We start from the raw sequence: 72,089 nt of genomic DNA, 5'->3' as shown, positions 1-72,089 counted from the left end.
ATGAAATCTTTGATGTTTGATAAAGAGTCTTCCAACTATTATTAGTCCCTCAAATCAAAGATTTCCATAATTTATGTGTGGATAAAAGTTCCATCTCTCTTGCGGATGCTTAAGAGAACCCCTTCTGGGGACATACAAGAATGACTTCTCTTTTTCCTGTGCTAAGTGCTCTAATGTCGGCTATATGCTAACCAATGATCAGTGATGAACATCCCAAATGTAATTTTAAACCAGTTTGGAATAGTTTCTGGTGACCCAAAAAAGGTTAAAGTTCCAGACATCAAACTTCAGTAAGTTTTCCAAAAAATCCAAAAAAGATATTCCAAAAAAATCCAATAGATATTTTTCACCCCAAAGTAGAAACTGTACATTTATCTGCCTTATGAATCAGATACATATCTCTCTATATGTGAATACTTGGTCTTGTTCCTCCAATGCACTCTCTCTCCTATCCTATGATAAGACCTGCAAAATATGAAATGAAAAGTATCTGTTATAATAAAAAATGTGTAGACTATGCCCACTAAATTTAGAAGAACTATAAGGTATTTTTTTTATTTGTAAATGATTGTCGCAATCTTGAAGTGATAGGAATTGTATAGCCCAAAAAACAAAAGGGAATGATAAAAGATATAATCACTTAACCAGAGAATAACTTTGGAATATTAAAAGAAATTGCCTTAAAATGTGGGGTGATTTCAGTTAATAGTCTGGGCTAATACTGAAATCCGGAAATATAAAACCTCCAATGAGAAAAGGATTGAAGACATTTGTTATATATGGTTGCCATCGACTGGATACCAATGGAAGCAGATAAGAAATGCAGGGCTTGTCTACATTATCCGCAGGATTGACAGGCAGCGATTGTTCCAGCAGACTGTTCTAGACATGATAAATTGACTGCCGAGCGCTCTCCCATCGACTCCGGAACTCCACCACAGTGAGAGGCACAGGCAGAGTCGACGGGGGAGCTGCAGCAGTCGACTCAGTGCAGTGAAGACACCGTGGTGAGTAGATCTAAGTATGTCGACTTCGGCTATGTTATTCATGTAGCTGAAGCTGCATAACTTAGATTGATCCCCCCTCCTCCCCAGTGTAGACCAGGCCTAAGAGAACTGAAACCTAAGTACCCAGGATTTACAGTTTGGTTAAATGGCTCTCCACATCCCCACTGTACAAATTGTTCCAGCACCCCTGAATCCCAAAGTTACTCTATCTGAGGCCTCAGCAGTGCCACATAGAGAAGAACAATTACATCTAATGTCTTACATGTAACTGTCCAGTTACTTTCCAGAATTACATTTGATTTTTTTTTGAAACAGCATCATAGTATTGACTCATATTCAACTTGAAATCCACAATATCACCCAGATCTGTTTTGTGGTACTGTTACCTAGCCAATTATTCCCCATTTTGTAGTTGTTCCTTTGAGTTTTCCTTCCTATGTCGTAGTATTTTGCATTTGTATTTATTGAAATTCATCTTACTAATATCAGACCGATTTTCCAATTCATCAAGATAATTTTTAATTCTAATCTTGCCCTCCAAAGTGCTTGTAACCCTCCCATTTTGACATAATCTGAAAATTTTTAATATACTCATCACTCCATTATCCAAGTTTTTAATGAAAATAATGAAAAGTACCAGACCCAGGACAAACCCCTGTGGGACTCCACTAGTTACATCTGCCCAATTTGACAGTGAACCATTGATAACTGCTCTTTGAGAATGGTCTTCCAACCAGTTTTGCACTCACTTTATAGTAATTTAATCTAGTTTCTATTTCCCTAGTGTGCTTAAGAAAATATCTCACGGGATTGTGTCAAAAGCCTTACTAAAGTCCAGTAAAATTAGTCTTCCATTAAGCTGTTATGATGATTGTTATGTAAATTCAGATTTATCTTGTCAGACCATCAGTCCATATAGTCCAAAAACAACAATTTCCGACTGAGTTTCTATTTGTTGTAAATTATGAAACAGCTGCTTGTTGTTCACAAGATTAGATATTTGCTTTAACTCCTATAATGATAGAAAGCACCAATCTCTTTACTGAATGACACCTCTATCTAGCTAAAACACTGCTTTATTAAGGGGCACAGAGGTCATCTTCGTAACGTTTTGGTACTGATTTACCACTCCTATTCCAATTTTATGCTGCTGTAATGCCACTGATTTCCACCTTTCCCTGTTTATACCTAACTTTAGCTTTATGCAGTGCCTTTTATCCTAAAGCATTTGGCTTGCAACACGAATGTGATACAGGCACCTGACACACTGCTCAGCAATGGGAGGAGAGGCAATTACGGGCAAGGATACTATGGCAATGCCCTGCTCTTATTAAAAGAACAATGGGATCTGTAATGTCCACAGGCAGTATCTCTGATTTTAAGGTCTCATCTGAAAGACTCACATGCAGTACATGGTAGGGAACTCAATTTATCTGCCAGGGCAGCATTAAGTGCTGAGCAGACCCTGTGCTGCAGGAAGTGAAAGTATATCAAAACCGGGGCATATAGGCCATTCATTCATCTTTTCTGTTCTAGAAGTTAGCTTCTTTATTAAATAAGCCTGCCGAGAAGCTCTTGCTGTTATTTGTGTGGCCTCTTGTCTGTTATTGATGTTCTGGATGCACTAATACACTACATTTAATTTAGTAGGAGATTTATATATTCAGTATTAATAAACAAAGATTTCAATGTGATTGGTCTAACAGTAGTTAATTTGTTGTTATTTGGACACTTGTTTCTAGCATAAGATAAATTATCCTGTTTATTAGTGAATTTATTTAGGTGAACAACTAGAATGTTTTTTTTTTCCCTAAGGATATATTGGTCTTTAAAAACAGTATAGTCTATAGTCTATAAAAACAGCATCACATTATTTTAGCAGATGTAAAATTACCAAGGTTCCACTTTATTTTCTTTTATTTAATGTTAAACACAGAAAATGTAATTTTCTTAAAGCTTGAAAATTCTAGAGTAATCCATAAAGTTATAGAACTGGAAGGGACCTCGACAGGTCATCTAGTCCAGACCCCTGCACTCAAGGCAGGACTAAGTATTATCTAGACCATCCCTGACTGGTGTTTGTCCAATCTGCTCTTAAAAATCCCCAATGATGGAGATTCCACAACCTCCCTACGCAATTTATTTCAGTGCTTAACCACTCTGACATTTAGGAAGTTTTTCCTAATGTCCATCCTAAACCGCCCTTGCTGCAATTTAAGCCCACTGCTTCTTGTCCTATCCTCAGAAGTTAAGAAGAACAATTTTTCTCCTTCCTCCTTGTAACAACCTTTTATGTACTTGAAAACTGTGATCACTTTCCCTCTCAGTCTTCTCTTTTCCAGACTAAACAAACCCATTTTTTTCAATCTTCCCTCATAGGTCATGTTTTCTAGACCTTTAATCATTTTTGTTGCTCTTCTCTGGACTTTCTCCAATTTGTCCACATCTTTCCTGAAATGTGGCACCCAGAACTGGACACAATACTCCAGTTGAGGCCTAATCAGTGTGGAGTAGAGCAGAAGAATTACTTCTTGTGTCTTGCTTACAATACTGCTAATACATCCCAGAATGATGTTTGCTTTTTTTTGCAACAGTGTTACACTGTTGACTCATATTTAGCTTGTGATCCACTATGACCCCCAGATCCCTTTCTGCAGTGCTCCTTCCTAGGCAGTCATTTCCCATTTTGTGTATGTGCAACTGATTGTTCCTTCCTAAGTGGAGTACTTTGCATTTGTCCTTATTGAATTTCATCCTATTTACTTCAGACCATTTCTCCAGTTTGTCCAGATCATTTTGAATTTTAATCCTATCCTTCAAATCACCCTCCCAGCTTGGTACCATCCACAAACTTTATAAGTGTATTCTCTATGCCATTATCTAAATCATTGATAAAGATATTGGGCAGAAACAGACCCAGAATCGATCCCTGCGGGACCCTGCTCAATATGCCCTCACAAAGCATGACTTTGAACCACTGATAATTACTCTCTGCAAACAGCTTATAGTAGCTCCATCTAGGTTGTATTTCCCTAGTTTGTTTATAATTGTGCCTTTTCTGATATGAATAGGCTTCCAGGAATTTATTTCTGTGATCAAACTTTTCTGACTCATGTCTATGAATGCTATTTTTATTTTTTCCATTGATTTGGTGTCAAGGCAGTTGTATTAGTGGCACAGATTTTTTCGTATGTGCCAGGCACCATAGGTGTCAAACCCACCAGACCCATAGGGCTGGCAAGCAAGAACCTTACCCTCCACACCACTGGGACAGATTAGTAAACTGAAAACAGTGGTCTTGGCATGGCTTCTGGCTCTGGTTCTAACTGTTGGCGTGGCTTCTGGACCTGCTCTGCCCCTTGGTGTGGCTTCCGGCTCTGGCTCTGACTCCTGTTCTGAGCCTTGGTTTAGCTTCTGGTTCCCATCTCTGACTCTTGGCATGGATCCCTACTCTGGCTCTGAACCTTGGTGTGGGTCCTAGCTCCTGGCCTTGGCCATGGGTGTGATTCCTGACCCTTGGTGCACCTTATGGCTCCCAGCTCTGGCTCTCACCCTTGGCACGGCTTCCAGCTCCAGGCTTCCAGTTCCGACCCTTGGAATGGCTTCGGGGCTCTGGCTCTAACTCCGACCCTTGGAGTGGCTTCCAGCCCCACTCTGACCCTTGGTGTGGCTACCAGTTCCCAGCTCTGACCCTTAGTGCGGCTCCTGGCTCCCAGCTTTCGCTCCAACCCTTTGCAGGGCTTCCGGTTCCAGGCTTCCACCTGCAACCTTTGGCATGGCTTTTGACCCTTGGTGTGACTTCTGGCTCCCAGCTCTGACTTTGACCCTTGGCACAGCTTCCAGCTTCAGCTCCAGCTCCTGCTAGTCTCAAATCAGGGGCAAGCCTCTGGGATATCATGAGCCCAGCAAATCTACCTGTTGGTCTGATGTCAAAGGAAAGGCCTCTGTGACATTATTGGCTCAGTTCTTCATCAGCTGGGCCTCATGTGAAGGCAGAGGCTCCCCTGAGGCTGAGAGGTCAAAGGAGCATCATATCTACCTTCCTGAGCTTATGTGAAAGTCCAAACCTTTCATGAGATCTCTGGCTCAGCAGCTGTAGGTACGTGGGACAATGCTAAGACACAGGACCTTGTGAACTCACTGACTCAAGGTGGATTTGCTGTGCTAATCACAGGTTTCAGAGTAACCGCCATGTTAGTCTGTATTCGCAAAACGAAAAGGAGTACTTGTGGCACCTTAGAGACTAACCAATTTATTTGAGCATAAGCTTTCATGAGCTACAGCTCACTTCATCGGATGCATACTGTGGAAAGTGTAGAAGATCTTTTTATATACACACAAAGCATGAAAAAATGCCTTCTCCTACCCCCTCTCCTGCTGCTAATAGCTTATCTAAAGTGATCATTCTCCTTACAATGTGTATGATAATCAAGTTGGGCCATTTCCAGCACAAATCCAGGTTCTCACCCCCCCCCACACACACAAACCCATTCTCCTGCTGGTAATAGCTTATCTAAACTGACCACTCTCCTTACAATGTGTATGATAATCAAGGTGGGCCATTTCCAGCACAAATCCAGGGTTTAACAAGAACGTCTGAGGAGTGGGGGGGGGTAGGAAAAAACAAGGGGAAATAGGTTACCTTGCATAATGACTTAGTGGCTTCTATATCCATCCTGGTCACTATGGATGTAGAAGCCCTCTACACCAACATTCCACACAAAGATGGACTTCAAGCCATCAAGAACACTATCCCCGATAATGTCACAGCAAACCTGGTGGCTGAACTTTGTGACTTTGTCCTCACCCATAATTATTTCACATTTAGGGACAATGTATACCTTCAAATCAGTGGCACTGCTATGGGTACCCGCATGGCCCCACAGTATGCCAACATTTTTATGGCTGACTTAGAACAACGCTTCCTCAGCTCTCGTCCCCTAACGCCCCTACTCTACTTGCGCTACATTGATGACATCTTCATCATCTGGACCCATGGAAAAGAAGCCCTTGAGGAATTCCACCATGATTTCAACAATTTCCATCCCACCATCAACCTCAGACTGGTCCAGTCCACACAAGAGATCCACTTCCCGGACACTACGGTGCTAATAAGCAATGGTCACATAAACACCACCCTATACCGGAAACCTACTGACCGCTATCCCTATCTACATGCCTCCAGCTTTTACCCAAACCACACCACACAATCTGATCCATCGTCTACAGCGAAGCTCTATGATACAAACGCATTTGCTCCAACCCCTCAGACAGAGACAAACACCTACAAGATCTCTATCAAGTGGTTCTTACAACTACAATACCCACCTGCTGAAGTGAAGAAATAGACTGACAGAGCCAGAAGAGTACCCATAAATCACCTACTACAGGACAGGCCAGGCCCAACAAAGAAAAGAACAGAAAAGAACAGAAAATAACAGAATGCCACTAGCCATCACCTTCAGCCCCAACTAAAACCTCTCCAATGCATCATCAAGGATCTATAACTTATCCTGAAGGACGACCCATCACTCTCACAGATCTTGGGAGACAGGCCAGTCCTTGCTTACAGACAGCCCCCCAACCTGAAGCAAATACTCACCAGCAACCACATACCACACAACAAAACCACTAACCCAGGAACCTATCCATGCAACATAGCCCGTTGCCAACTGTGTCCACATATCTATTCAGGGGACACCATCATAGGGCCTAATCACATCAGCCACACTATTAGAGGCTCGTTCACTGCACATCTACCAATGTGATATATGCCATCATGTGCCAGCAATGCCCCTCTGCCATGTACACTGGTCAAACTGGACAGTCTCTAGGTAAAAGACTAAATGGACACAAATCAGATGTCAAGAATTATAACATTCATAAACCAGTCGGAGAACACTTCAATCTCTCTGGTCACTCGATTACAGACCTAAAGGTCGCAATATTACAACATAAAGACTTCAGAAACAGACTCCAACGAGAGACTGCTGAATTGGAATTAATTTGCAAACTGGATACAGTTAACTTAGGCTTGAATAGAGACTGGGAGTAGATGTGTCATTACACAAAGTAAAACTATTTCCCCATGTTTATTCCCCCCACACACACACTGCTCCTCAGATGTTCCTGTTAACTCCTGGCAATGGCCCACCTTGATTATCACTACAAAAGGTTTTCTCCCTCCACCCCCCCTGTTCTCCTGCTGGTAATAGCTCATCTTAAGTGATCACTCTCCTTAGCCCTAGTCTACACTAGGACTTTAGGTCGAATTTAGCAGCGTTAAATCGATGTAAACCTGCACCCGTCCACACGATGAAGCCCTTTATTTCGACTTAAAGGGCTCTTAAAATCGATTTCCTTACTCCACCCCTGACAAGTGGATTAGCGCTTAAATCGGCCTTGCCGGCTCGGATTTGGGGTACTGTGGACACAATTCGATGGTATTGGTGTCCACAATACCACAGTGCTCCATTGTGTCCACAGTGCTCCATTGTGACCGCTCTGGACAGCACTCTCAACTCAGATGCACTGGCCAGGTAGACAGGAAAAGAACCGCGAACTTTTGAATCTCATTTCCTGTTTCGCCAGCGTGGAAAGCTTCAGGTGACCACGCAGAGCTCATCAGCAGAGGTGACCATGATGGAGTCCCAGAATCGCAAAAGAGCTCCAGCATGGACCGAACGGGAGGTAGGGGATCTGATCGCTGTTTGGGGAGAGGAATCCGTGCTATCAGAACTCCGTTCCAGTTTTCGAAATGCCAAAACCTTTGTCAAAATCTCCCAGGGCATGAAGGACAGAGGCCATAACAGGGATCCGAAACAGTGCCGCGTGAAACGTAAGGAGCTGAGGCAAGCCTACCAGAAAACCAGAGGGGCGAACGGCCGCTCCGGGTCAGAGCCCCAAACATGCCGCTTCTATGATGAGCTGCATGCCATTTTAGGGGGTTCAGCCACCACTACCCCAGCCGTGTTGTTTGACTCCTTCAATGGAGATGGAGGCAACACGGAAGCAGGTTTTGGGGACGAAGAAGATGATGATGATGATGAGGTTGTAGATAGCTCACAGCAAGCAAGCGGAGAAACCGGTTTTCCCGACAGCCAGGAACTGTTTCTCACACTGGACCTGGAGCCAGTACCCCCTGAACCCACCCAAAGCTGCCTCCTGGACCCGGCAGGCGGAGAAGGGACCTCCGGTGAGCGTACCTTTTAAAATACTATACATGGTTTAAAAGCAAGCATGTGAAAGGATTACTTTGCCCTGGCATTCGCGGCTCTCCTGGATGTACTCCCAAAGCCTTTGCAAAAGGTTTCTGGGGAGGGCAGCCTTATTGCGTCCTTCATGGTAGGACACTTACCACTCCAGGCCAGCAACATGTACTCGGGAATCATTGTATAACAAAGCATTGCAGTGTATGTTTGCTGGCGTTCAAACAACATCCGTTCTTTATCTCTCTGTGTTATCCTCAGGAGAGTGAGATATAATTCATGGTCACCTGGTTGAAATAGAGTGCTTTTCTTCAGGGGACACTCAGAGGAGCCCATTCCTGCTGGGCTGTTTGCCTGTGGCTAAACAGAAATGTTCCCCGCTGTTAGCCACGGGGAGGTGGGAGGGTTGAGGGGGTAGCCACGCGGTGGGGGGAGGCAAAATGCGACCTTGTAACGAAAGCGCATGTGCTATGTATGTAATGTTAACAGCAAGGTTTACCCTGAAAGAGTGTAGCCACTGTTTTATAAAATGTGTCTTTTTAAATACCGCTGTCCCTTTTTTTTTCTCCACCAGCTGCATGTGTTTCAATGATCACAGGATCTTCTCCTTCCCAGAGGCTAGTGAAGATTAGAAAGAAAAAAAAACGCAGTCGCGATGAAATGTTCTCTGAGCTCATGCTGTCCTCCCACACTGACAGAGCACAGACGAATGCGTGGAGGCAAATAATGTCAGAGTGCAGGAAAGCACAAAATGACCGGGAGGAGAGGTGGCAGGCTGAAGAGAGTAAGTGGCGGGCTGAAGAGAGTAAGTGGCGGGCTGAAGACAGGGCTGAAGCTCAAATGTGGCGGCAGCATGATGAGAGGAGGCAGGATTCAATGCTGAGGCTGCTGGAGGACCAAACCAGTATGCTCCAGTGTATGGTTGATCTGCAGCAAAGGAAGCTGGAGCACAGACTGCCACGGCAGTCCCTCTGTAACCAACCGCCCTCCTCCCCAAGTTCCATAGCCTCCACATCCAGACGCCCAAGAACACGGTGGGGGGGCTACCGGCCAACCAGCCACTCCATCACAGAGGATTGCCCAAAAAAAAGAAGGCTAGCATTCAATAAATTTTAAAGTTGTAAACTTTTAAAGTGGTGTGTGGCATTTTCCTTCCCTCCTCCACCACCCCTTCTGGGCTACCTTGGTAGTCATCCCCCTATTTGTGGGATGAATGAATAAAGAATGCATGAATGTGAAGCAACAATGACTTTATTGCCTCTGCAAGTGGTGATCGAAGGGAGGAGTGGAGGGTGGTTAGCTTACAGGGAAGTAGAGTGAACCAAGGGGCGGGGGGTTTCATCAAGGAGAAACAAAGAGAACTTTCACACCGTAGCCTGTCCAGTCATGAAACTGGTTTTCAAAGCTTCTCTGATGTGTACCGCACTCTCCTGTGCTCTTCTAACCGCCCTGGTGTCTGGCTGAGCGTAACCAGCAGCCAGGCGATTTGCCTCAACCTCCCACCTCGCCATAAACGTCTCCCCCTTACTCTCACAGATATTGTGGAGCACACAGTAAGCAGTAATAACAGTGGGAATATTGGTTTCGCTGAGGTCTAAGCGAGTCAGTAAACTGCGCCAACAGGCCTTTAAACATCCAAAGGCACATTCTACCACCATTCTGTGCTTGCTCAACCTGTAGTTGAACAGCTCCTGACTACTGTCCAGGCTGCCTGCGTATGGCTTCATGAGCCATGGCGTTAAGGGGTAGGCTGGGTCCCCAAAGATACATATAGGCATTTCAACATCCCCAACAGTTATTTTCTGGTCTGGGAATAAAGTCCCTTCCTGCAGCTTTTGAAACAGACCAGGGTTCCTGAAGATGCGAGTGTCATGTACCTTTCCCGGCCATCCCACGTTGATGTTGGTGAAATGTCCCTTGTGATCCACCAGAGCTTGCAGCACTATTGAAAAGTACCCCTTGCGGTTTATGTACTCGGCAGCTTGGTACTCCGGTGCCAAGATAGGGATATGGGTTCCGTCTATTGCCCCACCACAGTTAGGGAATCCCATTGCAGCAAAGCCATCCACTATGACCTGCACATTTCCCAGGGTCACTACCCTTGATATCAGCAGATCTTTGATTGTGTGGGCTACTTGCATCACAGCAGCCCCAACAGTAGATTTGCCCACTCCAAATTGATTTCCAACTGACCGGTAGCTGTCTGGCGTTGCAAGCTTCCACAGGGCTATCGCCACTCGCTTCTCAACTGTGAGGGCTGCTCTCATCTTGGTATTCATGCGCTTCAGGGCAGGGGAAAGCAAGTCACAAAGTTCCATGAAAGTGCCCTTACGCATGCAAAAGTTTCACAGCCACTGGGAATCGTCCCAGACCTGCAATACTATGGGGTCCCACCAGTCTGTGCTTGTTTCCCAGGTCCAGAATCGGCATTCCACAGCATGACCCTGCCCCATTAGCACTGTCCTGTGCTAATCTGTGTCCATGTCCTGATCACTCACGTGACCGCGCTGACGTCGCCTCCTCGCCCGGTATCGCTTTGCCAGGTTCTGGTGCTGCATATGCTGCTGGATAATGCGTGTGGTGTTTAATGTGCTCCTAATTGCCAAAGTGAGCTGAGCGGCCTCCATGCTTGCCTTGGTATGGCGTCTGCACAGAAAAAAGGCGCGGAACGATTATCTGCCGTTACTCTGATGGAGGGAGGGGCGACTGATGACACGGCTTATAGGGTTGGCTTCAGGGAGCTAAAATCAACAAAGTGGGTGGCTTTGCATCAAGGAGTATTTCAGGCAGGACTTCATGGAGGGTTCCAATAAGAAATGGTGCACCTAAGTAATTGTTCTTATTGGAACAAGGAGGTTAGTCTGGCCTCTGATTGATACATGGCTAGATTTACCTCGCTGCACCTTCTCTGTGAGTGACTACAGTGTGACCTAGAGGAATGAGTCCCCTAGACATGGGAGGGGGGGAAGAAAATGAGTACAAAACAAATCTGGTCTATTTCTTGTTTTGATCCACTCCATCTATCTTTTACATCTTTGGCTGGCAGCAGACGGTGCAGAAGGACTGCATGCCATCCTCATCTCTTGCCTGCCCGCAGAAGATGGTACAGTACGACTGCTAGCAATCCGTATCGCCTGCCCGCTCACCATAAGATGGTTCCATAGGACTGACTGCAGGACTAAAGAGAATGACCTGGTCAAGTCACTCCAAATTTAGTCCCTGCGCCCATGTCTGCCCAGGCATTCCCAGCCGACGTGGCCAGGAGCACCTCAGACACAACGATGATGGCTACCAGTCGTATTGTACCGTCTGCTGCCAGAAGGCAATGGGTTGCTGCTACTGTGTAGCAATGCCATACTGCGTCTGCCAGCACCCAGGAGACATACGGTGACGGTTACCTGAGCGGGCTCCAGGCTTGCCGTGGTATGGCGTCTGCACAGGTAACTCAGGAAAAAAGGCATGAAACGATTGTCTGCCCTTGCTTTCACGGAGGGAGGGAGGGAAGGGGGGTCTGACGATATGTACCCAGAACCACCCACGACAATGTTTTAGCCCCATCAGGCATTTGGATCTCAACACAGAATTCCAATGGGCAGCGGAGACTGCGGGAACTGTGGGATAGCCACCCTATCTAACCATCTTGTTCCAATAAGAACAATTACTTAGGTGCACCATTTCTTATTGGAACCCTCCGTGAAGTACTGCCTGAAATACTCCTTGATGCAAAGCCACCCACTTTGTTGATTTTAGCTCCCTGAAGCCAACCCTATAAGCCGTGTCATCAGTCGCCCCTCCCTCCATCAGAGTAACGGCAGACAATCGTTCCGCGCCTTTTTTCTGTGCAGACGCCATACCAAGGCAAGCATGGAGGCCGCTCAGCTCACTTTGGCAATATATGCAACGCTCCGGAAGTCGACTCTAGCCTCGGTACTGTGGAAGCGCTCCGCCGAGTTAATGCACTTAATGCACTTAGAGCATTTTCTGTGGGGACACACACACTCGAATATATAAAACCGATTTCTAAAAAAACGACTTCTATAAATTCGACCTTATTCCGTAGTGTAGACATACCCTTACAGTGTGTATGATAACACCCATTTTTTCATGTTCTGTGTGTATATAAATCTCCTCTCTGTATTTTCCACTGAATGCATCCGATGAAGTGAGCTGTAGCTCACGAAAGCTTATGCTCAAATAAATTTGTTAGTCTCTAAGGTGCCAATAGTACTCCTTTTCTTCATGTAAGAAAAAAGCAGCAGGGAGTGACTAGTGATACCCCTCACAGTTATGTACTCTAGCAAATAGTTGCTACTCACCTATAAAGCAAGCTGTGTCTAAAAGCCACAGGCTCAGCCTTGCTCAAGAACCATCTTTGTGAAGATGGATTTCAAGTGACAACTCACTGTTTCACTCAGAATATCTTGTTGAAGACTCATCTTAAACTTGCGTGAATGCTAGTCAATTATCACTAAACAGTCTTGGCCTTAAGAGTAAAATAAGTCAGTCAATACTTAGGCATGATCTTGCTGAGGATGTACTAGTTCTTTAGGTTGTTGTGATCAATATATTTGACACACTGAACATTTCAAAAATGAATCAGCAGTCTGTGTGTAGTTCTAGGCCAATAAAGGAGTTCTCTGGCTATCCTTTTGTGTAATTCCACATTTCAGTCATCCTTCACAAATGCAATATAGCCGTTCTTTCCTCCTTTTGCTTGAAAACACTTATTTTCTTTCTTTTAAGAATTGCATCAGCTGTTAATGCATCACAAACAGAGTGGTAATTATGCGGAATTGATAAGATTTTTCTCTTTGCCTCCGGCCATCCCTCAAATATTATCCTTTTGAGGCTTGTATTTCTGTATCCTTCCAAGTTTCTTGTATTGGCTATTGTGTTTTATTAGTAACATTGTAGGTTTCTCGGAGAGCTATCAAATACTTCACAGTATTTTCCATGAACATTTGCGCAAATACACAGTTTAATTAGCACCCTTGAGTTTGTGCCCCTTTTCTGTTTCCTTTCTAAAAATACTCTAGCAAATGAGTTCACTGGAAGGAATAATCATAGAAATAGCAAATTTGAAGTGAAATTTAAATACAATTAGAGTAATAGTCATAGAGTTTAAGAGCAGAAGGGACCACCCAGTCATCTCGTCTGACCTCCTATATATCACAGGCCACCAACCCCACCCAACACACACACTAAACCCCAAAACTGAAATTAGACTAAAATATTACAGCCCTCAGGAGACTAGACTATTATGGGCCACAGGCAGAGACTGGGAGGGACCGAGGTTCACCAGTGCCGGATGCCCCCACAATAGCAGAGAAATTATTAAGTTGGATATATCCAGATAACCCTGGCAAGTGACATTCACCCATGTGCTGCACAGGAAGGCAAAAAAATCATCAAGGTCACTGCCAATCTAACCTGGGGGGAAATTCCTTCCAACCCCACAAATGGCAATCAGTTAGATGTTGAGCTTGTGAGCAAGAACCAGCCAGCCAAGCATCTGAGAGAGAGAATGGTCAGTGCCACCTCAGAGCCCTGGCCGGCCCAGTCCAGTGTACCGCCTTAGCCATGGCCATCCCTGATGCTTCCAAGGAAGGAAATAAAAAAAACCCTCCACAAATACAGTGTTTGTGTGGGAAACATCCCTTCCTGACCCCTGCAGGTGGCCAGATGAAACCCTGAAGCATGAGGTTTCAGGAACATAAGACATAAACAGGAAGTGATCCCCAGGGCTGCTGAACCCTGTCCTCTACCATCACAATCAACCCCATCATACAATTGAACTCATAAATTTGTCCAGCTCTCTAAACAAATTCAATTGTTTGCCCCCGCAACTCCTTTTGTGAGGCTGTTCCAGAACTTCACCCCTCTGATGGTTAGAAATCATCTTTTAAATTCCAGCCTGAGTTTGATCATGGCCAGTTTATATCCATTTGTCCTTGTGTCAACATTGTCCTCTGACTGAAATAGCTCTTCACCATTGCTGGTATTTACCTCCCCACTCCCAATGTACTTATAGAGCACACTCATATCCCCTTTCTGTCTTCTTTTTGCCAGACTAAACAAGCTAATGTCTTCCAGTCTTCTCTTATAAGATAGGCCCTTCATTCCCTTGATCATCCTAGGAGCTCTTCTCTGCACTTGTTCCAGTTTAAATTCATCTTTCTTCAATGTGGTTGATCAGTATTCCAAATGAGGTCTTATCAGTGCCTTGTACAATGGCATTGACACTTCTCTGTCTCTACTAAAACCACATCCTAAAAACACATTTGCCTTTTTTACAGCCATTCTGTGATTGACCCAGATACCCAGGTCTTGCTCTCTTCCTCTGTTGCTTCCAACTGATGAGTCTCCAGCTTGTAGCAGAAGTTCTTATTATTAGAACCTAAGACCATGGCCTTTCATTTTGTTGTATTGAATTTCATCCCATTTCTGTCAGGCCAGTTTTCAAGGTCATTCAGATCTTTCAAGGTTATCCAGATTTTAATTAATGTAAATCAGTTACTGAACACCTAAACTACAGTATTCCCACAGAAAACCTTATTCTAAGAGTTACACTCATCCACTCAGGGAATAGAACCAATACCATGTGATCTATATGTCCAATAACAACTAGTCAACACAGTTTGAATATTTAAAACTTGCAATGAATTGTTTCTGAATGTTCTACAGACTCAAACATTGATCACACACAATATTTTGCAAACGTCAAGTGTCAAATATGAGAAAACAAAACTAATTTCAGTCTTTCCTGAAAAAAGCGGTTAAATTGATTGTCCAAATCACAGATTTTCAATCAGGGGGTCATGATTCCCTAGGGAGGGGAAGTTCTAGCAAGGAATATCTTGATACTGAAAATATTGAAAACCGCTGGTTGTAGTAGCCTTTATGGAACTTGGAGAGAGAGACTCAAAGTTTGCAGGAGGGAAGAATTTGAAGAGGGCACCAGGAAGCAACTCTGTGTGGACATGGCTGGAATGCTAGCTGCCGTTGCAGCATTTCTGTAAATAGTTCTTTTAATACAGAACAAATTTCGTTTTAGAAACATGGAATCCTTGTGTTATTACTCAGCACGCTGTACATGAAACAAGGGGGCAGTGGTCAGCCAGTGAGATCTATAGCACAGAAAAGACAGTGTGAGTGAAAGGCAAACCTAGAAACAACGAAAACCTGCACCATGGATGCCTGGGAATGCTGGATTTCTGGACAAAAACCTTGCATAACCATGGAAGCAAGAACTGAGTCTGTATACAGAGTTTACCATGGGGGACAAAGATGAGAAATTGAAGCTAACGCTTTTCTACTGTCCCATTCATGGAAAACAGAAGAGAAGTAAGTGAGACACTGTTGCCACGAAAAATGCCTGAAAAATTGGAACAGCTGATAAAAATATTTGATGAGTTCTGTGACCCCCAAACAGAATGAAACTGTATAGGGATACTGTTTTTTTTTTAAAACCCGAAACCAAGAAGCAGAAGAAAGAATAGATGAGAACTCTGGTATCCACATGGGACTTTGGAGGCATTAAAGATTCCCTGATTAGAGCCAGCATTATTTGTGGGAGACATGGTTCCAGTTTACCAGAGAAATTGTTGAGAGAAACAGATCTAACCCTAGAAAAATGCATCCTAACAGCAAGGGCAACTGTACCGGAAAAGGATTAAAACAATGGCAGCCACCGGTTCAGAACAAAATGCACCGGCTCAAGCTAATGGAACCCAGGAAGCAGGACAAAGACAGGCTGACCAAGAATGTTGGCATCATGGTCAGTGTATATACTGTGGAAAGAAACATAAAAAATAAGAGAGAAACATACTCAGTGCAAGGGGTGTGGGAAACAGAACCACTATATGTCCCAATTCCACAGCTACCCCAGGAATAAAAAAGCAGCTGTGCATGCTGAGGACATAGAGACTTCCAGTGAAGTGGAAGGTGTCTGCAGTATGACTTTAGCAAATCCAAAGACTCTCAGTGTGCACATGCTGCAGAAGAATGCTGCCAGCCATTCAACTGCCATTTTTGCAATTATGCTGTTTTATCAATGACTGATTTGATTCCAGCTGGATTGTGGAGTGCTGCAATGTAATCCCAGCAACACTGGTAAGCAGCAGTATTAGACTGGCGACATGTAACCTAGTGCTGGATACATACAGTACAACCATTCTGAGGCCAGTGGGCAAATGCAGGCTGTTGAGAGATACCAATGAAAAAGAGACATTATCTCTTGGAGTTTAGAGTGGTTGACACACAACCGTACCACCCACTGCTGAGCAGCATGGCAGTGCAAATCAGCGATTTGGTTGCAGTACAACACTGCAATATCCTCAACATGAGAAAGGAGGGAGAACAGCCACTGCAGGCCCCGTCCAGCATTGCAACAGAAAAGAAGGATGTATTTCAAGGAGATGGTCACCGGGAGGACATGCTGAAGTGTTTTACTATCAGGTCAATTTTACAGTGTTTTCTATCAGGTCAATTAATCCTTCTCAGAGTTTAAGGCTACAGTTTACTCTGTCAGTAAAGCTGTTGGCCGCTGCACTGCTGCTGAAAAATGAATAAAGAAATTTCCTACTGTGGACAATGCCACATTCTACAGCAAATCTCTTTTTCTGTTAAGTTTTAATTTTTTTCTCACTTTGAGTCATTACACTAGCAGCAAAAGCAATCAGCACTGTCATGTAATTAAACTGCTCCCAGTCCACTTTGTCAGGCGTAAACAGCTAATTTAACTGGTTTGTTTTCACTAAATAAAGCCAACAGGCAATCTCATGAGCATACGCAGTGTGAACTGTTTCCAGAAGCTTGAGCAGACTCATTGAAAGCTGACTACTTGTACAGTGAGTGCTGTGTCTTCTCTTCTGACAAACAAACTTTGAGTATTTTCTAAATGTTACAGGGGATTTTGAGTCATGCATGTCTGTTCAAGTGTGAACAATAGGGATCAGAAGAGAGTAGAATTAAAAACACAGTGAGGAGAGGAGCTGAAATACAGAATTATTTTATCAAGTGCGCATGCTTCTGGATACTGGCATTACAGTTCAATTGCTTGTGAAATATATCATTCAAGGACCTACACAAAACTTACCAGCTGTCTACAAGGGAATTAGAAACCCAAACACAGCACTAATTCCTCTATGCTCAGGACATTCTGAGCATAGGAGAAGAATGGATATACATACTTTTCCATACACACATTGGGAATTATTGTATTATGGTTCTTCCCTTCTGGAAATTACTCCTTTCGGGGTGGGGGGAGGCTTCTGGGATGGCACTTTTAGGTGGGGTGCTTTGTGGCTTTTAATAAGGAGTGAGAGTGGATTCCGCTTTTCTTTGAAAACACGGGAAAGTATCTGGACTCTCCACAAGTTTAGTAAGGGCTTATGTCTTGTCTTGTGCCTCAGGTGCTGTGGTTCTTCTATCTAAACTGTTTAATACTGTCCCTGACTTTGGAGTGTCTGCGTGTGTAGATCCCTGACTCTCCTGCTGGTGCCATAACACACACAATGATGCCCTGTGTCATGTGACTGGGTATTAAACCAGGAAACATACAGGTTATAATTTCATCAAGGGAACCAATCAGGGGCAGGGGCTGTAGAATCACAACACGGAATGTTTAGCTTTAAGTTTTAAAGCAAACAGTCTGGCAAATTCTGTTTAAACCTCAGGGAAGGCAGGAATAGCACAGAGCTCCTTTGCAGCAGACAGCAAAGGCTTGTGGGGATTTTAATTGTTCAGTTGCTGGTTCTTTCACTGAGTCACCAGACGAAGAGCCCTGTACAGCTAAGGAAGTTGGTTTATCTCTTTAATTTCCACCCTTTAATCCGTAAGCTTCCTAACCTTTTAGTTTATAATTTACTGACATGTTATATTATTAGGTCAGATCCTCAACTGATGTAAATTAAAACTATGCCAATTTACATCACCTAAGAATCTGGGCCTGTGTTTTATTTTTAGTAAGTGTCTTGCTGCACATATGCCTGTAAACAAAGAAGCAGCGATAAATCTCTGTATATTTAGTTGAAACTTTAGTGGGATTGTTATGGTTTCTATAATCTAATATATCAGCTCCTTAACATTCTGTAATCCCTGGTAAATTTGAAGTTACTTCTAAGGGTAGAAGAGATACTGCATTATAACTGTTGGAAGCAAAATAACTTGATTTTAGCATCTTGGGGAAAGAGAAGCAAGAACTTCACAGAAGACAGCAAAACATACGTCCCATTAGAATATTTAATTTCTCATAGTCTCTGTGATTATTTTCCACATGTGTTTGGAGTAAACATCTCTCTCCTCAATCCCCAGAAAAGAAAATCAGGGGACTTTCTTTTTCAAAGAGCATTTGACAAAACTATGATGGATTGTGATATTGCACTTTTTCCTTCCCACAAGCAGGCTGTTTAATTCTCCAAATTGAAGAGATATCATCAATGGAGGAAGGGGAGGAACTGTCTGTCCTGTATTTACAAGACCCAGTGGAAAGGGAATTGCTGAGGGGTGACCACACAGGTAAGGAATACATTAAAACAAATCAGAAACCTTTCGTGACTGAAGTAAATAGCTAGAATTCCAAGAAAGTTGTAATCACGTATAGTTTTGCCTTCTCTCATCTACATGGCTCTACTGGACAATGGCAGAGAGAGAACCTTTTCTTGGCTTTCATTTGAAGTAATTTATACATTGTGATACTGAGCATTATGTTCATTTTCTTCCACCTATATAAAAAAAACCCCACCTGATATAAAACAAAACAACATGGCAATTGTAAATATATCCTTTGAGAATTGGAAATGGAGAAAAATCTCTTATTATTATGCACACAGACTACCGATTATTCATAAACACATTATAATTCAGAAGTGGTTCAGCATCCCACTTTGAGAAACAGAGAAGAAGAAAAACCCACAGGAACTCTGCCAGATGAGGAAGAGCGTATCTCTCAAATGAATGGAAGAAATTAAGTGTTGTTAGGGGGTGGTTCTGTTTGGGATTTTGAGGGAAGGGAAACACCATGTCAGTACATTTCATGTTCTCTCAGAACATACACACACATACTGATGTATTGAAGGGACCTCTTAATGATTGCTTCAACCGCTTGTTAAGTTTCTGCTGCCCAGCTGAAGAAAAGCTTGGGATGACTTCCCTACCTCTATTGGAATTCACCATTCTATTGATACTACCTAACATGCATGCCAGACATCATTTACAAAAATGTCTTCAGTACAATTTTCCCTCCTTAAGTATGCACCAGTTTGTACCAGATGAAGAGTATTCTCAAAAACAGTTTCTTAGGTCAGGATACATTGTTCTCCTTGCAAGGCCTTCATCTCAACTCTCCTCCTCTGAGTCTAGGAAGACTGTACTATCAATATACTCAGTGTATTTAAAAATACAGAAACATTTCTATCAAACTGCCCCCTCCCTTGGTTATGGTTCTGAGAAAGCATTTTTTGTTTAAATGGAAAAAACAAATAAATAGACTCCCGCCGCTCTCTCTCCTACTCTCTCACTCTCGCACACACGCATGCTCCCACATACACACCCTTCTGTGAACACCACACCTGTGGCATGTAGGGTATGTTTCAAGTGGTGTGGAAATTTCTGGTTAGTGACTCTTGATAAAGTCCAACAAATCACTGTCCCCAAGCAAAATTTGACTCCACCACCAATAAACCTGTCAAAGCCTTCAAAAGATAGAAGGAAAATAGTGAAATGTCCACACCAGCATCCCTAAATCCCCATCTTCTCACCAGTCATGTACCCTGGGTAAGTTTTCTCCTATAACCAATTTGTGGTTTCAAGGTTACAGACAGTGGCTGATTTATGACACAGTATTCACAACTCTATTTTTTTCCTCAAAAGTGCAGGGTATTAATTATGGCTGGATTCTCTCTTTGTTCCAGCTGATGATAGGATTCCGAGAGAAAAAAAGGAGAAGGATCCTCATCAGGAGTATCCTGAGGAATTGGAACCACATGGGAAGCTGCCAGGGATCGCCAAAGACAATATTTTCCACTATTCTGATCAAGCGAAAGCCTGTGAGAATCAGCATAGACCAGAGAGCAAGCAGGAAGGATTTCTAGCGAAGAAATGGTATAAATCAACTCAATCTGAAAGAGATTTCAGCAAACCCCAAAATGTTATCATCCACCACAAAATCAACACCGGAGGGAAACCAAACATATGTGCTGAATGTGGCAAAAGCTTCAGTCGGAGCTCTACACTCTTCCAGCATCAGAGAATCCACACGGGTGAAAAACCCTATAAGTGTCGGGACTGTGCAAAAAGCTTCTGTCAGAGCTCAACGCTCATTCAGCACCAGAGAATGCACAGAGGAGAGAAACCTTATCAGTGTCCTGACTGTGGTAAAGGTTTCCTTTGTAAATCAGGACTTACAATCCATCAGAGGATCCATACAGGCGAGAAGCCTTATGGATGCAGTGACTGTGGCAAAAGCTTCAGGACGAAGTCCCAACTAGTATCACATCAGAGAGTCCACACCAAATAGGGCGCAGTGACAGTGCTTCCTTTGGGGTACTGCCTACTCATGCAGTTCTCTTTAGAAACATTGTTTGGGGCAGGTGGGGGTAATAGGCAGTGTTGGAGGAAGTGAGTTATTGTAGGATTGATTATTTGGGGATCATAAACTGGAGATGGGTGATGGGAAGAAGAGTAGAGAAAAAGCCCCTGTATTACCATACTTGTAGAATTTAGTTTTTAAAGAAGTTTGAGCATAATTTGGCCAGAAAAAACCCACAGAGGCTGTAAAGGCAATTGAAAATAAGTTGAATTTGCTGGAGAAATAATGTATTTCTTTAAATATGGGCTGGCTTTCCAAATATCTGGATAAATGTGATTTACATGTGTGTTTTAAAGCAGCATTTTTTTATTCAGAGAAGTGGTAGAAATTACAAATTCAGGTTTGGCTCCCAGTTATATATGAGCCTATACAACTTTTAAGCCAGCATCTCAGAAATTCCCTTTGTTTAGGTTTAGTATCCCTTTATTCACCTCTATTTGTCAGAAATCATTAACTTCTTCTATCTAACTTATTTGTTAATATGTGAACATATGTCTAGACAGGGAATCTGGACACTTCCAGATCTTTGCTGTCATGTATGTTACTGGATCTGGATGGCAAACTAAATTTCTTCTCTTTCCCCTCTCTTCGGGCTTTAATCTGTCCCAGCCCACAAAGGGAATTAATAGAATGTAAGAGTTATCTGATAACTGGAGTTGGTGCTGTCAGAAAGGCAACAGACAGTCTCAGATGAGGTGGGGCCTCTTTCCTTTCATTGGCATTTGTCTTCCTTCTCTGAAAAACATTTATTTTATTTTTTATTTTAGTGCTAGCTAAAACGGTCTTTTCTCATGTAAAAGCATAGGGTTATATAGGCTTTTGGACATTCAGGTCAGATTCCATCCTAGGCCTTCAAGCTCCACAAGATGATCAGATTCTTCTCACAATTTACTGGTACTTTTTTGGTCATACCTTATTTTATGCTTTGTTAAAAATGTTTATCCATATGAAATATTTTTTCTCAATACCTGTTGTTATCGCATATTCTATCCTCAAATTCCAATTTTGGTCTAGTGTTCTGCAATGGCTCTAGTGTTCTGCAATAACAATTAAAGGAATAGAAAGATAATAGTGTTGATTTGGAATAGGAAATTTCTCCAGAATCTTTTGACAAGAGGTGAGCTTCCATTACTGAATATGTCCTGGAAGTAGCAAATTGCTTTCATATGCCTTTAGCTCAATCAGGGATGTGCCTACTGTAAGCGTGGGGGGCAGTGCCACTATAAATAACAGAAAATAAATAAATAATACACACACACAAAATTGACAAGTTCCACAGAAAAACATAAAAATAATTAAGACTGGGCATGTGTGTGGTTTAGCTGTGGAAACTGAAGTCCATCAGCAAATGAATCCTTGTAGGGGCTTCGCAGCTTACAGCAAAAAGAGTCTGATCCAAAGCCTATTAGAGTTAGTGGTAAAATTCTCTTGATTTTAATGGGAATATCTCAGAGTGCAGAATGTACAACTTCTTGCATTTTTGGCTAAGAGGTGCATGTGTGCATTCAGGGCAAGTAGCTTCTAGCCCTGAAAGGTACAGAAACTTGAACCAAGGACATTGTTCCCTAGTTTTGAACACCATTAGAAGCAGATTTTAGAGACTGCCAAATTTCAGTGCGTCACAGGTAGGTTATGGATGGAATTTTCAAAAAAGCCTGTGTGACTTAGGAACATAAGCCCAGCCCCATTGAGGGTCAAAATGACTTTTGTTCTTAACTCACCTAAGCACTTTTGAATATCTCACCCTGGATCATGACCGGCATTCATTTTGGGGACAATGGTGGCTCTTCTTAACCTATGGAGAAGACATCACCCAAGCTAGTTTTAATATTTTATGGCAAATGGGAGGATAAGGATCATAATATAGGGACTTTGGTCCAGATTTTTAAGGATGCTTATGCATTGCTCTGCTCATTTTGCCAAGTTGTGGTTTCAAATGTACTTAGGCACTTAAGATTTAAGGTAAACACAAAGGATGGGATTCACAAAGGTACTTAGGTGCCTAACTCCCTTGAAATTAATGGGAGTTAGGTGCCCAAGTACTTTTGTGAATCCCACTCTAAGGAGTCTAAGTTTTTTCTATGTGGAAATGAGACATAGGCTCCTAAATTAGTTAGATGTTGCAACACTCAGGGAGCAATGCCTAAATACCCTTAAAAATCTGGGCCTTTGGCACCCAGAAACAGTCACAATTCAGAATAATTTCTATATAATTTTTAATGTCTTTGCAGATTGTGAGAAAATGGCATCTTTTGATAACATTAGGAAAACATACCAAGCTGGAGAACACTTGTACATTTTGCCATTAACGCTTGAAATAATGAACCCAGCTGCTGCCACTGACACTGACAAGTGCTCTTCCATTACATTTTATTACTAATATTTGAACGAGACCAGTCCCGCTGGAGAGTTTAATCAACTCGTAAAATATATTCTGTATCTTGCAACTTTTTCAAGTTTTGTTGACTTGTGATTGAAATTGCATTCCTCTGATCTAATAAAAGTCCATTAAATCTTTTTTTTACCCAAGCTGGGAGGGAAAAAAATCCTCCTACAAGCTTATGATCAGCATTATGATGCTAGTTGCAACCCTAAACATGGTGAATATTGCAGCACAGGTTTCTGCAATCTTATCATTCATTTACTAAATCAAGGATACTGGTTTCCAGTGTTATCATTTTCAATACCTTTTTGCATCACGGAAATGTGAATGGATACACAATGAATTGCAGAACTGACTGGCAGCTATTTCAGTGTAATTTTTATGGAGGTCTTTTTAAGGCAGAAAGATGGAGTATTTTTCCATGTGTTTCTATATGTCTGAAATGCATAGTGGCAAGAAGGGCTACTGAAATATTTTTGCTCCTGGTATTGCCACTTTGACTCACTTGGAAATTAATCTACAATACAAACACACCAGGAAATGTTTAAGCAACAAGACGTTGGGGGCAAATTTTCAAATCTTATAAAAGATGAGCAAGGTTTTCTCCATTTCTTTCTCAAAAACATTTGCATGGTCAGATTTATTTCAGTGGGTGTCAGTGAACTGTTTGTGATGCGCTGACTGCAAAATTCTCTCCGCAAGCACCCAGATGCTAAAGTGATGAGTGACCTTCTAATAACCTAAATAAACAGATGGATGGGTACATCCCCAATTTCAGAGTAAGAATGGTCAATCCTTTGCACACACATAAAACCAAACCAAAATAAAGTCATATGTGAAGCTTGGGAAAGTTTATCTGATGACTCTAGATGGAGGGAGATGAAGGTGCTAACACTGCCCCTGTGACAGCACACACACCTTTACCTGTCAATCTCATTGTGCTGAAGATAACCTGGTAGTTTCTCCCATTTGTTGCCAGATCTCTTGTATGTTTGGCTAATTCAGAGTCTTGCTTGTGGGGCGGCCCGGGAGCTCACTCCCTAATATCTGGGTTTTCCCTTTCAAGATAATTCAGGTAAACCTTGCGCAAATATTGAAACTTTTGGATGTCATCCTGGACATAAACTCTGAATCTTTGTCTCTGTACGCTTAATCAGAAATATCCAGAGCTCCAAAAAGCAGGCTCTAGGTCTATGGTTCAGTTTCCTGGATGGCTGGGACTGGGAGTGTGGAAGAAGTATAAAGGAATCACCCTTAATCCTTGGGGTTAGTCATATCACTCAATAACTATCTCACTAAGGCCCAGTTCCACAAAGGAGTTAGGCACTGCAACAGTCAGTTTTGCAACACCTAAGTTCTAGACACCTCTAAAATCACAGCAACAACGTTATCCACAAAGCCTTAGTTAGGAACCTTGGTTCCCTAGACAATGAATTGGGAGAGAGAGGCCCCTTAGAATGTAATCCAGAAAAGCCAGCACGCTAGGCAGGGAGCCGCCTAAGATAGTCAGTGGGAGATGCTGACAAGAAGGGGACATTCTAATCCCTACCCCTCTCATGGACTTTGGTACTTACCTCCAGGCTGCGCTTATCTCTGCATGTGAGCCACACCCAAGGGAAGATAGACATTTGTCCACCTATCTTGCCTGTGGAACCTAATCCAGTAGGCATGTTCAGAGGCCACCTAACTCCACACAAAACAGCCAGGCTTGGGGGAAGAGGAGCTCCCTTATAAAACTGAACAGATAGGGTCTTTATCTGGGAGACCTCTTGCTCAAGTTTCCCCTTAGTCTAATGAGGAGAAGGGATTTGAACAGGAATTCACCATGTCTCAGGCAAGTGTCCTAACCACTGAGGTAGAAAGTGATTCTCATTTTTCTCTGGCCCATTTAATTATTCAATAATATAATTAAAGTTGAACAAATTTAATAGGATAGATTTAGGGCACATCCCATTTAAATATCCCATAATCCAGGGGTTCAAACACTCAAATCCCTTCTTCTTAGCAGGCAGAGTGGAGACTGGAACTGGTGGTTTCCCATGTCCAGAGCAGATATTCTAACCAGTGGGCTAAAGATTATAAAGGAGGGTCTCCTCCTCAGCCTTTTTTTGTGTGGAGTTAGGAAGTCTCAAAGCATGCCTACCGGATTGGGCTGTGTAGACATAAGAACAGCCATACTGGGCCAGACCCTAGCTAGGTCCCTCTAGCCCACTATCCTGTCAGTGGCCAGTACCAGATACTTCAGAGGGAATGAACAGAAATGGGCAATTCATCGAGTGATCCAATCCCTGTCATGCAGTCCTAGCTGCTGGCAATCAGAGATTTAGGGACACCCAGACCATGGGGTTGCATCCGTGACCCTCTTGGCTAATAGACACTCATGGATCTATTCCCCATAAACATATCTAATTCTTTGTTGAACTCAGTTATGCTTTTGGCCTTCACAACATCCCCGGCAATGAGTTCCACAGATTGACTGTGTGTTGTGTAAAGATGTACTTCCTTGTGTTTGTTTAAAACCTGCTGCCTATTAATTTTACTGTTTTACTCCTGTTTGTGTTATATGAAGGGATAAATAACACTTCCTTATTCACTTTCTACACACCATTCACGATTTTATAGACACCCATTAGATCCTACCTTAGTCATCTCTTTTCTAAGATGAACAATCACAGTTGTTTTAATTTCTCCTTATATGGAAGTTGTTCCATAATAATTTTTGTTGCATTCTCTGTACAATTTCCAATTGTAATACATCCTTTTTGAGATGGGGTGATCAGAAATGAACTCAGTGTTCAAGTTGTGGGTATTCCATGGATTGATAGAGTGTCATTATGATATTTTCTGTTTTATCTATCCCTTTCTTAATGCTTTCTAACATTTTGTTAGCTGTTTTGACTACTGCTGCATGTTGAGCAGACTTTTTCAGGGAACTATCCATAATAACTCCGGGATCAGTTTCTTGAGTGCTAACAGCTAATTTGGACCCCATGATTTTGTATGCATGGCTAGGATTATTTTTTTTCAATGTACGTTACTTTGAACATTGAATTACATCTACCATTTTGACAACCAGTCACCAAGTTTAGTGAGATCCCTTTGCAACTCTTCGTAGTCAGCTTTGGACTTAACTATCTTGAATAATTTTGTATAGTCTGCAAATTTTTCCACCTCACTCCTCACTCCCTTTTCCAGATCATTTATGAATATGCTGAACATCACAGGTCCTAGTACAGATCTCTGGGGTATCCTGACACTTATTTCTCTTTGGTGAAAACTGATAATTTATTCCTCCTACACATTTTTGTCTTTAACCAGTTACTGATCCATGAGAAGACCTATCTTTTCTCATGAATGCTTAGTTTGCTTAAGAGCTTTTGGTGAGGGACCTTTTCAAAGGCTTTCTGAAAGTCCACGTACACCAACTCAACTGGGTCACCCTTGTCCCCATGGTTGTTGACTTGCTCAAAGAATTCTAATAGCTTGGTGAGGCACGATTTCCTTTTCAAAAGCCACGTTGAGTCTTTCCACCATATTGTGTTCATCTATATATCTGATAATTCTGTTCTTTACTATAGTTTCATCCAATCTGTTGGTATTGAAATTAGGTTTACTGGCCTGTAATTGCTAGGATTGCTGCTGGAGCCTTTTTTAAAAAAAGGCATTATATTAGCTATCCTCCAGTCATCTGGTACAGAGGCTGATTTAAGTGATAGGTTACATACACACAGTAGTTCTGTAATTTGAGTTCCTTCAAGACTTTTGGATGAATACCATCTGGTCTTAGTGACTTATTACTGTTTAATTTACCATTTGTTCGCAAAGCTCATCTACTGAGACCTCCATCTCTGACAGTTGCTCAGACTGATTACCTAAAAGGAATGTCTCAAGTGTGGGGCTCTCCCCCACATCCTCTACAGTGAAGACTGATGCAAAGAATTCAGTTAGCTTTTCCACAAATGCCTTGTCTTCCTTGAGTGGTCCCTTAGCTTGTCGATCATCCAGTGGCTCTACAGACTATTTGACAGGCTTTCTGCTTCTGATGTGCTTCCAATTTTTTGCTGTTATTTTTTGTTTCCTTAGCGAGTTGCTTCAAATTCTTTCTTAGCTTGCCTTATTATATTTCCGTACCTTACTTGTCAGAGATTATTCTCCTTTCTATTTTCCTCAGTAGAGTTTGACTTCCAATTTTAAAGGATGACTCTAACCGCCTTCACTCTGCTTCTTAACAATGGTGGATTTTTTTTTTGGTCTTATTGTTTTGTTTTGTTTTAATTTGGGGTATACATTTAGTTTGTGCCTCCATTATAGCATTTTTAAATAGTCTTCATGCAGATTTCAAATATTTCACCCTTATGACTGTTTCTTTTAATGTCCTTTTAACTAGCCTTCTCATTTTTGTGTAGTTCCCTTTTTGAAGTTAAATGCTATTGTGTGGGATTCTTTGGCATCTTCCCCTACAAGGATGTGAAATGTAATTCGCTGTTGTCACTATTACTGAGTGGTTCATCTGTATTAACCTGTTAGACCAGATCCTGTGCTCCATGTAGGACTAAATCAAAAATTGCCTGTCCCCTTGGGGGTTCCAGGACTAGCTGCTCCAAGAAGCAGCCATTAATGGTGACATTTTGTCTCTGTGTCTGTTCCTGAGGTGACATATACCCAGTCAATCTGAGGATAGTTGAAATCCCACATTATTATTGCATTTTCTTCCATTTGTAGTCTTTCTAATCTCCCAGAGTATTTTACAAATACTGTCACCAGCCTGGTCAGGTGGTCAGTAGTATATTTCTACTGCTATAATTTATTGTTCAAACACAGAATTTCTACCCAGGGAGATTTTATGATACAGTTTGATTTATTTCAGATTTTGACTTTGACTCTATGCTTTCTTTCACATATAGTGCCACTCCCACACCAACATGACTTACTCTATCATTCCTATGTATTTTTTATCCTGGTATTAGCCATGTACCACTGATATTCCTCATTTCACCAAGTTCTTGTGATACCTATTATATCAATATTCTCATTTAATACCAGGCCCTTTAGTTCACCCATCTTAGTATTTAGCCTTCAGCTGTTTGTATATAAGCACTTGTACATTTTGCCAATATTCAGTTGCTTGCTTTTATGTATTAGATTTAAATGGAAATCTTATGTTTTATGTTTAAGGCTTCTCCTTCCCAGAAGGCTGTCCAGTCCCTATGAAACCTAAAACCCTCCTCCCTATTCTATCATCTCTTCCATTCATTGAGCCCTGCAGTTCTGCCCATCTTTCTGGCTCAGCACATGGAACTATGTCACTGGTCCCTAAACGTACTATGACCACTAGCTCCTCCCCACATAAGTCCGTCTAGATGTCTCATGAGAGCTGCAACCTTCACACCCTGCAGACAGAAAAGGAGGACTTGTGGCACCTTAGAGACTAACCAATTTATTTGAGCATGAGCTTTCGTGAGCTACAGCTCACTTCATCAGATGCATGCCGTGGAAACTGCAGCAGACTTTATATACACAGAGAATATGAAAAATTACCTCCTCCCACCCCATTGTCCAGCTGGTATGCAGTTCTCCCAGTCATCACAAACCCAGTTATATATATTTCTAATAATTGAATCCCCCATTACTATTATCTTGATCTTCCTAGAAACTGGGATTCCCTCCCCATGAGAAATATCCTCAGTGTGAGAGGCCTCCGTGACATCATCTGGAAGGAGGTTCCCAACTATGGGATGGTTTCCCTCTGCTGCAGCTTGATATTTTCCTGCCCCAAGACTTTCACCCTCCTTAACAGCACAGAGGCTGTTAGACTGGGGGTGGGACCTGCTCTACTGTGTCCCTGAAGGTCTCATCTGTGTACCTCTCTTTATCCTCCAGTTCAGCCATTCTGGCCTTAAGAGCCTGTACTGTGTCTGAGGGCCATGAGCTGTGCTGTTTGCAATATATGCACACATACACTACCTGTCCACGGGCCAGGCAATTGAATATGTTGCATGCAGTGCAATAAATTGAATAGATCCCACTCTGCTGCTGGACTTCTGCCTGCATTATTTTTACTCTTGCAGGATTTTGGAGGGGAGACAAAGGTTATTGCTTAATTTTAGAATAAGTTTGTTTGATGTATCTGCCCTCATAGTCCCTCACAAAACTTCCCTGTTCACTAGCTCCTCTGGTCGTATAGGAGCTGGCTTTTTAAACCCCTGTTCTCCCTGAGTCAGCCCTACCCTCTTAGAATCATAGAATAGAAGCATAGAATATCAGGGTTGGAAGAGACCTCAGGATGTCATCTAGTCCAATCCCCTGCTCAAAGCAGGACCAACAACAACTAAATCATCCCAGCCAAGTCTTTGTCAAGCTGGGCCTTAAAAACCTCTAAGGATGGAGATTCCACCACCTCCTTAGGTAACCCATTCCAGTGCTTCACCACCTTCCTAGTGAAATAGTGTTTCCTAATATCCAACCTAGACCTCCCCCACTGCAACTTGAGACCATTGCTTCTTTTTCTGTCAAGGGATCTCAAGGATCAAAGGACAGCACCTTCTTCTAGGCAACTGGGCAACCATCCTGTGCATGCCCAGAAGCAGAAACTTAGGTACCTAGGGAACTTTTTCTACAAAAATGTAGGCACTGAGTGAGTTTAGGCATCTACAAGATTAGGCAGCTGCCAAGTTGGGGGTTTGTGGATTGCAATGGTGCCTAAAAATGGGCCTAAGGTTCCTAAAACTGAGGGTTAGGTGCCGAAGGACCTTTATGGATCCAGGTCTAACAGAGTAAAGAACAGCACTGAAAGTCTTCTCCAGTCCTCCCTTGCCAAAAGAATGGTAGTCTGCCTCCAGGAGGTAGAGAGAAGACAAATGGGGTGTAGAGAGGTCCAAGAGGAATGTGCAGAATCCCCAGTAAAAGAGATGGGTCCAAATGCACAGCAATAGATAAATTCCTTTCCACCTCTATGAACATGAACAGTGATTAGTCAGTACAAGGGCAGACACATCACAGACAGGATGCTTCAACGTCAAATAGTGCAAAGCATTGCCTTTGTCCTACACCCCATATATTTCCCTTTTAGCTACCAATGCTTATTGGACAGTCCCCTCTTTCTTCCTATGCATGACTCCACCATAGGCTGAGGGTTTCAGATTAACAGATTAAAAAGCATGACCAGCTTTTCAAATGGTAACAGTGGGACACCTGTAGCAGGGATGGGGAGTATATAGGAGATTTATCTCTTCCCTAGCCACATACCCTACCCCTGAAAAAGGTGGGGTAGACAAAACACTATTTAATTCCCTCTCTGTGGTCTTTATCTTTCTATCTCAGTCTCCACTTGGAGCTAGTGAACAGGAGCGACTAACAGGGGAGTTTTGCGAGGGAGTTCTCCAGATGAAGGAGGAGTGATTACATGAACTCGGGGTAGTTTGTTGTCTGTAGCATGTGTTTGTGGTGTGCTTGCTGCTTGACTGAAACATACCGTGTGGTCTGTTTGTTTGGCAGATCCCGTGTGCTAACTGTGTGTGTGCTGAGCCCAGCAGCCTTCTAGGCAAGGCTGAAAGCTTCTTGATGAGACTTTGATCCCTAAACCCTTTAGCATCCATCAATGCTAAACCCATCAGGGGGCAGGGCTACTCAGGAAGACCAGGGTTTTAAAAGTCTGCTCCTAAGCAACCAGAGGAGCTAGTGAACAGGAGTGACCAGCAGCGGAGTTTTGTGAGGGAGTTCTGCAGGTGAAGGAGGAGCGATTACGTGACCCTTGGGGTAAGTTTGTTGTCTGTAGTGTGTGTTTGTGGTGTGCTTGCTGCTTAACTGAAACATACCATGTGGTCTGTTTGTTTGGGGGATCATGTGCTCACCCTGTGTGTGCTGAGCCTAGCAACCTACTAAGCAAGGCTGAGAGCTGAGAGCTCCTTACAAGGCTTTGATCCCTAAGCCTTTAGCACCCATCAACCCTTAACCAAGGGGTGGGACTACTGAGGAAGACCAGGGCTTTAAAAAGCCTGCTCCTAAGCAACCAGAGGAGTGGTTCACAGGGGAGTTTTGCGAGGGAGTTTGGGGTGGGAGTAGATAAACTTAACATTCTTTAAACTTAAAGCCATAACCACACCCTAATAAAAACAAAACCTCAGCAAAGGAACTAACTTCAGGAGTAAAAAAGGTAGTACAGGCAGAAGTCCAGCAGCAGAGTGGGGGCTATCCAGTTTATTGCACCCAATGCAGCATGTAGGATTACCTGCCCTATGGGCAGGTGGCGTATGTTTACATTCGGTGCAAGGAGCTCCTGGCCCTCAGAGACCATGTGTGTGGGATTTGGAGACCAGAATGGCTGAACTGGAAGAGCTAAGGGAGACAAAAATGTACATAGATGAGACTTTTTGGGACACAGTAGAATGGTCCCACCCCTGGACTGACAGCTTCTGTGCTGTTGGAGGAGGATGAAAATCTCAAGGAAGCAGATCATCCAACTGGAGCAGAGGGAAATGATCCCATAGTTGGGACCCTCCTTCCAGATGATGTTGTGATATCCTCTCACACTGAGGATACCACTGCGGGGGCAGGAACTCTAGTTATTCGGAAGAGACAGGTATTAGTAATGGGTAATTTGGTCATTAGAAACATAGATAGCTGGGTTTGCCATGCCCGGGAGAACTGCATGGTTGCCTGCCTGGTGCGAAGAATGCAGATTTCTCAAGACATCTACATAGACATATGTGTAGTGCTAGGGAGGAGCCTCAAAAAAGATATCTCAGAAAAGATATATGGGACTTGGAAAAGGTTCAGAAAAGGGCAAAAAGATATTAGGGGTATGGAATGACTTCCGTATGAGGAGAGATTATAATACTGGGACTTTTCAGCTTGAAAAAGAGATGACTAAGGGGTGTATGATTTGAGGTCTATAAAATCCTGGCTGGTGTAGAGAAAGTAAACAAGGAAGTGTTATTTACCCCTTCTCATAACACAAAAACTAGTGTCAGCAAATGATATTAATAGGCACCATATTTAAAACAAACAAAAGGAAGTATTTTTTCATACAACGCACAGTCAACCTGTGGAACTCTTTGCCAGAGGATGCTGTGAAGACCAAGACTATAACAGGGTTTAAAAAAGAACCAGATAAGTTCATGGAGGATAAGTTCATCAATGGCTATTAGCCAGGATGGGCAGGGATGGTGTCCCTAGCCTCTGTTTGCCAGAAGCTGGGAATGAACGACAGCAGTGGACCACTTGATGATTACCTGTGTTAGGATATAGATATTCAGGTCTGTCTGTAAAGGCCTATACTCTAAGAATTTAGGTGTATTCTTATCACTTGGCTAGTTATAGAGGTATAAAAGAAAGAATCAAAATCACTGTCTGTCAGTGTAAGGGCCTTCTCTTACTGTGACAGTCTGAGCCCTGTTCTTAGGCTGAGGCCTTTGGCTAAGCAGCAGAGGCAGCCATAAGCTGGGAAGTGAATGGTCACATCCTCACATTCCAAACTAGTCACAGTGAAATAAGGTGCTATTGGCCTGTTAGGAATACAATCCTGTCCTGATAGTGCCTATCACCTCCAGAGAAAGGGAAGTGCCTAGAAAATGTAAAAGGAAACTTAGTTTGATAGCATCCTATCTGGCAAGAACTCACTTATCAATAGCTGGGATGTGAAATCCTCACTTCTGTATTGTTTTGTCATTATAGTTCCCACTTTGTTATTGTTTGTCTGTATAATCTCTGCCTGGTTCTGTGATTGTTCCTGTCTGCTGTATAATTAATTTTTCTGGGTGTAAACTAATTAAGGTGGTGGGACATAATTGGTTACATAATCATGTTACAATATGTTAGGATTGGTTAGTTAAATTTCAGGAAAATGATTGGTTAAGGTATAGCTAAGCCGAACTCAAGTTTTACTATACAGTCTGCAGTCAATCAGGAAGTGAGTGGGTGGGTGTGTGGGTGGGGGAGATGGGAACAGGGAATGGGGGTAAGGAAATTGGAATCATGTTTTGCTAAAGGGGGAAATGGGAACAGGGAATGGGGGGTAAGGAAATTGGAATCATGTTTTGTTAAAGGGGGAAATGGGAACAGGGAATGGGGGTAAGGAAATTGGAATCATGTTTGGCTAAGGGCAGGAATGGGAACAGGGACACAGGTGTAAGGCTCTGTAGTGTCAGAGCTGGGAAGGGGGACACTAAGGAAGGAAACTGGAATCATGCTTGCTGGAAGTTCACCCCAATAAACATCAAATTGTTTGCACCTTTGGACTTTGGGTATTGTTGCTCTCTATTCATGTGAGAAGGACCAGGGAAGTAAGTGGGTGAAGGAATAAGTCCCCTAAGAACCTGTTCATTCCCTCTGGGGCACCTGGCATTTGCCACTGTCGGAAGACAGAATACTGGGCTAGATGGACCTTTGGTCCAACCCAGTATGGCCATTCTGATGTTCTTATTTGTCTCTCACTGAATTTTTTTGTATCCTGTATATTTCTGTATGTGTCTGAAAGGGAATATGTGAAGATTTGTGAGGTCTTGTGGTTTTGCTGGGCAGATGGATACTTACTGGCATTTTTAGTAAACTATAATATGCCACATTCATAAATTATCTGAGGTACAGAATTCAGCACTTTTCTTTTTTGGTTATAAATGTTTGGTTATAAATTTTAAAAATCTTTGAAATTAAAGAAAATAACATCAGACATTTCATAATTTTACTGTGGAAAATCCCTGCTCCCTTTTCTGTTTGGTCTCCTTGCAGCTCTCGACATCCTCACTATGTATGCTCAATTTGCTAGAGGCCCAATTTCTAGTCATACATTCTTGAGTCACCTTGAACAATTAATCCTCCCATCCTTGATAGGTAAACCATTCAAATACTTGTAAGAGGTATTTAATTAAGGTGGATTTTATTCCTAGATACTTTATAAATACAGTGCTGATGAAGATGAGGCTTCTGATAAACTCATAAAATGGAGGACCCCAAGGTTCTGCATGTAGGAAATGAAATAATATAAAGATTCAATAACTATCATAATCTGTGTCAGGAAATTTTTTCCTGTAGAGTTTTGTTTACCTCTATGACTGTGCATATTTTCTTACTTTAAGAGATCAGAAGTAGAAGTCTCTATATGACTCTCTTGACATATTTTCTAGTGTTTCACTTACTTTGTTGGTAGCTGGACTCACTAGCATAGAACAAGTTAATGGATAAAGATGTTTCTATAAAATCTGTGAAATAAACACGGTCCATTTCAATCTCTTTACAGGATAAAGCAATACAGGAGACTGGACTAGGTGACCTTTCGAGGTCCCTTCCAGTCCTATAATTCTATGATTCTATGATGCTTCCTGAATGAAAATTGTGAAAGAGTCAGGGAATCATATTGTTATTATAATTTCTATAGGATTACAGATTGGAATTTGTATGTTTCTTTTGCCTCCATTTGCAGGCAGTGACAATTGCCTTTTGACCAACTAAGATGGTGCCACAAAAGACTATTCTTTTAGGTTGGTGCTGTGATGTTTAATTCCCACTCTGCTATGCTTTAGGCAACCTACTCTTCCCTTAAAAGCTCCATCCCATCCCATCTTGTTAACAAGTTCTTTTAATATATGATTCCTGTATAACAGTGGTTCTCGAACTTTTGTACTGGTGACCCCTTTCACATAGCAAGCCTCGGAGTCACCCCCACTTGTCAATTAAAAACATTTTTCAATATATTTCACACCTTTATAAATGCTGGAGGCAAAGCGGGGTTTGGGGTGGAGGCTGACAGCTCGCAACCCCTCGTAACCCCCTGAGAGGTCCCAACCGCCAGTTTGAGAACCCCTGCTGTATAATTTATTCTCTCTCTTCCCAGAACTAAGATCCCCTCCCAGCTCCCAAGATTCTGAGCTGGCTAAAGTCAAGAAGAAGGAAACTAATATAAACTAAAAATCCTCCCTAATAAAACATCACCATTTGTGTTTATTATTTATAGAAGAATCCAACTCCAATACAGTACCTGTTTTCCATATAATGTACTGATTTTACTCATTATTCCCAAATTACTCTTTGGTTCTCCTGATAGAAGTCATTTGGTGGAAATTTGTTATATCACTACAATTTCTCCAACTCTGTTCTTGATTATTAGTCTTTATTTGTGCTGTGGTAGCACACATGAACCCCAAACATAGACCTGGACCCCAATGTGCTAGGCACTATACAAACACAGAACAAAAAGATAGCTCTTGCCCCCAAAAGTTTACAATCTAATTATAAGATAAGAGAAAACAGATAGATACTGACTGGCAAGGGCAGGGCTGGCCTTACCATGAGGCTAACTGAGGCAACCGCCTCAGGTGCCAGACTATGGGGAAGCACCACTAGGACCCAGCGTGTAGAAAATTGTGTCTGCTGCTCATGCATATGTATTCTCTCTGCTCTAAATGCACAGAGATGGCGCAGTGCTGTGCTGGAGGAAGGAGGGCACAAGAGACATAACAGGCAGGCAGGAGAAAAGGTGAGAGGGAATAACAGAAAGCAGCAGGAGCTGCAGAGAGAGAGAGGAGGAGGAGCCTCGTACGTACCTCTCTAGCACCCCCAGGAGCCTGGACTGATTAGCACCAGCTTCTCAGGGAGCTTCCTGTTTGCCTGTTCTTCTCATGTGGGTTCAGGGAAGCAGCAGGAATCAACTGAAGTAGTAGGAGCCAGTTAGGCCCTTAAGACGCTGATATTTTCCCTCACTCAGGCCCCTGCTACTAGTCTGCTTATTTGTCCCCTTCAATTGAGTGTTGAGAGCCACTATAGCTGGCACAGAACAGCAGTCATGAGTGAAAGAAGAAAACGCCCCTCTGGGGCAACATTCAGAAAAAGAAAGAAAGCAAAAGAAGCTTTTCTATCTAAGCAGGAAGGAGATCTCCTGAGATACATAGACACAAATGTTCACAGTGAGCCTTCCAGCCCCAGTGAGGATGTGAGTGGTGAGGAGATGCCTGATCTTTCGGTTAGTCAGAGTGCAGGTGACCTGGCAGCTACTGCAGCATCCATATCTCCACCTCAAATGGATGTAACTATGCATATTCCCAAAGAAAAGTGTAGATCAGAGAAGAGTGTGGTGGAAGCGCAAGAAACAGCTGCTGCTAAGTTTAGTTCCTTAAGTCTAGATGATCCAGGACTGTGGACCCACTTGAGCAGTAGTCTGAGGGACTTCCTTGTACTGCATGGACCACAGCAAGTGAAAAACGTCATGTTCCCCAAAGACAATGAAAATAGATGTTTCCATCCAGCACATGAAATCCGCAATGGTGACAAAGTGGAGCGGCCATGGCTTATGTACTCAAAAACCCAGAATGGTGCATACTGTTTTTGTTGCAAGCTCTTCCAGTGTAATGTTCCAGCCACATTGGCTTCTTCAGAAACAAAGGACTGAAAAATCTGGCTTGAAATCTGGCATGCCATGAGAAGACAGCAAATCACCAGAGAGCATTCCATAGGTGGAAAGAACTTGAGATGAAACTAAGGTTAAAGGTTATAGATGATAAGCATCAAGAGAAGATTGCCTCAGAGTCTCTTTACTGGCAAAATGTTCTGAAAAGGCTCATTGCCATTGTGCAAATGCTTGCTACCCAAAACCAAGCATTGCATGGCACTTCAGATCAGCTGTATGTGCCAAACAATGGAAACTTCCTTAAAATTGTGGAGCTGATGGCTGAGTTTGATGCTGTACTCCAGGAGCATCTAAGAAGAGTCACCACCCAAGAAATGTACACACACCACTGCCTTGTAAAAACAATTAAAAATGAGATCATACATTTACTGGCAACAAAAGTCAAACAGAAGATTGTGGCAGATCTGAAGTCAGCAAGATATTACTCTGTAATTCTGGACTGCACACCTGACATCAGCCATATGGAAAAAAATGACTTTAATGGTGTGTTTTGTAACAACAACAGAACCTAGTGAAAATGTCCATGCAATGGTGACTGTCAGAGAGCATTTTCTAGAATGTATTGACATTGATGATACTACAGGAGCTGGTATGACAAATGTGCGTCTTAAAAAGCTGGAAGATATGGGAATTGCAATAGCTGACATGAGAGGTCAGGGTTAAGATAATGGTGCCAACATGAGAGGAAAGAACAGAGGAGTGCAGACACAAATCCAAGAGTTAAACTCTCGAGCTTTTTTTGTCCCATGCAGTTCTCATTCATTGAACTTGGTGGTCAGTGATGCAGCATCAGCTTTTAGTGAGGCTGCTGAATTTTTTAATGTAATTCAAAGCATCTATGTATTTTTCGCTGCATCAACTCATCAATGGCAAATTTTGAAGCAACATCTGGGAACATCCTCTCTGACACTGAAACCACTGAGTGCCACAAGATGGGAAAGTCGAGTGGAGGTGATAAAGCCTATCAAACACCAAATTGGGAAGATAGATGATGCCATAGTTGCCATTATGGAGGATAATGCTATGACAGGGACTGTTCATGGGAGACCAGTGGCAGAGGGAAATGGAATCACCAGAAACATACATAACTTCAAATTTCTGTGTGGCTTAGTGTTGTGACATGACATACTGTTGAAATAAATGTTGTAAGCAAGAGACTCCAAGGTGAAAAAGAGTACTAGTGGCACCTAAGAGACTAACCAATTTATTTGAGCTTAAGCTTTCGTGAGCTACAGCTCACTTCCCTTGATATATCTGGAGCAATGGAACAACTGGCCAAAGCAAAGTCATATCTACAGTCTTACCGGTCAGATGAGGGATTTCAAAACGTTCTGAAGAGTGCACAGAAGTTGGCAGAGGAACTTCACACTGAAGCTATTTTCCCACCCATTCAAGAATACAAGAGTTACCGAAGAAGAAGACATTTTGATTATGAGGCATGAGATAATCCCATAAGAGACCCCAAACAACAATTCAAAGTTGAATTCTTTAACCAGGTGCTAGATTGTGCAATACAGTCAGCTGAAGAATGTTTCATGCAGCTCAAGGAACACAGCAGTATATTTGGGATGTTATATGATATTCCAAAACTACTTACTATACTTGAAGAAGACCTACACCAGCAATGCAGGGCACTAGAGACAGTGTTGACACATGGTGACATGCGTGATATTGATACGAGTGATTTAGGTGATGAACTGAAAACCTTTTCGAGATTCATTTCAGCAGCATCAACTCCAAAGGCTGTTCTAGAATATATGTGCACAAATAAGATGACCATCCTCTTTCCAAATGCTTTTGTTGCTCTGTGCATACTTCTAACACTTCCTGTAACAGTTGCCAGTGGAGAACGCAGCTTCTTCAAGCTGAAGTTAATAAAAACACATCTACGCTCCACAATGACACAGGAGAGGCTGGTCGGCCTTGCAACCATCTCAATAGAGCATGAGCTGCCCCAGACTGTGAACCTTCAGGAAGCAGTTCAAATCTTTGCAACCAAGAAAACCCAGAAAGCACCACTTTTTTTATTCAAACAGATAAAAATGCCAGTGTTTACTATGCAGACAAGTTACATTTGCTGTTCAGGCGTTGGAAAGTTAAGTGTTACTTAACATTTTTGAAGAAGGCATTTTAAGTTGTTACTTCTCCTTTATTGGGGTAGGTAGCAGAGCAGGACCATGAGAGGAGTAGAACAGAAGGAAGGCAGAATTGAGACCTTTCAAAGTTTTGGCCCAAGCAAGGGGGCATGGGGACATCATTTGAGCTCCCAGCCTCAGGTGCCAAAATGTTGTGTGCCAGCCCTGAACAAGGGAGTACAAGGAAATAATGAGTCAATATTGATTGGCATAGTAGGCAGTTGTCTCAACACATGAACTTCTTAGCCATTTTGATTCCTTTCATTCTGGCTTCTGGTCTCAAAGTCATTAATGGGCATTTCATGGGCACCTCTTGACCCCAGGTCTCTCTACACAGACTCCTCTATTTCTCTACTGCCGTTAACATTAATTTTTGTGTTTCCATGATTCTTCCCTTTCCTGATTCTCCTCTTAACTATCTGACCATTCCCTCATGTTACCTTCAGTGAATCCTCTTGCTCTTGCTTCCCTCCTTAGTGTTCCACTGAGCTCTGTACTTGGTCCTTCTTCTTTTTTTCATTTTACATTAATCTCTGGTGACCTTATCTGCTCCTATGATCTCCATAACATTATCACCACCTCTACACTGATCCCTTGCTTATCTACCTTTCCAAACCTACTTTTTTCTCTGACCTTCCCTACTCTGTCTAAACTCACTTCTTGTCTCAATTTTCCAGCATCTCTTCCTGGATGTCCTGCTGCTTCCTCAAATTAAACATGGCTAAAGATGAGAAATTCTTCTTTCCTCCAAAGCCTCTCCTCTTCCTCCCTCATCCCCTTTGCATTAATAATACCAACTTCCTCTCTTTCATGCAGAATTATGACCTTGGGAGTCATTTTCAAGTCCCCTATTTATTTTTTTCCCACAACAAACAAGTTATTGGCAACTCCTGTGACTTCTTTCCCTACAGCATATCAATACTCCATCCTTTCAGCTGAAATGTTTGTATATGACTTACTTATTGCTTGACTTGACTTCTGCAACCTCTTCATCTCTTGCCTCCCTGTTTGTCATTTCACACCCTTTCAGTGAAATCCAGAATAAACCTTCCTCATATACTGTTCAGTCCACCTAATTACTTTATTCAAGTGCTCCCACGGGCACCTCTTGACCTACGGAATGAAATTTAGGATTCTGGCCCTTGATTTTGGACTCAGCACAACAGTATCCCTCACTATATCTTTGCTCTCATTTCTTATTTTAACCCATCTTGTCCCTTTCACACCTCCAAAGATATCAGTCTCCCTGCTCCATTTATTTCCTTCTCCCACTCTCACCTTTAATGTATTGAAAAATCTTCCTATTCCAGCACAGTAGGTCTCCCATGGTCTCTTCTTTTAAATCTTGTCTGAAAACTCACTTTTACTGTGACGTGTTCCACTGTAAACACATGCAGATACAGCGGAAACTTAAATTTAAAGGACCTGAATTTCAAAAAGAGAAGACAGTTGACATTTGATTTGGAGGGAAAGAGAAATCGTCTGTTCATACAGCTTTGCATTTGAAAGCCTTGCCATGGAAGTGAAGTCTCAGGAGGGATTTAAAGAACAGGGTGCACTAGAAATATTTTTTATTTAAGGTAACAAATGAAAGCATACAAAAACATTGTAATAGTCTCAAACTCTCTGACTCTCTACTACCAGTACATTATTGTCTGTATATCATTCATGTGTTTTAAACAGAAAGATCCTCAGGGCAGACTTTCAACAGCTTCAAAGTATACATGGGAATTTCTAGTGAATTGGTATTAGGAAGGGCATTCAGGGTAGAAGTCCTGTCTCATGATGTCTTGAAACAAAACAAATCCACTTCTAATGTGAGGATTTTACAAGCTGGCCCTACCCTTTTTTGCAGGCAAAGACACTGGACCAGATCTTCAACTAGTGGAAATCGGTGTAGCTTCACTGACTTTAATGCAACTATACTGATATATACCATCTGAGAATCTGAGCCATTAGTATAGGAGTCAAGAGTCAAAAAGCATGACTACGGAATTATACTTAGATGTTTGTATCCTTGTTAAAATAAAAGAGATAGGCAAGTAGCTCTGTACATGTTGCATTTTTTGACTGGGGAATAGGTTAGTATTCATATAAGTTGGTATTCACAATAAAGAAAGAAAACTTAATTACATTTTAATTGTTGAAAAAAAATAATTGGCCATTTCATAATAAGATGCTAAATTGCCCATACAACCAAATCCTTCTGCATGCATGAGCACTAGGCAATATCCTTTTGCCTGCATGAGAACAAGATAAAGTCACTCATAAAGAATATATTATTGGATTATTTATATGGCAAGTAATGCTAAGTAAAGATGGAATCACTTTAATATGATATAATATTTTCTAGCAGTTTGTATACATCAAATCTATATTCTATTCCAAAATAAAAAAATCTTGTTTAAAAAAACATAGTTTAGGTTGCTAAGCAATGATGTAGTTACCTACCACAGCACTTACAAAACTTAAGCTCTGAAAATCAAGGGAATGACTATATAAGGACATAAAAAAATTCACGTTGTCCATATATTAAACCAACACACTTTCTTATATATATATATATATATATATATATATATATATATATATATATATATATATATATATATATTTTATCATGACACAATAAACTTAATTCTGACCCATGGATTTTTGGAGTTTTCTTTATGTATTAGTTTGGTTATTTTGATTTCATTATCTAAATATTTGCTTGTAATTAAAGAAGCCCCCACCCCTGAAGCCCTGCTCTGCTCCCTTCAGCCTCACCACCACCTATTAGTCAGGAGACCACTTTATAGTTGTAACTCAGATATGGCTAAAGCAGTGGTGGGCAGCCTGCGGCCTGTAGGCCGCACATGGCCCATCAGGGTAATCCTCTGGTGGGCCGCGAGACAGTTTGTTTACACTGACTGTGTGCAGGCCTAGTCTCCTGCATCTCCCAGTGATCGTGGTTCTCTGTTCCCAGCCAATGGGAGCTGCGGGAAGTGGCGGCTAGCACGTCCCTGCGGCCTGCCGCTTCCCACAGCTCCCATTGGCCAGAAACAGCGAATCGTGGCCACTGGGAGCTGCAGGGGCTGTGCCTACGGATGGTCAATGTCAGCAAAATGTCTCACAGCCCACAATCAGCTTTCCCTGATGGGCCGCACGCAGCCCGCGGGCCACAGATTGCCCACCACTGGGCTAAAGGGTAGGTGCTACCTCTTTCCCTCTTTCCTCTCCACCTCCCTCCCAAAACAGGTCTGAGCAACAAGGATGTCATGACAACACAGTTTATTTCAAGGAAACGAATGTTTGATGTCATTGAAGCTTTCACTTGCTGAGCTCAACCTTACTTAGTATCATCAGTGTCACTCTTTTTACTATTTCCATTGGTGCTATGCCACCACACTTCCAGCACATCCACAACAACTCCAGAAACACACTGCTCCAGTGCTACCCATTCTCAGGAGTCAACCAGATTACAGCTCCAAAAGGTATTCAGTGGACTTGCCTTACCCATGGCATCTGGCAAACCAGATATCCATTCCTCTACTCTGTCCATTCTATGGAACCATCAACTTCATCACCGACTGCAGTTCAAATTGGGAGGAATGGTTCAAGGCAACAGAAAATCAGACAGAAAAAAAACAGATCCCAGACATCTAACACCTATAATCTGTGCAGGATAACCAGGAAGGCACAGGCTGAAAGCAGAGAGCACGAAACAAGGCAAATTAAAGGTGATGTTGATCAATGCAAGATCTGCTGTTAACTGTTGTGTATTAAGAACTCTGCTGGAATTTCAAACTATCACTTTAAGAGTGTATGTGGGAGTTTCCTGCTTCTGCTTGCAGGCTAGATGGCTCTATAGGGAAGCATGTGAGCAGCAGTCAGTTTGCAGCCAGCCAGCCTAGAGTAAGGTGGGGTAAGTAGTGCCTCTCTATTTTAGGGAGCAGCCAGCTTTGTCCCTCTGTTTTTGGGTTCTTCCATGTAACAATTCTGAATCATAAGAAATAAAGTAGTGTTAGATTGCAACCTTCCAGCAAGCATATTTTATGTTTTTATCTAACTTCTCTGTTTGTACCCTGTGAAACACAACAGTAACAAACAATGAACAATTCACAACCTCATTGCAATGATGCATAGCTCGCATCATTGAGACTTGGATGGATGACACTGTGAGCTCTGTGCTAGCTCACCTCATCCCCATAGCATACTCAGTACATCACAGACCTTGACAGGGCAAGAAAGCAGGTGGCACTGCATTCATCTTCTCAGCAATCATCAATGCAAGACAGGCGCCTCAGGTAAGACAACTTCATTCAGATTCATTCTTTTCAAAGTAAACTCCAGAGCCACAGTTAACAGATTTTATGCTGATTTACAGACCCCCATAGAATAAAGGATTCATGAAGGAGCTCACTGAAACATTGTCAGCGATAGTGGTGAAATGCCCCAGAGCTATCTTCCTGGTGTAAGTTACAGCAGTCTAGGATCTTCCCTAAGGGATCTTACACAATGGATTATTGATCATAGAATCATAGAATATCAGGGTTGGAAGGGACCCCAGAAGGTCATCTAGTCCAACCCCCTGCTCGAAGCAGGACCAATTCCCAGTTAAATCATCCCAGCCAGGGCTTTGTCAAGCCTGACCTTAAAAACCTCTAAGGAAGGAGATTCTACCACCTCCCTAGGTAACGCATTCCAGTGTTTCACCACCCTCTTAGTGAAAAAGTTTTTCCTAATATCCAATCTAAACCTCCCCCACTGCAACTTGAGACCATTACTCCTCGTTCTGTCATCTGCTACCATTGAGAACAGTCTAGAGCCATCCTCTTTGGAACCCCCTTTCAGGTAGTTGAAAGCAGCTATCAAATCCCCCCTCATTCTTCTCTTCTGCAGGCTAAACAATCCCAGCTCCCTCAGCCTCTCCTCATAAGTCATGTGTTCTAGACCCCTAATCATTTTTGTTGCCCTTCGCTGGACTCTCTCCAATTTATCCACATCCTTCTTGTAGTGTGGGGCCCAAAACTGGACACAGTACTCCAGATGAGGCCTCACCAATGTCGAATAGAGGGGAATGATCACGTCCCTCGATCTGCTCACTATGCCCCTACTTATACATCCCAAAATGCCATTGGCCTTCTTGGCAACAAGGACACACTGCTGACTCATATCCAGCTTCTCGTCCACTGTCACCCCTAGGTCCTTTTCTGCAGAACTGCTGCCTAGCCATTCGGCCCCTAGTCTGTAGCGGTGCATTGGATTCTTCCGTCCTAAGTGCAGGACCCTGCACTTATCCTTATTGAACCTCATCAGATTTCTTTTGGCCCAATCCTCCAAATTTGTCTAGGTCCTTCTGTATTCTATCCCTCCCCTCCAGCGTATCTACCACTCCTCCCAGTTTAGTATCATCCGCAAATTTGCTGAGAGTGCAATCCACACCATCCTCCAGATCATTTATGAAGATATTGAACAAAACCGGCCCCAGGACCGACCCTTGGGGCACTCCACTTGATACCGGCTGCCAACTAGACATGGAGCTATTGATCACTACCCGTTGAGCCCGACAATCTAGCCAGCTTTCTACCCACCTTATAGTGCATTCATCCAGCCCATACTTCCTTAACTTGCTGACAAGAATACTGTGGGAGAGTGTCAAAAGCTTTGCTAAAGTCAAGAAACAATACATCCACTGCTTTCCCTTCATCCACAGAACCAGTAATCTCATCATAAAAGGCGATTAGATTAGTCAGGCATGACCTTCCCTTGGTGAATCCATGCTGGCTGTTCCTGATCACTTTCCTCTCATGCAAGTGCTTCAGGATTGATTCTTTGAGGACCTGCTCCATGATTTTTCCAGGGACTGAGGTGAGGCTGACTGGCCTGTAGTTCCCAGGATCCTCCTTCTTCCCTTTTTTAAAGATTGGCACTACATTAGCCTTTTTCCAGTCATCCGGGACTTCCCCGGTTCGCCACGAGTTTTCAAAGATAATGGCCAGCATGACAATGCTGCATGACAATGTGCCACCATACTCCTGTCCTCTTTTCCCTGAAATTCTTCTTACTCTGGTAGGGGAGGGGGGAAGGCAGCTGGCACAGGAGCCAGTTTGGCTCACTTAACACCCAGTGGGGAATTCATCTCCATCATAATGATTCTTGGCTGGTGAATTACAGCCAGAATCAGGAGCAATATAAGAGCATAATGCAGAATCTGGCCCAGAAGGTTCATTATGAAGTCAGTGAAAAAGTTATAATGTTCTTAACTATTCGTTGCTTTGCTTTTAAGTGCTTGTGTCTTGTAAATCACGTGGTAGGTAACTAGACTACTGTCTCTTCACAACAGCATAAGCGTTTCTTTAATTTCCTAGGGGAGTATTTTGTTTTGTTTTCTGCTTTTTTTAACAACTTTCATTTCTTGTTAGTGTGAGTAACTGAGGACACCATTTTTAACATGTTGCTTAATAAGATGGGAAAGGTCACCAGTTTCTTAGACAAAATATATGAGAGACACTGGCCAAGGTAATAGTGGTCCTTGCAGAGCTATGCTTCATTCAGTCAATGGGAGTTTTGTCACTCACTTGAAATGGGGAAGGATGGGGGTTTCAAGTTATACCTGACAAATATGTACATTCCCTAGGTAGCAAAGGTCTGAGTCTCACAGATACAGCAGTTCAGCACCTGAATCACAATATGGCCCAAAATGTTGATGGCTGGTCTGCCTCAATATAATGGGACTAAAATGTAAAGAAAAATCATGTAGAATGTATTTTAAGGGGAATTCAATTAATGAGTCCAATTAACATTTTTGAAGAAATGTTGTAGCTTTGTTGGTCCCAGAATATGAGACAGAGAATGTAGGTGAGGTAATATCTGTTATTAGACCCACTTCTGTTGGTGGAAGGGACAAGCTTCCAAGTATCACAGGGCTGTTCCTCAGGTCAGGCAGAAAACTTTGTCCCTTCCATCAAGAGAAGTGGGTCCAATAAAAAATACCTCATCTCCCTTGTCTTGCTTACATATCACATGTGGCATACATCAAGGTGATTTCTGCATCATAAAAATATTTAAATACAGTAGGCCAGAGTCTAAGTTGACATACATGGGTGTGACTCCATTGACTTTAGTGCGGTTGTACTGATTTACACCAGCCAAGGATCCAGCCCAGTGACACTTTACTATAGAAACATGTGAATAAAATTAACACTATTGTCTGTGATTTCGTGGCACAAAACTATGAGAATCGTGTCCATGCTTATATATTCTCAGGGCAGCGTCCAAAAGCACTTGATCTGTTCAGGCTTGACAGCTTAGTTCCTCTTATTTAAAGCACAGTTAGCTGAGACACATACTTAAGACTATCAAGCATTTATAGCTTGGCTTTTATTTTAAAGGTTGATTGTTATGCCCTGAAATTTTATTTTCCAAAATCCTAAAAATACAGCAACTTTTAAATTGTTTTCATTATTAAAATAGAAAATGTACAAAATGGAACTACTTTGTTTCATCACCCACAAGATCACAACTACAAATTCCCCAGATATTTTTGTCCCTGAACTGGCATAGGATAATTTCAAAGACATTCTAAAAAACCAGGCTAGGCTTCTGGGTCACGCTTGTCAGGTATGTCTGCTCAAAACAAGATAAATCTTGGTATAATCACAGTAAAGACAGTTTTCTTCTGAGACACTCTGAAAATAGTTTTATAAGAATTTTTCCAGGTCTTTATTTAATATAACACATTGCTTCCTGAAGAAAAGATAATTATTACAAACAATTAAGGGTGCCCCCATTGCTATCCTTTGGTAACGGTGTATAGTACACCAAACTGAAATGGTGGACCTGATCCACAACTTATTGCAGTCAATAGAAAACACTTACTGATGTCTGTGGGCAGTGGCCTATACCAGCCAAAAAAATATGAATAATTAAAGTAATGTATTTTATGTTCAAAGATTTTTATAGATTTATTTTCATTCCATTAACACACTGTAGCCTCCATTCCCTAACTTTGAGCAAGTCTAATGCATACATTTCAGGATTTATTTTTATATGGCAAGGAAAGAGAATGAAGCTTGTTTGGGTCAAATGCTTTTGGGCTTCTTGAATAAGCTGACAGTTATGAAGTCATGACAGGATATTGGGAGCTGAGCTCAACCAACCCAGAGGAGAGTTCTTCAGATAATCAGTAACTACGAACATAAAAAACCAGGCACTTTAGACAGAAGTGAGACATATTTTTAAGATTTTTTTTTAAGGAAAATGCATTGTAGCCTAGTGTTTCACTTACAGTACATTCTAAAAATATGATGATTTATTAATAATCTTAGAGATACAGAAAATAAAGTGACATATAGGGGCTGATTTTGAGGAGAGACCCTTTGGGAAGGTCCACAGTGGATGTCCGATTCTCGAAATCAGGCCTATGGTCTGGAAGAGGTAAATGGCTCATTTCTCTGTTTTTAAGATGCTTACCTTTTAGGGCCCAAATTTGCGAAATACTTAGTACCTCCTGAGAGATACAGAATGCCCTCTCCTCCCATGCAAATAAATGTGAGGTAATGGTGATAAGCACCTCCTAGGACAGGGGTGGGCAAACTATGGCCTGGGGGCTGCATCCGACCTGCCTGACATTTTAATCCAGCCCTCAAACTCCTGCCAGGGAGTGGGGTCTGGGGCTTGCCTTGCTCCGGTACTCCAGCCAGGCAGTGGGATTGAGGGCTTGCCCCACTCCGCACGGCTCCCAGAAACAGTGGCATGTCCCCCTCCAGATCCTATGTGTAGGAGCATCCAAGGGGCTCCGCACACTGCCCCTGTCCCCGCAGCTCCCATTGTCCGGGAACTGTGGTCAATGGGAGCTGCAGGGGCGGTGCCTGCGGACAGGGCAGCACACAGAGCCACCTTCCCACGCCTCCGTGTAGGAGTCAGAGGGGGGACATGCCTCTGCTTCTGGAAGCTGCTTGAGGTAAGCACCGCCCGGAGCCTGCACCCCGACTCTCTCCTGCACCCCAACCTCCTGCCCCAGTCCTGACCCCCCCTCCTGCCCTCAAACCACTTGGTCCCAGCCAGGAGCACCCTCCTGCACCCCCAATGCCTCATTCCCAGCCCTCAGGCCTTCCCGCAACCCAAGCCCCAATTTTGTGAGCATTCATGGCCCACCATACAATTTCCATATCCAGATGTGGCCCTCAGGCCAAAATATTTGCCCACCCTTGTCCTAGGACCAGGCTTATAATTTGAAGCTCAGCTACATGGGAGATGCGTTGAGAAGTTATATATCCTGATCTTGTGGCATATTAAGAGCATGTTATGTAAAACCACATTTTGAGAATGATCAAGATGACACCTTATGAGAAGTTGTAGCTCTGACCTGTTACAGATCCCATTGGTGCTCAATTGCCATCCTCACAGCTTTCAAGTCCTAGCGTAGCAAACCCCAGCAGTGAAATGTTACAAGTTTCTTATTTTATTAAAGGTGTTTGAAATCACTGTTAAATGACAACAAAATTAAATAAATAAACCAACAAACAGGTGGAAAAAAACAGCTACAGTCAGATAAGAATATCAGACCTATTTACAATTGATTCTTCTTAAAATAGTCATACTTGGCAATTATAATAAAAAAGAGTTACTTTTATCCAAAAGCTTCAATGTTCTTTATGAACTTTAATTAATTGAGACTCACAACACCCCAAGAGACAGGTAAGTATTTAATCATTACACAAATGAATAATTGGAGGCACAGACATTAAATAGCCAAGGTGACAATTAATGGCAATGTATGGAACAGAACTGAAGAGTTTTTTGCTGTTGACTCCTGCTCTAATTGCTAGACAACTCTCACTCATCACTTATTGTTCTCTGTTGGCAACTAAAATTGTACCTGAGTATTGGAGCCATGTTACAGGGCATCACTAAACTCTTCTAATTTTAGCTGTTGTTCGTTCCGTGTAGTACTAAGGGAAAGAGCACAAAACTAATAAATGTCAGAGGTGCATGAAAACGTAAAGAAACAAAATATTTGCCAAGCTTTTTCAAAGTTCAGAAGCAGTTTGATTTTGCTTAGGCTGGATTTTAGGCAGAGACTCTGGCTTACTATTATTTATCCAAAACCCTTCACGATTTCTAGTGCCAGGACACTACAGTTAAGGCTCCAGCTACTCCCTACCTTAAAGGAATGGAAGTAGCAGCCATTTTGAATAGCTTTGTGACCTGTGATGGGGGAGTTCATTAAAGGGAGTAAGGAGGTGCCTTGTACCCTCTTACCCCCCTGCATGTGCATGTGAGCTAGCTCCCCAGTCCCAGCTGAGTCCCATGTGGTATCATGTTAGTACAATATCAATACTATTCTTTATTATTTTAATTTTAATTAAATTTAGAATAACTAGAAAAGACCCCATGGATAGGCTCTGAGCACCATGACAACCACTGAAAATTACAAAAATATACTGCGATGCAATTAGCTCATACCTTCTACTACAGCCACCTATTACTAGCTTCATACATCATCCTATACCTTCATCTTCTTACCTCTCTTCCAAGGCCAGGTGAAGAAATGGGCCCTGTAGCATTTCCTGAAAGTTGTCACGTTTGGGATATTCTGGACCAGGGCAGAAGAGATTCTTGAGATCCAAGGACCTTGTGGAAACTGCCTCACCAGCCTCCCACCCCTTTATTATTTCAGGAGTACCTAGCATCCGTACCACCATAGACAGCAACTGTGGCAGTGCCTCATCAGAAGACAGCTGGTTTTTCAGTTCTAAATATGCAATATACGATATCTCTCTCTCCAAACATTGAATAAGTCCTATAAATTTAATATCCTAGTTAGAAACAACTGTCTAAACATCACAATGGTTTCAATAGAAATCAATCACATTTGTTATTTTGGATGCAATTTTAAATTACATTTTTTTAAGTGTTACAACAAATAGTTTAAATCAGTTTAGGCATTAAAGGTAACTTCTGGTGGTACATTTTGCATTTTTTAAACAAGAAATGGTGAAAGAAATGGTTGTTTTTAACTGTTTCAAACTTCCTAACTCTTACCTAGCCACCTGTGTTACTCTGGAGGCATGGAGAGTTCAGTCTCTGGGGAGAAGAGTGTAACTCCCTTAGGGCAGGGATTGTTTTTGTACTGTATTTGTACATTGGTAAGCACAATGGGCTATTGGTCCATGACTATGGCTCCTTGATGCTATGGTAGTATAAATAATCAATAAAAAGAATGATGATGATTGACAGATCGCATAACGACATGGGGCAAAATATGGAGTTGAGATAAGAGGATAAACCACAAAACTTTTGTAACTGCTCAAAAATCATCACTTCTCAATATGTCTATTAATTAAATATTTTCAACAGCATCTCATCATTGTCTAACTGCTGATGCTATATTATAAATTTAACCTGGCCAGACAAATTACAGAATTGGGATTCAACTGAATTTTATTGTAATTGAAGGTTTCTTCTGAAGAATCAAAATCTCACTGAAAATACAAAACTGTCCTGAATAAATAAAAACACAATCAATGATGACTATGTAGTCAAGATAATGGAATAAGAGGTTATGAAAAAATTGGGAAATTCAAATGGGTAAAAGAAAGCTTTGTAATACAGTCTGTAGAAAAGAATACCAATATTAACTGGTTTCAGAGTAGCAGCTGTGTTAGTCTGTATACGCAAAAAGAACAGGAGTACTTGTGGCACCTTAGAGACTAACAAATTTATTAGAGCATAAGCTATTGTGGGCTACAGCCCACTTCATCGGATGCATACAATGGAACATATAGTAAGATATATATATCTTATACACATACATACATACAGATAAGTTGGAAGTTACCATACAAACTGTGAGAGGCTAATTAGTTAAGATGAGCTACTATCAGCAGGAGAAAAAAAACTTTTGTAGTGATAATCAAGATGGCCCATTTAGACAGTTGACAAGAAGATGTGAGGACACTTAACTTAAGGAAATAGATTCAATATGTTTAATGATACAGCCACTCCCAGTCTCTATTCAAACCCAAGTTAATGGTATCTAGTTTGCATATTAATTCAAGCTCAGCAGTTTCTCGTTGGAGTCTGTTTTTGAAGCTTTTCTTTTGCAGAATTGCCACCCTTAAAACTTCTACTGAGTGGCCAGAGAGGTTGAAATGTTCTCCTGCAGGTTTTTGAATGTTATGATTCCTGATGTCAGATTTGTGTCCATTTATTCTTTTGCATAGAGACTGTCCGGTTTGGCCAATTTGGACAGATTTCAGCCCAGAAAATACAAAGAGAAGGCTTGTGAACAGAATAAGGACCTGTACATGTTGTTTGTTGACCTGACCAATGCCTTTGACACAGTGAATCGTAAGGGCATATGGAAATTCCTTCATAACTTTGGTTGACTAGAGACAATGATGTCTGTCACCTGCTCATTTCCTGATGGCATGATGGCCATGGTGATGGGGTATGATGACTCATCAGAAGGCTTCCCTGTCACCAATAGCACCAAAAAAGAATGTGTAATAGCTCCATTTCTCTGTGCCATTGTCTTTTCAGCCATGCTCTTCGTCATATTCCAGGACTTTGGTAGAGGAGTACGCATTTGGTTTTGATTGGATGGGGGTCTATTCAATCTACAGCAACTTAGGGCCCACACTAAGGTAACTGAACAGCTATTAAGAGAGCTCCTGTTTGCTGATGACTATGCCCTCATTGCGCACATGCTCAAGGACATTTACCTTATTGCACTGCTTTGCCTGTGTCTCAAAATGTGTCAGTTTCACAATCATCCAGAAACAGACACGTACCAGCCAGCACCAAACCACCAGCAGCACATGCACTATGATCCCATTGTCACAATTGACAACATGTCCCTCAACTTGATCAGGAAATTCTGCTACCTGGGTAGCATATTTTCCAACAATCCCCTGTTGGATGATTAGATTGTTCTGTGCCTGGTGAAGGCCAGCTTGGCATTTGGCAGGCTCACTCACAGGCTCTGGAAGAAGTGTGGAGTCTGTCTCAGAACCAAGATAGAAATCTATTGAGCTGTTGTATTCACCTCACTCCTTTATGGACTGTTAGATGTGGACACTTTACTAATGCCACATCAAACAGCTGCACAGCTTCCACCTTTGTTGCCTAAGATCCATCTGCAACATCATGTAGAGGATACTATCCCCAACACTGAAGTCCTTGAGAGGTGAAAAATTCATGGTATCGAGAGTATGTTTAACAGGGCTTAACTTCACTGGGTTGGACTTACGGTCCTCATGGGGGTTTCTGGTATACCAAAAGCAGTGTTCTGTAGCTAGCTGAGCATGGTACCCACTTTAAGGGTTGACCCATCCTCAGATGGAAAGACATCTTGATGGCAAACCTCAAAGCATGCAAGATAAACATTAAAACCTGGGGAGAAAGTTGCACGGCACAGACTCAGATGGAGAGGTCTGTGCCATGAGGCTGTGTCCGTTTTTGAGGAGTGGTGTGTGAGGTCTTTGCAGGAGAAGAGAGCACATTGCAAGGTCAATGCAAGCCCTCCTCTCCACTGCAACTGCATTTGCAAATCTGTGATTGGACTTGCTTCCCATGTGAGAAGGAATAAAAACAAATAAACCCCAAATTAAGTCAGTACTCGCCAGACACTCATTCATTAAAGTGACAGGAGAATCACTCCACCGTGATGCTGATACACTAAGTGTTCAATAACTGATCCATCATGTTTGATGTAGTGGTCTTGTGCTAGTAGTAGAGATAGGTGAGAGTAAAGGCATTTTCAGTGCGTATATTCTTCCAGAAAGCATTCCCATTCCCTTTCAAGCTATTTACTGTATAGACAATTTTGCTTTTTCATGAAATTTCAGGGCAGCAGACATTTTTTTTTCAATCGAGAAAAGCACAAAATTCCACTCATGCATGAAATTTCATGCTCACAAAATTTCATTTAAAAGGAGAAGTGGGATAGTAGACCTCCTTGAAATGTGTCTTATGAAGGGTGAGAGATGGGAGAGGCAGAATGACAAAAATACTTATTTACCTGTCAGTCCAGTGACACAGAATCTTCTGTGTTAAGCAAGATGACAAGTGATCAGAAGATTGAGTGGGGAAAAGAGAGGAGAGGGAAGGGTAGAATGGGCTGAAGGCTGGATGACATGGGGCACGGTTGGAAGTCCGTTCCTGTTGATGGGGAATAGAACCTGTGAAGTTATGCTAAATGCACAGAACTTGGGGATGTGTTTGGCTTTGGTCAAGGACAATGAATATTTTTAAAACAGCAGAAGAGTGTCCGCAAGGAGGTGTTATGAGCTCCACACCCACTATGCAATCCGAATAAGAGGAAAGCCACCAGAACAGACGCCAGTAAGTTGTGTGCAGCTGTGCCACAGAAGGGGCAGAGTAAGGCAGACCTTCTGGCTTGCTCCCTAACAGGATCCCTTCTTACAGATTGTAATGTGTAGCCATAGTGGCCTATGTAAGCTATTCTCTGAGCACAGTCGTAGGATTGTCATGGAGTGTTCACCTCTATTGCCAAATGCCCTCCAAGTGTCTATGTGGGAGAAAACTCCAATGCATTCTTAATTTGAATATAAAGGCACTGGTTGTGGGGTACAGCAGAGAGGTTGTCAGCTGTTGGGTCTCACAGCTTTATCCCTACAAGGTAGGGTGGCTGCACTATCCAGTCAAGGAGGAGATTGAATGTCAAAACATGGAATGTTAGCAGCCTGTGTGTTTGTGAGAGAATGAGAGAAAGAGAGAGGACTTACTGATTGTGTGTCAAAAGCAAAGCAGGGTGATCAGACCAAAGTATGCTGGATGCATGTGGTAGGAGGAGTCATTGGGCTCCTGTTGAGATAGATAAGAAGGTGGCTAGTAGAATACAAAGACCTTTGTGTGTGTGTACAGTATGTCTATGCATAAAGTGGGTGTATAGCATGTTCATGTGTATACTGTGGAGCTGGATGGAGGGAAAGGAAGAATGCTGTTAGCCTTTGTTGTGGGATGGGGAGGAGGAATGGGGTGGTGGAAGATGTTGGAGGAAGAACATGCCATGAGGGTTCTGTAGTTTGTCACAAGTGTCCATGAGGAGGGAGAACAACAGGAATCAGTACCCTGGTAGGAAGTTGTAAGAAGGAAAAAATAGCACTCTAAAATGTTGTTTGCAGTATTATGGTAGCTGTGTTGGTCCCAGGATATTAGATAGACAAGGTGAGTGAGGTAATATCTTTTGTTGGACCAACTTACGTTGGTGAGAGACTAGCTTTGAGCTACACAACGCTCTGCTGCAAGTGTAGCTCAAAAGCTTTTCTCTTTCACCAGAAGAAGTTGGTCCAATAAATGATACACTCACCTTGTCTTTCTAGCCCTGTAAAACTGTAGATAAGCATCTGGATTTTCAGTTCTTACAGGAGAAGATTTGTTGACACTTTCACATTCACTCAGCACGAGTCAATGGGCAGTCAACACTAATCAACTCTGTCTGAGGGAGGCAGCAATATAAACACTCCTCTTGAGACACACAAGCCAGTTTGTCGTATCTGTGTTAACATTTTTAAAAGAAAAGACATTAAGACAAGCTTTCTAGCCTATGAGAAAATAAAACAATCAATACCTGCTTCTTCACTGGGCTAATTAAGGTAGGCAGGAAGGTGAACCTCTCAACGTACTGTATATGGATGACAAACTGTTGAGAATTGTTTCAGTGTATTTCCAAGAAAATCTTTTAAAAACAAGCAGGTGCACATAAAAGGTTGTGTGTCATCACATGGCTCTCTGCCTTATTTGTGAACACACCAGATTCCGTTTCATTACAAATATCATTTGTAGAGAAATGCATTACTGTTACAGCTCCTACACAGTTACGTGGACTGCACTTACTATCCATATGCTGTGCGAAATATTAAGCAGCAAAGTTTTCATTACCCAGTACTGTTCCTCCCTAATTCAATTAGCAGTAAGACTAACACAATGCACACAAAAACTTTTATTTTTTATACTTTTTTGTTGGCAGCGTTTAACATTTACATATATGGAATATTAGCACAAGGGATACAAAGTAATTATACACTAATGTTTTGCAAAGTGGAAAGACGATATATTCGGCATCACTCTGCACTGCTTTTCAAATGACACATTTCAGGCGATTTATGCTAATTTCCATCATTTACACAACATAATGATACCAATCAGTTAGAATTCAGCATAACAGCCTCTAAGTGTTTGGGGCTATGGAGAACATGATAATGGTCTCATTAACTATGTGTTGAGAATTGAATTTCCACTTCCAGGCAAAGCTGTAATTGCTTTATTCATGATCCACAGCACTTCCCCTAGTTCACGGGTTATTATACCCATTGGCTGGCTTTGCTTCTCTCCCTCAGTGACCTCACTGAGACCATCCAAAGCAATAAAGAAAGATCTGCTGTACTGATCTTGTCTGACATGCCCTTATTGTCTGCCATCCAGCCAATGTTAGCTTGACAAACAGCATCAATATCCAGACTCACTTGATATGTTTGGGAGCCTACAGCTTACATAAAATTCTTTCCTAAGCCTTTGATATACTGAGATAGGATGGCTGTGGCACAGACAGTGTTTATCTTTCAATCTGACATTACAGTGGGAAGGGGAATAAACACTGGATTCACGTCATAAAGAATAAAAATAGTAAAAGTAATCAAAAAATCCTCATTTCTAACATACTTAAGTATTAGGTGGTATTTGGAGAGAAAGGTCAACCAACTGCCCAGGGTCCGATAAGGGCAGCTATTCCAAACAGTAGGCATATGCCTGGCTCAAGAGCATTCCCCCCCCCCACCCCCTCGCATTTTCTACTTCGTATTTCTTTTTCTCCTCAGAAAACAGTTCAGCAATAGTGTTGTCTATGGAATTTAAAGAGATGCCGAGAAGGTTAACAGGCCCAAATTTGTTCCAAATTATACTGAGCTATATATAATCCAATGAAAATGAAAGGGTGCTGTACAGTTACTGATGCATAACTATACAGCTATGTCTCAATGATCTAAATCCCTGGGCTCCGATTTGCTAAGGGGAGTGATTTGCATAATGGCCGTACACTTAGTATTCTATAACCATAAAGCCATCCTTCAAACCACTACATTCTGATTAGCTAATATCTTAGGACCACAGGAATTGTAAGCTTTAAAATTACAACCATCACCTAGCATCAACATATTTTGGTGCTTAATAATTAATTACTTCACTACACATACACATATAAAGAAGAACAAAGGCATAACCCAACTGGATCACACAAATGCGTCTACTCCATTACCCTATAGATGATAGTGGCCAACATAGGCACATAATTAGAGCTCCCAAAGTATGGATGATCAGCAATAGAAGGTTATTTAAACAGGTAAATCCCAAAGCGATCCCTTTATATAGAGGCGAGGAGAAAATGCCCTATTTTAAATTAATCACAATTGTGTTGCCTTATAAACTGCTACTAATGGGTTATAGAACTTCAGTGGATTACAGTATAATGGAAGAGAAAATTCCTGAAGGCAACCTGGAACAGGTACTCCTCTCTAAATAATAGTCTGTAAAATGCCATCTAGCACAGGAGTTTAAAGTCTCCAACAAAACACTATTTTGTTATGGAGTATTAAAATATTTACAGGTAATTATAGAACAAGCTGTAATTAGGGCAACGCCACTGTGGAACAATGCTGGACTACCCAAATGCATTGATAGTAAAAATGCACAAATAATGGTCAGAGACAGGAATAAAGTGGTTACAACACTTATATGATGTAAATAAGAGCCTATCCAGTTATTAACAAAATATAATTTGGAGGGCAGTCTGTTATTTAAATACAAACAATATACTACTGGGCAATGAAGGTACTAGGTATATAGTGTCTCATCCTCCTCTTGCTAAAATCATTTTTACACTAGTAGAACTCCATGATATCAGTGAAGTTATTCTTGGTAAACTCTGGCATGAAAAGGGGATTACCGCTATGATTTCTGAACAGTACAAGCAGACATACACATCTAATGCTGAAAACACTTTGTTGATAAAAAACAAGTGGAAACATATCTGAAAACTGATATCCAAAATAAGTATAGCCAATTATATTAATGCATGATAAAATATATCTATAAATGCTAGTAACTCTAGAGTTTAATCTATTCTAATAGGACTCCACTGAAATTAGCCAAACTGGCAATATTATACACCTGATGTGGAAGAGTAGACATAACGAGTTTACTGGCTGAAGAGTATAGGTGTATTAATCAGACACTGTTAAAAGAAATTGCAGCTCATTCAGGGCTAAATCTTCAACTGTGCTGGATTAGAGTTTAGTACAGTTGGAAGTGGGGTATGCAAAAATATCTTTAGTTTTTGGTGCAGAGGATTGTCATTTGCTCTATCTTTGTATAATGCCTAGCAGAATAGAGGCACACCTTGACCTTCGGCCTTGCATTTTTTTTCTATGAACATCTCAGACTGTGGCCCTGGAGTGTACTTAACCAAAGGGCTTGTCTTTTCAATGCTTTAGTCTGCACCTGAGGGGTGGAAATTCAAGTGTTCATTAATATATCACACATTAACTGTCCCATGTGGACCCTGCAGGTGCAAATTAAAAGTTCCCTAGTGCATGCTAACATAGTCCCATTAACATGCACTTGGGGACTTTTTAGTGTGTGCCAGTAGCAACCACATGGGACAGTTAGTGTGTGACAGGCTAGTGTTGACTAAAATATACACCCCTCTGGTGTGGATTAAAGCACTGTGTAGACAAGCCTTTAGGCAGATTTATCACCTCTAAAACAGCAAGACTCCTCAAGTTATCTTCTAAATAAGAAGGCATTGTTAAAGTGTGTGTGTGTGTGTTGAAGTATATTAGGAACAAAAAGAATCCTAACAATGATATTGGTCCATTTCTTGATGGAAATGGGAGAATTATCAATAATAATGCACAAAAGTGAGTTGTGTTCAATAAATATTTCTGGTCTATATTTGGGGGAAAGCGGATGGTGTAGTCATATCATATGATAACACTCTTTTTATTCCACTAGTGTCCCAGGGGGATGTTAAAAAGCAGCTACTAAAATTAGACATATTTAAATCAGTAGGTCTAAATAATTTTCATCTAAATAATTTCAAAAGAACTGGCTGAGGAGCTCTCTGGACTGTTAATGTTGTTTTTTTAATAAGGCTTGTAGCACAGGGAAAGTTCCAGAAGACTGGACAAAAGCTGACGTTGTGCAAATATTCAAAAGGGGTAAATGGGTAACTCTAGGCCTGTAAGTGTGACATTGATACACAGTAAGATAATTGAGAGGCTGCTGCGGAACACAATCCATAGAAATTAAAGAAGGGTAATATAATTAATGCCAATCAACATGAGTTTATGGAAAATATATCTTGTCAAACTAATTTGATATCTTTCTTGGATGAGATTATAAATTGGGTGGATAAAGGTAACAGTGAAGATATAATATACTTAGACTCCTGTAAGGCATGACATGTTGATTAAAAAACTAGAAGGATTAAAAGCTGTTGACGTGATAGGGCTCCAAATGTAATAGTTAAGGGGGAGTCACCATTGAATGGGTGTATATCTAGTGGAAACCTACTGGGATTTGTTCTTGGCCCTAAACTTTCTAACACTTTTATGAGTAACCTGGAAAAAAACATAAAATCATCAATGATAAAATTTGCATATGACACAAAAATTGGGGAAGTGATAAATAATGAAGAGGACAGATCATTGATTGAGAGCAATTGGGATTGCTTTGTAAGCTGCTGCAAGGCAACAATACATGTCATAAATATAAAGGGAAGGGTAACCACCTTTCTGTATACAGTGCTATAAAATCCCTCCTGTTACCTGTAAAGGATTAAGAATCTCAGCTAACCTGGCTGACACCTGACCCAAAGGACCAAAAAGGGAACAAGATACTTTCAAATCTTGGGGGGAGGGGGGAGAAGGCTTTTGTTTGTGCTCTTTATTTACGTGGTTGCTCTCTCTTGGGACTGAGAGAGGCCAGACAGAAATCCATCTTCTCCAACCCATCCTAGTCCAAGTCTCCAATATTGCAACCAGTATAGGTAAACCAGGCAAGGCGGATTAGTTTGTCTTTTGTTTTATGTGAATTTTCCCTGTGTTAAGAGGGAGGTTTATTCCTGTTTTCTGTAACTTTAAGGTTTTGTCCTATGTGTTTTGAATCTGAATACCCTGTAAAGTATTTTCCATCCTGATTTTACAGAGGTGATTCTTTTACCTTTTCTTTAATTAAAATTCTTCTTTTAAGAACCTGATTGATTTTTCATTGTTCTTAAGATCCAAGGGTTTGAGTCTGTGTTCACCTGTACAAATTGATGAAGATTGTTATCAAGCCTTTTCCAGGAAAGGTGGTGTAGGACTTGGGGTGATATTTTGGGGAAAGACGTCTCCAAGTGGTCTCTTTCCCTGTTCTTTGTTTAAAACGCTTGGTGGTAGCAGTATACTGTTCAAGGACAAGGCAAAGTTTGTGCCTTGAGGAAGTTTTAACCTAAGCTGGTAAGAATAAGCTTAGGGGGTCTTTCATGCAGGTCCCCACATCTGTACCCTAGAGTTCAGAGTGGGGAAGGAACCTTGACAATATGTATTTTAATATGTCTAGATGTAGATCTATACATCAAAGAACATAGTTCATTCTTACAGGATGGTGGACTCTATCCTGGGAAGCACTGGCTGTGAAAAAGATTTGGGGTCATGGTCGTATGACACCCTGCCACCCCGATATTCACCACTGTCATGTATTTAGGATATATTTTGTACAAAGTGTGCCTTGTGAGGTATCATTCTAAAAGTCTTGATCTGTTAGACATTAATATCTCATTGGATTGTATGTGCTATCATCGTAGGTGAAGTTATGAAGTTTGGCTATGTATGTGTTACTGAAACATGTTGTGAGGTTGAAAACACCCACAAGTAGCTTTTTATGTACAACAGTAAAAAGGCCAGACTATGTTAATGGCTTATTGAGGAAATGCACACAGGCACAAGGATTACCCCAGGAACTGTGTACAGTAGGTTTCAGAGTAACAGCCGTGTTAGTCTGTATTTGCAAAAAGAAAAGGAGTACTTGTGGCACCTTAGAGACTAACCAATTCATTTGAGCATAAGCTTTTGTGAGCTACAGCTCACTTCATCGGATGCATACTGTGGAAAGTACAGAAGACGTTTTTATACACACAAACCATGAAAAAGGGTGATCATCACAACAAAAGGTTTTCTCTTCCCCCACCCCACTCTCCTGCTGGTAATAGCTTATGTCAAGTGATCACTCTCCTTACAATGTGTACAGTCGAAACCTCTTAGAGATAGCACTACACAGTGTTTCAGAGTAACAGCTGTGTTAGTCTGTCTTTGCAAAAAGAAAAGGAGTACCTGTGGCACCTTAGAGACTAACCAATTTATTTGAGCATGAGCTTTCGTGAGCTACAGCTCACTTCATCGGATGCATACCGTGGAAACTGCAGTAGACATTATATACACACAGAGACCATGAAACAATACCCCCTCCCACCCCACTGTCCTGCTGGTAATAGCTTATCTAAAGTGATCATCAAGTTGGGCTATTTCCAGCACAAATCCAGGTTTGACCCAGGTCACAGCAAAAGAGCTTTCCAGCAAGTGGGAAGAAGATATAAAAGCGGGTAAATGACATCATGCTGGGACCTCACTCTCCCTACAACATATCTGGAAACACCTGAGGACCAAAGACTGAACAGGGGTGAAGTGATGGTCCCAGGCTAAGGGTTTGCTAGCCTGTGTATGAAAACCTGGGAAAAACCCAAACTGTAAAGCCAAGGCAGCTTATGCCTTAGGAACCTGTCAGCCTGTTTATCACTCAGGGTGAGAATTTTCTAATTCATATGGTACCTATCTGGTATGTTAAACTCAGTTTCTGGGTTGGCTTATTTACAAGGTAATCTGCTTTGATATGTTTGCTATCACTTATAATCACTTAAAATCTATTCTTTTGTAGTTAATAAACTTATTTTATGTTTTAATCCAAACTAGTGTGCATTTGACTAAGGTGTGTGGGGAAAATCTCAGCTAGGTTACCACAAATGTGCATGGTTCTCTTCACATTGAGAGAGAGGCGGACTGATTGTTAAATCCATATACTGGCCAGATTTGACCAGGGCAGGACGGTACTGCTCCGTGGTCCTAGGCTGGGAGGCTGGTGGTTAGAGAGCCTGCATGTGACTGTAGCTGGGTGTGCCTCTACATGTGTAAATGCTGGTGAAAGTGCAAGCTTGGAGGGCTTTGCAACTTGTCACAGCAGTACAGTGGGAGAGGGAGCCCAGGCTGGTGGATGAGAGGGCTTAGTAGTACCCCAGTTCCAGGTGGCACCCCAGAGGGAACCCATCACAAGTTGATAATGAGCTGAATTTGAGCTTCCAGTCTGATGCTGTGGTCAAAAGGGCTAATGCAATTCTTGGATGCATAAACAGGGAATCTTGAGTAGGAGTAGCAAGGTTATTTTACCTCTCTATCTGGCACTGGTGCAACCATTGCTGGAATACCATGGTCAGTTTTGGTGCCCAAAATTCAAGAATGATTTTGATAAATTGGAGAAGCTTCAAAAAATATCCACAAGAATGATTAAATGCCTTACAGTGATAGACTCAAGGAGCGTAATCTATGTAGTTTAAGAAAGAGAAGGTTAAGGGGTAACTTGATTTGAATTTATAACAAACAAATATTTAATAATGAGTTCTTCAATATCACAGCGAAAGGTATAACATGATCCAATAGCTGGAAGTTGAACCTAGATACATTCAAACTGGAAATAGTGCATACATGTTTAACAGTGAAGGTAATTAATCCTTGGAACAATTTACCAAGGGTTGTGGTGGATTATCCATCACCGACAATTTTTAAATCATCATTGGATGTTGTTCTCAAAGATATTCTAAAATAATTATTTGGGGATGTTCTATCGGCAGTGTTGTATGGGAGGTCAGACTAGATGATCACAGCAGTTCCTTCTGGACTTGTAATCTATGAATCTAAACAATATCCTGATAATGAACAATATATCAGCTAGCTTCCAAAAAGTGTTGCAAGCAGTTTTAACAGCTCAACACTTAATCTGTATGAATCATCCAAAACAAACCCAGCATGTTGGTTATTCCTGTTACATGGACATGTATACAATGAGAATATATGATTGCATCCTGCCCAGTTCCTTCTGATCTCCCTGCCAGTTCCATTCTTCTGAGCCAGCAGGATATTAGCAAGAATGAAACTGGCAAGGGGAAAATGGACACCTGCTTTGTGAATGTTACAAACCTTTCCTCCTTTTATTTTGTATAATTGGCCCAACCTAACAGTTGGGACTTTCAAGACCCTTGCAAACCCCCTTCGTGAGTTTGATAGTAATTTGTTACAAGTTGGATATTTTAAAACACACAAATAAATGCAGGCATATCTGGTTCAGGGGGTGAGATCAAATTTGAGATTGTCAGCCAGAACTAACTTTCTTTAAAACTGCTGATGACAAATGGTAGCACTAATGTTGCCATTCACTTCCCATTTTTGTAAGGCAAATACATATTGTATAATTTTGTCCTGTTAGCTACAGCTAAGTGAAAATGGAAAATGTTGTGTCACAGAAATAAGCTGAGCAACAGGATGTCTCATGCTTTTGTTTTTTGGCTGATTACAACCTACTATTGTTTGAAGTGTCAAACCTTTCCATTAAATGGAATTAATATATTAATGACTCATTACAGGGGGCCTAATCTTGCAACCCTCTATTCACATGAATTCAGTGAGAATACTTGTGAAAGTAAGAGTTGCAGTGCCAGTCATTTTAATGATATACATTGATAAACTGATCATCCTTTCAAATATGAACCCATCCTGTAGTGCACTGAGGAATGACGAAGCACCTTCTTTTATTTTCTTATAGAAATGTTTAAATTTTGGCAAATATAAAAGGACATTCTAGAGAGTGAGAAATCTAAGCCATAACTGTCACAGTTACAGAGCTAACTGCACCTTTGTCCCCTTTCTGGTCTCTCTCCTCCCTCAGAAGGCCTCATGTCTTTATCACTTGTGGGCCAGAGTTTTGCAATTCTTTCACTCTTCGACCAGGCCTGGTCTACAGTATCCTTATCTCAACCATTTTTACTCTACAGGTTTGAGTGGGTTTGAGTACCTGCTGTTCTTCCCTTCAGGGACTGTGACCAGTGGTACCCAGTGATCAGACAGCCTTCATAAACCGGAGTCCTCTTTATTTTAGCAGTAGGAACAAAGCATTAGAGAAAAAAACATTTTAAAATAAATATCTACAAACATGGCTGTCTCACCTAAAGGCTTGCCATGACATGATGGTAACATAGGCAGGATTAACTTCTTTAGATACTCTTAACGGGTCTCTATATCTCAGTGTGATTCCCCCAGACAGCTACTGCCAGCCTCTTGAGAAAGGGTCCATTTCAATAGAGGGAACTATTGGAATACTCCCAGAGTTCTTTTGTTCTTCTGTGTTCTCAGGCCTTGTTATGTCCTGGTCCAAACCAGTTTTGTAAGTAGACAAGAGAGAAGGCAAAATAATCACAGCTAATAGGTCTGGTGTTGTCCCTTCATGACTCTAAAGTGTTTGCTGAGAGGTGGTTTATCATGAGCCATTCTCTTCCTTGCTGGCTGTTTTCCCAGACAGCCCTTTATTGAGTTAACCTAGTATATTCATAAACACCCCAATAATGAGGCCAACGTACAGTACTCATAAATGTTTACAGAGCAGAATCTGTCACAATAGGCACAGCCACACTCCTGCGGAAGGGGATGAGGTGATATGGCAAAGATAATGCTTGACAAACAGAGTACTCCAAGCATAAAAGGCAGCATGGAAGAAAGATTCAGAGACTCACACAAGAGAAAGAGATGAAAGGAGCATCAAGGATGGCCTAACTGGCACTGAAGAGAGGGTTGGTGGGTAGAAGTTGTAAGAAGAGAGCAAGTCAGAGACAAAGGACAGGGCTGTGCAATTTGAGGACTTGAAGGCAAAGGCAAGGAGTTTGCTTTCAGTGCACAGCTCTACGGGGAGACAAATAAGTGATTGTCATTATTAAACATAATCACAATGATAAATTAAGTCCCCACTGCTTCAGGCCTTCCAGCAGCTCTTCAACAAGCATCATTAGTCATGTGCTTGGTAGAGGTTGAAAAAGAAAGATTGATGATCCAGATTCTCATTTTTTGCAAAGAACTTCAAAGGTCTCAATTTTGCCTTGATGCGGAACAGAAATTTTTTTGAAATCTCAAAAAATTTATTTTGCTGGAAAAACAGTTTCCTGCCCGCCTGTACCTAGGAGACAGGCCAGTGAGCTGGCAGGACACCAGGCAGGTCTCTGCCTGAACTGAGATGTCCCTGCAGAACATTGTAATTTGGAAGAATCAGCATTTTCTAATAGAAACAAGTTCAGTTGGAAAATTTTCGACTAGCTCCAATGAGTATTCCTATTCCTATTCAGCAAAGTTTTTAAGCAGTCACTTAACTGTAAGCACTTGTTCAAGAGCCATTTAAGGCCTTAACATTAAACATGTGCTTAAGTGCTTTACTTAATCAGGGCCTCATTTCTGAGGTTCCAGTGGCTCAGTTGTTTGCTAGTGGAAAGCCCTTTTTAGAGTCCATTACATGATACAATACAGTGATTACATAAGCACAGTACCATGTAACTACTAACTAAATGCATGATTATTTTAATCATGGAACTATCGGTAATTACTGTGTACTCCGTAGAAACATAAAATTACTATGGAATCACATGTATTTACAAGATAGCACTTATGTAGATACCATTCTGGGGAAAAAATACTGTACTTATGTGATATGAGGGCTTTGCAGTTAAAAGTTTAACCTTAAGGTTTGAGGTAAAGATGAAAAGCAATAGCAAAATTTCGGAAAAGGAAAAGTACTGAACAAGAGGAAAAATAAGAAATGTATCAATTATTTTTAACTAAAAAGAATAAAGTGTTTAAAAGTTAAGAAAAGCAGTGTGATATAATTTAATATAATAGTATAAAATGTATGAAAATGGCAGAAATTCATAAAGAGTGGTAATGTGACTGACCCAATGTGTGGGAAAAAATGTGAAAGTTTAATCTAAACAAGAGTACCATAAAACACAGAACAAAAGAAACACAAATCTAATTATATAATAAAGCCTGAAATATACAATTTATCAGCAGTAAAATAAAAAGAAATAAAGATCTTGAGGTACAGTATATCACTGTAAGCATAAAGTATAAATCATTTTGGAAAAGAGAGTCTTTTATTAGAGATATAACGTACAGCCCTTGAGTTAGATCTCATTTGATATTTCATGTGGACTTCTGGTTTTCATTTCACAGACATTGTATAAATTAAGCTTCTAGCCCCCCTTCCAACAAAAAAAGTAAAATAGCTAGATATTTACACTCCACATTACAATGAAGATGCCTAATGAATGGTTTCCCTAAGTACCTGGTGGTGGACAAATGTGAAAAAGTTGGTCATAGAATAGAATATCAGGATTGGAAGGGACCTCAGGAGGTCATCTAGTCCAACCCCCAGCTCAAAGCAGGACCAATCCCCAATTTTTGCCCCAGATCCCTAAATGGCCCCCTCCAGAATTGAACTCACAACCCTGGGTTTAGCAGGCCAATGCTCAAACCACTGAGCTATCCCTCCGCTCCCATATTTTTTCTCCATCTATGAAGAGAATGACAATTCAAAATTCATGGCCAGATAAGAAGGTGTTTGTTTATTATTTGTTTATTTTGATTTATTTATTCTTTTAGTCTATCTTCTGTATTCATCAGGATCTTGAAAGCACCTATTACTTGTAGTACTGGGGCTCTAGGGATTCATCCATGGTATATACCCAGGAATAACCTGAGCTCATATTTCATTAACCATTCTGAAAGCACCTTAAAGAACCCTGCAGTTAGAAAAACTAAAATAAAAAAAACAACCTTGGAAATCTACATGTCCAAAGTTAATTTTCCATTTGGAAATAATCTTTATTTGTCCCTGCATCACCACACTGAGAACACAAGAAACTAAAATCCTTAAAGAACATGCAAGTTCCTTTTGTCAAAAATTGAGCATCTTACTATACCTCTCATTTGTACAGTGATTCTACATTAAGTATAATTTAAACCAAATTCCACTGTTTGTATCAGTAATGCACATGCCTTTCACTCCTTTATGGCCAGATGCAGTCTTCAAGGGGGAAAAATAGCACAATATTGTATTGCATTATTTAAAAATTAGTATGTCATCATATAATTAAAGACTGTATTATAATGAATATGCACAAAGGGTAGAGTAAAGGTTGCCTTAACTTTTGCTTTAATGAGTTTGACATTTTTAACTGTGCAAACTTACAGTGGCTTCAATGTAGAGTTTTTAAAAAAATTAAATACTCTATTATTTTAATTTGGGCTTTATCAGGAATACATTGACATGTCTGTATTTTGTACACTAAAAATTCAGTAACTGTTTCATCACATAACTATTGAAAATTAGGGTAGTTTTATATTGATTGAATGCATCCACAAGGGAATGAGCAAATTCCCCATACCCTGTTTCCACCCCTACATTTCTTCAGTTGCAGGACCAGAAATACTCCTTGTTTGGCAACATGGATGGTATTGGCTCTTTAACAAAGGTGTCTAGAGACACCCTGAATGCTCAAAACTCAAAGAGAACCTCAGGTCTGCTAAGTGCCATGCATGTCACATGACACATATTTGGCAATCCTACCTGTATTCCTTCATCTCAGTTGGTATCTCATGCATCTGGCTGAGTCGTAGGAAGGTAACAGGCATATGTCTGCAGTTCCACATTTTGGCCAATAAAGGCTGCTGTGGCATCTGATGAGCAGGCAGCCAGGCACCTCGGCACCTCCTCTCCCTGCTTCTCCTGAGGTGGCATCAGAGAGCAAAGTGAGGAGCCAAATACTGGCCCTAGGCTTCTCTCCTCTTCGCCCTGCAGCCAGGTGTACCAGGTTACCCCAAGCACAAACCTCCAAAACTCAGGGCAAAAATTCAAAAGTAGCAATTAAATCATTCCTAATGTTCTTTGGGGAAAAACAGTTAAAAAAACCAACCAAGAAAAAAACAAAAACAATTTCCCTAGAGTCAAAGTAGCAAAACTCTACTGAAACCACTTACCCTTTCTAACCCTCCTTTTCCATTAGCTAGCATGGTGACAGCCGTTAGGAGAGGAAGGCCAAGCAATGCACAACAAGGTAGAAGTGAGAACATTATTAGATTACAATTAATGTATTGTCACAGAGGGTACGGCTGGATTCAAATGATTAGGTTAAGGGATGCTACGGAAAGACTTAGTAGGTTGAAAATAATAATTTTAAGCTCTGGAAAGCCGAAAGAAACCAAACTGGTTGAGTCAGTGGATGGAAGCATGAAAGGACTATGCTACAGACTTGTCAGACAGGAAAGGCGTGGGAATGAAATAGTGAGTTATGAGTTAAAGATTAAATGTACTGATACCAAGCCTGTGATTTTGGGCAACTTCAGCCCAGTAGATCAAGCAGTGCTCCTTGAAGATATCTACCACTAACACATACATAAATGATAAATGTAGTAAATAATTGTCCCTTGAACCACTCTGTCAGAGCTTGTCCTAAGAATAGTTCATCCTTAGATCTGAGTTTATAACCAGCACTCATAACACAACAAACAGATTAAAACTAATTGAGCCAGTAGTATTAAAAGATTTAAATATTATTAAATATACATAAATCTGAAATAATCTGAACATCAAAATAAATCATGTACAAACCAAAATGCATATATTTTTGATTAATGCTAAGTGAAAATTCAGTTTGTTTTTAGTCACCAGCAAAACAAAATGTCAGTGGAAGACAACCTAAAAAACATAGCAGCAGGAGGAAAAAGATATCTAAAGAAGACAGTAAGAATAGCCCAGAGACTGCGCTCAATGGCAATATGTTTGCAAGGTGCAGTAAAAATATAGACTAACCTTGCCTATGTGCCTTCTGTTGGCTGAATTTAGGACAAGTGATGCTGAGTGAGTAATCTTTGAACTGGTGGGGTTGGTACTTCCATGCTTAGCACAGATGCACTTTATATTAAAGGAGCATGTCTAGAATAGGTTAGCTGCTGACTTTCCTTGTGACCTTTAGAGCAAGTTACTTAGGTGCTCTGGGCCATATTTGTAAAGGTATTCAGGTGCCTAAACAGGCAGATAGACACCTAGTGGGATTTTTAAAAGCATCAAGGTGCCTAAGTCCCATAGGCATCATCTTTAGACATCTAAAACCTTTAAAAATCTGGCCTGCTGTGTTCCAATATTCCTTCCTACATACCAGTACATTGTCCTAAGGAACCTTTGCACATCCCTGAGTGCAAGACTGTCCAAGGCTAATACTAACATCTCCAAAGAGGGTCTGATTCACTGGTTCACTGTTGCTGCTCTGAAGCTTGTGTAGTCATTGACATGAATGTAAGGTAGGTATAAAATACCACCAAGTCAGAATGGTAGCAGTGTATATTCACTGTAAACTGATGTACATGGCAGTATAGTGTTCAGGGTAATGATGAATAAGGACTTGTCTACAAGGTGGGGTAATAAGAACAGGAGTACTTGTGGCACCTTAGAGACTAACAAATTTATTACAGCATAAACTTTCGTGGGCTATAGCCCACGACATCAGATGCATAGAATGGAACATATACTAAGAAGATATATATTATATATAGTTCCTTCCCCATTCTGAACTCTAGGGTACAGATGTGGGGACCTGCATGAAAACCTCCTAAGCTTACTTTTACCAGCGTAGGTTAAAACTTCCCCAAGGTACAAACTATTTTACTGTTTGCCCTTGGACTTCCACTGCCAGCACCAAACTTTATCTGGGTTCCTGAGAAAACGTAGTTTGGAAACGTCTTTCCCCCCAAAATCCTCCCAACCCTTGCACCCCACTTCCTGGGGAAGGTTTGGTAAAAATCCTCACCAATTTGCATAGGTGACCACAGACCCAAACCCTTGGATCTTAGAACAATGAAAAAGCATTCAGTTTCCTTACAAGAAGACTTTTAATAGAAGAAAAAAAAAGAATCACCTCTGTAAAATCAGGATGGTAAAAACCTTACAGGGTAATTAGATTCAAAACATAGAGAATCCCTCTAGGCAAAACCTTAAGTTACAAAAAATATACAGATAAGTTGGAAGTTGCCATTCAAACTGTGAGAGGCTAATTAGTTAAGATACGCTATTATCAGCAGGAGAAAAAAAAATTTGTAGTGATAATCAAGATGGCCCATTTAGACAGCTGACAAGAAGGTGTGAGGATACTTAACTTAGGGAAATAGATTCAATATGTGTAATGACCCAGCCACTCCCAGTCTCTATTCAAACCCAAGTTAATGGTATCTAGTTTGCATATTAATTCAAGCTCAGCAGTTTCTGATTGGAGTCTGTTTTTGAAGCTTTTCTGTTGCAAAATTGCCACCCTTAAATCTTTTACTGAGTGGCCAGAGAGGTTGAAGTGTTCTCCTGCTGGTTTTTGAATGTTATGATTCCTGATGTCAGATTTGTAACATGTAGTTCAATGTAGTACTGTTTCAAACAGCCCTATGTTAAACGTCACAAGGAAACTTTTAGTGTTCATCAGCAGAGCCTGCACAGACCAGTTCATGTTAGTGTGCTTTGGAAATGACACCCCCGTAATGCACATTGCCCCATGTGTAGACAAGCCATTAGACCTGTGGTGGGAAAACTTTTTGGCCTGAGGGCCACATCTGGGAATGGAAATTGTATGGCGGGCCATGAATGCTCACAAAATTGTGGATTGGGGTGCAGGAGTGGGTGAGGGCTCCGACTGTGGGTGCGGGCTCTGGGGTGGGCCTGAGTATGAGGTGTTGTGAGTGCAGGAGGGTGCTCCGGGCTGGGACTGAGGGGATTGGAGGGTGGGAGGGGGATCAGGGCTGGGGCAGGGGTTGGGGTGCAGGAGAGGGTCAGGGATGCAGGCTCTGGGGGGCGCTTACCTCAAGCAGCTCCCAGAAGCAGTAGCATGTTCCCCTTCTGACTCCTAGATGGAGGCACAGCCAGGTGGCTCTGCTCACTGCCCCATCTGCAGGCACCATCCCTGCAGCTCCCATTGGCCAATGGGGTAGCACTTGGGGTGGGGACAGCATGCGGAGCCCTCTGGCTGCTCCTATGCATAGGTTGGGGGACATGCCGCTGCTTCCAGAAGATGCGTGGAGTGGGCCAAACCCCCGACCCTGCTCCCCAGCTGGAGCAGGGCAAACCCCGGATCTTGTGCCTGGCAGGAGCTCGAGGGCTGGATTAAATTGTCTGGAGAGCCAGATGCAGCCTCCAGGCTGTAGTTTTGCCACCCCTGGCTAAGACACAGAGTCCATGTCCTCACTGTGTAACCAGTTAGTTTATTTAATCATTTATTTGTGTTATCTATAATCATAGTTAACGTGTATTATTTCATAATGAAATTAATGTGTGATGACTAGATTTAAGTTGTAAGATTTTATGAGTATAAGATTGACAAGTATTTAGGAGTGATGAGTGTTGTCAGGTGCATGTGTGCTCTCTCTCTGTATGCTGTCCTTGCTCTCTGTATGCTGTAGGCAAGGCACCCTAATATTTATAGACTGAGACAAACAACTCTCATACATCATACGTGTTTATTGACATCTTCTTGTTACCTCCCCTTGTATCATGCTCTAGGTGTCTTGGGCATAACATCCTTATTCATTACTTCTAGCAGACCCTCTTATCTGGTGATAGGCCAGGATGTCCCTGGGATAATCTTTTGGAGTGTGTTCTCATACATACCCAGTATCTGTTGCTTCTCAGGAGTGCCTGTGTTTTAGCCACACTAGCAATACTTTTGCCAAAGTTATTTAGTTAATTTATAAACATCTACTTTAATACATGGCTTAACTTTGGTTCACAGCCTCTTGATTCAGACCTCAGATCTTGCACCAGGCCCAGTGCTCCAGGCTCTCTCTTTCTCCTACAGTGAGGGTGCATTAAGTATATAAGTAAAGTAAAGAAGCAATGCAAGGCCTATAGGTTAAGTCCTATAAGATTTCAGTTTAGCATCAATAGGTCTCAGGCTTATGAAGACTTGACCTGGGTGACGCAGGAATGACCCTGTGGCAGTAAGGTTAGAAGATTACTGTAAAGGATGGGCCAATAAGTGATGTTCCGGGGAAATATATTATAGAGTACCCGTCTAGACCGCAATGTACCAGCTAGACCACAAGATGCCTGATTGTAACTTCACAGGAAGTTCTGCTCTGTGACCACAGGTTACCATGGGAATGTGTTTACATAAATGTTAATGATATGTTAATCAGAATACGGGGAACTAAGAGACCAATCTATGAAAAGTGAAGCACCCCAAGATTTATGGCATGTGGAAGTACAGATAAGGAAGAGGAGGTTGAGATCTTCATGCATATGCATAAGGTGATAGGCATGGTCATAATAACAACATAAAAGGGTTCCATAGTATGGTTAGGGTGGGGAGACCCCCAAGGAAAGACCTCATTGGGAAGACCCCAGTAGGAACCACCCCTCTATCAATGACAACATGTTGAGAGATCCACCAGACTCTAATATCTCTGGGGATCTGTGTATGAATACGGCATTGCCTATTGCTTGCGCTTTCTCAGATTGTGCATATATGTATGGGAGTGTAAAATAAACACGGGTTTTTTTACTTGTAATTGTGTCTGTGGTCACTGTATTTGTTCTTTGTAAGCTCCTAAGAGTCTCCTAACCAAGAGAATTGTAAAGGGTAACTTTCAGCCTACTGATCTGAAAACTGTAGCACCTCAGGAGCCAGCTCACTCCCTGGGGACATTATAGTTCAACACAGAACTATCACGTCAATATAAAATAGAGGCTGCAACTGTAAAAGTCAGAAAACCAGGTTCGGTGCAGAGAAGAGCACATACTGCTCCCTTGTAAAAGATGTCATTGCAGCTGTGCTTCCCCTGGAGCTATGAATCCCTTCACAATGAGGGGCTGGGCTTTAAATGCATAATACAGCCCTCTGTTTTTGTAGCACTCTTTGAAAATATAACACGCTTTAGTACTGCGCATTATTAGTAGTACTGGTTATTTTTCTGATGTACTAACCCCTTTGAGAATGACCCTTTAGTAGTAATAAGAACAACAACTTGTGTGAGATTTATCATAGTGAGGTGGATTAAATACAGATAATTAGTGTTTGTTCCAAAATAACAACATAATTATTGTACTCAGGTTGACCCACATTGGGAGAAATCACTTCTGAAAAAAGAAAGTACCAGCCATGTGAAATTCAGAGAAATGAGATGAGCATGACTGACTTGGCTGCACGC

Source organism: Lepidochelys kempii, chromosome 2 (assembly GCF_965140285.1).
Source record: "Lepidochelys kempii isolate rLepKem1 chromosome 2, rLepKem1.hap1, whole genome shotgun sequence".
In the NCBI taxonomy this organism is placed as follows: Eukaryota; Metazoa; Chordata; order Testudines; family Cheloniidae; genus Lepidochelys; species Lepidochelys kempii.
The sequence above is the reverse complement of the archived record's forward strand: the minus strand, read 5'-3'. Positions refer to the sequence as shown.